This window comes from Pimephales promelas, chromosome 14 (genome assembly GCF_988280905.1).
Source record: "Pimephales promelas chromosome 14, fPimPro1.hap1.1, whole genome shotgun sequence".
Taxonomy (NCBI): domain Eukaryota; kingdom Metazoa; phylum Chordata; class Actinopteri; order Cypriniformes; family Leuciscidae; genus Pimephales; species Pimephales promelas.
Window position 1 is genome coordinate 9,842,970 of NC_142782.1, and position 72,089 is coordinate 9,915,058.

Below are 72,089 nucleotides of genomic sequence, written 5' to 3' on the forward strand. Positions count from 1 at the left end.
AGCCAGCTTTGCTGTTGAATCCTTACTCCTCCATGTGCTGCTTGATCCTGTGAGTAGAACCAGCTACACTGTTGAATTCTCACCTGTATTCTCTGTCTGCCTGAGCCCCGTGAAGAGAGCCAGCTTTGCTGTTGAACCCTTATTCCTCTCTGTTCATCTGGATTCTGTGAGTAGAGCCAGTTATACCGTGAAACCTCACCGCTATTCTCTGTCTGCCCGAGCCCTGTGAAGAGAGCCAGTCGTACTGTGGAATCGTCATCATTATTCTCTCTGTCTGCTCGAGCCCTGTGAAGAGAGCCAGCTTTGCTGTTGAACCCTTATTCCTCTCTGTTCATCTGGATTCTGTGAGTAGAGCCAGTTATACTGTTGAGCCCTCACCGTTATTCTCTGTCTGCCTGAGCCCTGTGAAGAGAGCCACGTTATACTGTGAAGTTGTGATCTTGACTTTCCGCCTGTCTGAGCCCTGAGAAGAAAGCCAGCCTGTTGTTGAATCTTTACTCTCCCCGTCTATCCGGATTCTGTGAGTAGAGCCAGCTATACTGTTGAATCCTCACCTGTCATCTGTCTGCCTGAGCCCTGGAAAGAGAGCCAGCTTTGTGGTGGATTCCGTGTTCCCCTCCGCCCATCCGAGCCCTGTGAGGAGAGAAACCGTTCTGCTGGGAATCTGAGAGAACTAGTTCTACTATTGAATCCCCACCTGTCTTCTGTCTGCCTGGGTCCCGAGAAGAGAGCCAGCTTTGCCGTGGATTCCGTACTCCTTTCCGTTCATCAGAATCCTGTGAAGAGAGAGATTGTTCTGCTGTGAATCTGAGAGAACCAGTTATACTGTTGCACCCTCACCTGTCTTCTGTCGGCCTGGGTCCGGAGAAGAGGGCCAGCTTTGCCGTGGATTCCGTACTCCTTTCCGTTCATCCGAATCCTGTGAAGAGAGAGATTGTTCTGCTGTGAATCTGAGAGAACCAGTTATACTGTTGCACCCTCACCTGTCTTCTGTCGGCCTGGGTCCCGGAGAAGAGGGCCAGCTTTGCTGTGGATTCCGTACTACTCTCCGTCCATCCGAATCCCGGGAGAAGAGAAATTGTTCTGCTGTGAATTCGAGAACTAGTCCAGCTGTGAATCCTCACCTGCTCTGCCCACCCGAGTTTTGCTTCAGCTTGCTGAAGGCTGTTTTAGTTTAATTTATTCAATAAAGATTCTGAATTTTCTCTAACTTACTTTGCCTCTGTGTCCTCTGTGGTGTTGGCTCCTCGCGGTGGTACGTGTGTCGGGGGTTGGGACGGCCGGTCATCTGGTGTCCGGTCCCCCCGTGACATATACTTCAAACCTCTCTCTTTATATTCTTCCCTCCCGGCATGAGATTCAATAAAGCGCTGCTCATTGGCTTCAGCTGGCGCTCATTATAGTCAGATATGTTTACCAAAAGCCGGCCCGGTGTTACACCGACACTTCTTCCCCCTGGAAACGAGTCAATATTTTTGGTTCCTAGTTGGTTCACCCGGTGACATAGAGCCTACCTCCTCCTCATCTGACTGACCCCCCAAACCCCCCAAACAGTTAGTTATGCTTCGTGGAGCGGGTTGCCGCAGTTTGTTTTTGTTGCCATTTGTGGAGCCTGGGTTGTCTGCATAGACCGCGTTTTTTACAGTGTGTTTAGGGGACAGGCAGCTAGCGGATAGTGAGGAGATGTTTGCTATATGTGACAAAAAAAATGTTTGGGCCTAAAAAACCTGACCTGGAAGGTCATGATGTGCCTCTGAGTGTCAGGTGCATAATCGATGGAGATATGCTTCCGTCTATCTGTAAATGTGTGGAAAATTACTGTGTTTATCTATTTCTTAGCCAATGAGAATCATTCAACATGTAAGCAATGACATAGCTTAGACCTTGGAAATGTTGAACCCTTTGGAAATGTTGAAAACTGCTGTGATCTTTGTAACTGTAAGAGGCGGCCTATGAACTCCTGTGTGAGTCAAGCTGAATTCAGCTGATGAAACTACAAACTATATTCAGTAAAACTTTTTTTTATTTTTTATATATAATTATTTTTTATAATTCTGACTCCGGGTCTTCATTCTTCATATATGGTTCTGGGTCTTTGACTGTAAACCCCTTACAATAGTTTCAAAGCAGCTTTACAGAAAATGCATGTATACATTACAATTTAGAGTGATTGTTATCAGAAATGTCCAAATCACAAAGTTAGCTAATAATGTATTAATTTACACAATGTATTAAAGGCAGAAACAATGAGCTCATTGAAGTAATGAATACATGTTAGGATATATAGAAAAATGTATCACTGGTACATGTTGATTCAGAGCTTGCTTAATCTGAAATTTTTTTAAACAACAATATATAATACACTATTTGTAATTAAAATGTACATTTAGTCTTTATTCTTAAAATGCATTATATCAGCATCTTATTACAATTGAGGACTGCGTATCACTTTTATGCTTCTTTGTTGTCTAGGGTTCCCTTCAAGTAGCATTGGCTGAAACCCCTCTTCCCTCTCCCGCTTGCCATAGACATCTATGCCGCTTGGCACGCAGGAAGCGGAAGTGTCAATAGAGTGCAGAAGTTACGACGTCACTCTGTAGGCCAAAACGCGGAAGTGAGTTAGTATTTTAGCATTACGGTTCCCTCGCTCTAAAGCCTATGGGATTTTTGAACAGGCTTTTGCTAAATCGCCTGAAATAAGGTCTCTGGTGAACAGAGCCTCTACATATTTTCACGTTTTGATCTATGACATAGAACACACATTTATAACCTGCTTGTGGTTTTTTAAACTTTATTGTGTCTGATTGTGTTTTTTAAAATCTTTATATAGGCTTCAAAATGTATACATTTTGGATTACCTTGTAAAGATTGTCTTGCTAGACAAAACGTGTAAGGGTCATAACCCTTTGTTAAACACAGATCTTATTTTTTGCGATTTTCCAAAAGTCTATGGGGAAAATGCATTGCTTTTCGACCGAGGGAACCCATGCGCCGCTAGCTTCCGGGTTGTCCTACAAAGTGACGTCATCACTTCGGCAGTCTATGTAATAACTGTCAGCAGTTTGGACATGTAGCAGTAATGTGCAATGAGACAAGAAGGTGTGCAAGATGTGGAGGAAATCCTAATTATGGTCAGTGTGGGGAAGGTGTAGCACCTAAATGTTGTAATTGTGGGGGAGCTCATAGTGTAGCTTATGGAGGGTGTTCTATGATGAAGGAAGCGGTACAAGTGCAGCAAGTGAGAGTAGGACAGAAAGTGTCATACACAGAGGCAGTTAAAAATGTCCAGAACCAGAAAGCAGGGGGTGGCAGTGAAAATAATGTGAGACATGAAGCAAGGCAAGGGAAAGAGGATGAGGGAAATATGATACGAATGGATGCTAGAAAGTTAGTGACATTTATTGCTGGTGTAGCAAGTGGCTCAATTTTAGTGACTACGCCACCCCAGGTTAACGGGGAAAATAACCTCGATATAGCACACAAATACGTTCCACCTAGAAAAGGCAAGAGGCATGGGCTTCCGTACAAAAATTGTTTTATTGACGTTAAAAGTTGATCAACAGTGCTTTAAAAACAGGAGTTCACAGGTCATGATTGGCTTAAATATCCCTGCAAACATGCCCCTGCGGGGCCGACGCTGGCTTTTTGTGGGCACAGTGGGCTAGGGCCAGCCCATGCCAAACCTAAACAGGCCCAGTGCGGGTTGCCCAGACGAGGCCCACAGCTTTGGGCTCACTGCGGGCTATCAGTGAGCAGCCCACACTAGCGGGCTGCCCACATTAAGCCCATGATGGCCCACTGTGGGCCATCCCATTCGGGCCCATGAGCAGGTTTTGCACCTTTGGGCCCATGCGGGTTTAGTTTAGGTAGCCCACATTTAGATTTGCCCACATGCCCACAATGTCGTCAGTACGTCCTCTAATCATAATAACTTGGTAATTTTAATTCTCTTAAAAATTAAAAAAATAAATAAAATATATATATATATATATATATATATATTAAGAGAATAAGAAAGCACTAATATATATATATATATATATATATATATATATATATATATAAAAAGAGAATAAGAAAGCACTAATAACTTGGTAATTTTAATTCTCTTTAAAAAAAATTTAAACAATTTAAATATATATATATATATATATATATATATATATTTAAATTGTTTCAAAATGTTTTATTTTTTTAAGATATATATATATATATATATATATATATATATATATATATATATATATATATATATATATATATATATATATAAGAGAATAAGAAAGCACTCTTTATATAAAGATGGTAATGAAATTACGGGCCTGTTGCAGTTTCATTCCACACTTTATGTTAGCCTACATATTTATATTACACGTTGCTCTTGACTTTATATTACATGTAGGCCTTTATATAATACAGATGTCATGAAATTGCTTTACAATAAAAGTAAAAGCAAAATGGTATTAAAAAGCATAATTGTCAACTGAATGGGTCATACAACTACACAATGAGTTTAAATTCATTATATAAAATTAATGATATTTTAAATTGTTAAATGTTATAATTCTAGATGTTTATTTAAATGCTGCGTGCCTTTTGACGTGTTCTATGGTTTTAATATGGGCGTACGTGCGCGAGTCGCATTCAAATCTGATTCAAAGACAGGAGCGCGCGCGAGCAGATGGAAACCATGGAAACGAGGAAACCCATCAACTGACAAACGTCTCGGTTACGTATGTAACCCTCGTTCCCTGAGTAGGGAACGGAGACGTTACGTCAGAAGTGACGGAGATTGGGGGTTTCGCATAGAAAGCCAATCCTCTTCGAGTATTAAAACACGAGCCAATGGCATGCAATGCCTTGGGGCTGCGGAAATTTGCATAGCGTACTCCGCCCTACTCCGTGAGTATAAAAGGAGGAAGTGAACGCAACCGCAGTATGTCTTCGCTGAGGAGCCAAGACTGAACTCGGCCTCTACCCAGCGATACAGCCGAAGTGGCAGGGAGACGTAACGTCTCCGTTCCCTACTCAGGGAACGAGGGTTACATACGTAACCGAGACGTTCCCTATCGTAGTCACTTCGAGTTACGTCAGAAGTGACGGAGATTGGGGGTCTGTGCCATCACGCCATCTTCAAGCTGTCTTCCAGTGCCCTGCGAAAGACTGAACCCCCGAGCCTTACCTCTTTTTTTTTTTTTTTTTTTTGGGGATCCGACTTTGACACAGGATTACCAAGGTACACTGGGAAACATATCCCGAAGGGGACATGCTACCAGCTGCCTACCGAAGGGAGGACTTAAGAATACACATATGGCCACATAGGGACACATATGGAACACTGGAGTACCAACCGCAGGTGGCTACCGATTTAAACTACAAGGGGTGGCAGATGGCTTGCCAAGGGAAGACACATGCTCAGAGAGGCTTACAGTGGATAATACACATGAGACGGTTACCATGGGGAACCGTGCGCATGGAGGCACCTAGCTAGCATCCAGAGCCACGCAGTGGTGCCCGCATCGTCGGTGCTGGAGGACTCAAGACTTCAATGGAAGAACTGAGGAAATATCGCACTTATCCAGTCCGGGGAGTGGAGTGGCGAGCAAGCGAAGACACCTGAGCGGATCCAGAACTGGCCGAAACGAGTACGTGAGAGGATACCGGCTCAATTCGCAGATTATAGAATCTGGCGAAGGTGTTGGGTGTCGCCCAGCCTGCAGCTCTGCAGATGTCTGTTAGCGAGGCGCCGTGCGCTAAAGCCCAAGAGGAGGCTACACTCCGAGTGGAATGGGCCGTCACACCAAGGGGGCACGGAAGGCCTTGCTGCTGGTAAGACAAAGCAATGGCATCCACTATCCAGTGGGACAGCCGTTGCTTTGAGAGAGCCCTTCCCTTCTGGCTCCCTCCATGACAGACAAAGAGCTGGTCTGAGGTCCTGAAACACTGCGTTCTGTCGACATAGGTGCGGAGAGCACGTACCGGACAGAGCAGTGCCAAGGCTGGGTCTGCCTCCTCCGGGGGCAGCGCTTGCAGGTTCACCACCTGGTCCCGGAAGGGAGTGGTGGGAACCTTGGGCACATATCCAGGCCGGGGTCTCAGGATCACGTGAGAGTAAGCCGGCCCGAACTCCAGGCACGCTTCGTCAACGGAGAATGCGTGCAGGTCCCCCACCCTCTTGATGGAGGCCAATGCAACCAGGAGTGCTGTCTTCATGGACAGAAACTTTAACTCTACTGATTGCAAAGGCTCAAAGGGATGCCTCTGCAGAGCACTTAAAACTACCGAGAGGTCCCAAGAGGGTACGAGGGGAGGACGAGGCGGATGCAGCCTCCTCGCTCCCCTCAGGAACCTGATGACCAGGTCGTGCTTCCCTAAGGACTTACCTTCCACTGCTTCATGAGAAGCGGCAATGGCCGCGACGTAAACCTTAAGGGTGGAGGGCGACAGCCTGCGCTCCAACCCTTCTTGCAGGAAGGAAAGCACGACACTGATCGAACATCTCCGGGGGTCTTCTCCGCGAGAAGAGCACCAATTGACGAAGAGGTTCCACTTCAACGCATAAAGGTGTCTCGTGGACAACGCTCTTGCGGAAGTGATGGTTGCCGCCACCGCAGGTGGCAGCGAACTCAAACCTGCCTCGTCCCGTCCAGGAGCCACACGTGCAGCCTCCAGAGATCGGGACGAGGGTGCCACAGAGTGCCCCGTCTCTGAGAGAGTAGGTCTTGTCTCAGAGGAATAGGCCAAGGAGGTGCTGTCGCGAGGAGCATGAGATCGGAGAACCACGTCTTGGTGGGCCAGTAGGGGGCTACCAGCAAGACCTGCTCCTCGTCCTCCTTGATCTTGCACAACACCCGTGCAAGGAGGCTCACTGGGGGAAACGCATACTTGCGCGGGCCCCGTGGCCAGCTGTGCGCCAGCGCATCCGAACCGAGAGTGCCCCAGGTCAGAGAATAAAACTGGGCGCAGTGGGCTGAGTCCCGGGAGGCGAACAGATCTATCTGTGCCTCCCCGAACTCTTTCCAGATCAGCTGGACCGACTGGGGATGGAGTCGCCACTCGCCGGAGATAGGGCGGACCCGAGACAGCTCGTCGGCTGCCCAGTTCCGGTCTCCAGGAATGTGAACTGCACGAAGGGACCTCAGGTGCTTCTGACTCCATATCAAGAGGTGGCGGGCGAGCTGCGACAACCGGCGCGAGCGTAGACCCCCCTGGTGGTTGATGTACGCTACAGCCGTAGTGTTGTCTGAGCGGACAAGCACATGCTGGCCCTTGAGCAACGCTCTGAAGCGGTGCAGGGCGAGCCGTACTGCCAGCAGCTCGAGGCAATTGATGTGCATGAGGCGCTGGGCCCCCGTCCAGGAGCCGGCGGCTGCATGCCCATTGCACATGGCACCCCAACCCGTGGTAGATGCATCCGTGGAGACGATGAGATGCCTGGAAACTCGCTGAATAGGGACGCCCGTCCGTAAAAAGCTGAGGTTCGACCACGGGAAGAAGGTTCGCCGGCATGTCGGAGTCACTGGGACTCGGAGCGAGCCGCGATGCCATGCCCACCTCGGGACTCGATCGCGAAGCCACAGCTGAAGCGGTCTCATATGAAGCAAACCGAGCGGCGTTGCCGCGGCCGCGGATGCCATATGCCCCAGGAGCCTCTGAAAAAGTTTCAGTGGAACCGCACTCTTGCCCTCGAACTGACGAAGACAAGTCAGCAGTGAGTGCGCGCGCTCGATCGTGAGCTGCGCGGACATGGCGACCGAGTCTATCTCCACGCCGAGAAAAGAGATCTTCTGCACGGAGGCCCAGACGGGCTAGGTGCCGGAGCACCAAGTCTCTGTGTTCGCAAAGCTGAGCTCGAGAGTGTGCTAGTATCAGCCAGTCGTCGAGATAATTCAGGATGCGAACCCCGTGTTCGCGAAGGGGAACAAGGGCTGCCTCGACGATCTTCGTGAAGACGCGAGGGGACAGAGCTAACCCGAATGGGAGAACGGCGTACTGATATGCCTGGCCCTCGAAGGCAAACCGAAGAAACGGTCTGTGTCGAGGTAAGATGGACACATGGAAGTACGCGTCCTTCAGGTCGATCGCTGCAAACCAATCCTGATACCGAACACATTCGAAAATGCGTTTGGCCGTGAGCATTTTGAACGGTAGTCGATGGAGAGAACGGTTCAAAATGCGCAGGTCCAGGATCGGTCGTAACCCACCGGTCTTCTTGGGGACAATGAAGTAGGGGCTGTAAAACCCGGACCTCACCTCGGCTGGAGGGACCGTCTCGATTGCACCCTTCGCCAGCAGGGTCGCAATCTCCGCTCTCAGGACTGGGGCATTGCCACCGACTATCGTGGAGCGAACTCCCCTGAAGCGGGGAGGAGACCGTGCGAACTGAATCGCGTAGCCGAATCTGATCGTTCTGATGACCCAGCGGGATACCCCGGGAAGCGCTAGCCAGGCTTCCAGGAAGTGAGCCAACGGGGTCATGTGAACCACAGACGTCCCCCCGGAGGGGCAGCGTGGCGGGTCGACTGGCACGCGTGCAGGGGTTACCCCGCTCGGATGCGTCGAAGCCCGCTCCCCGACAGAAGGGACCAGGGAAAGCGGAGCGTTCCACGGGGGTCCGTTCTGCCGGGGGTCTGGCGAGAGAGGGGGAAGGGATTGGTGTAGCCCGGGGACGACACACGCACCCTTCCGCGCCCTCCGAGACAGAGAGGAGTGAGTGGGCCGACACCCTGGGGCATCGGGGGCACTCACTCCAGTCTGTGAGCTCAGTGAGGATGTCAAGTCTTTCTTTAACCAGTTCAGGGTGCTGCCCACCCGTGGGTGAGCAGCGGGGAGCTGAGAACAAAAGATTCTCCCCCGGCCCTCCACCGGGGGAAGGAGGGGGCCTGCTACCGCCTCCTGTGAAAGACTCGAGATCGTCACTGAGCGGCCCGTGTCAGGATCTTCGCTTGGCCTGGCGTTTAGCGGGGCGAGCGGCCTGAGGGGGCTGTGACGCCGGCCTGCGGCCTCCTCGACGCCGGGGCCCGGGTGAAGGCTGCTGCTGGGGCCGGGCGGGAGGGAGGGGAGCCGCAGGGGGGCGTCCTCGGCGGCGAGCAGGGGGAGGCGCCTGTGCCGACGACTGGGTGGAGGCAGCAGCTGGTCGTCGGGGCAGGATGTGTTTGATGGCCTCCGTCTGCTTCTGGGCGGTGGAGAACTGATAGGCGAAGTCCTCGACCGCACCGCCGAAAAGGCCAACCTGGGACAGCGGAGCGTCGAGCAGACGAGTCCGCTCAGCGCTCCGCGTATCCGACAGGTTGAGCCACAGATGACGCTCCTGAACCACGCTAGTGGCCATCACCTGACCAACGGCGCGAGCAGCCACTTTCGTTGCCCGGAGAGCAAGGTCAGTGGCGGACCGCAGTTCTTTGAATGCCGTCGTGTCAGTCCCGCCCTCGTGCATGTCTCTGAGCAACTTCGCTTGGAAGACCTGCAAAGTGGTCATAGCATGCAGAGCGGAGGCCGCCTGTCCCGCCGCTCTGTAGGATCGCGCCGCCATAGCAGACGAGAACCCACAGGCTTTGGATGGGTGCTTAGGAGGACCACGGGTGGAGGCGCTCTGTGGACACAGCTGCATCGCAACAGAGCGCTCCACCGGGGGCATCCCAGTGTACCCACGGGCGGCCCCGCCGTCGAGGGGGGGAAAGGCGGGGGAGAGATCGCGCTCTCGAGTGGACAAAGGAGCCCCCCAAGAGCGCGATAACTCCGCATGCAGCTCGGGGAAAAAAGGTATTGGAGTCGGCCGTGGCTTTGCAGCGGCAGCCTTGTCCAAAAACCAATTATCCATCCGTGAGAGGTCGGGGCAGGATGGAGGTTTCCATTCTAGCCCGATACTCCCAGCGGCTCGAGACAGCATGGCCGTCATCTCGGGATCTGACGCGGACAACGCTGGGACTCCCGAAGGAGGCAACGCAGCCGGATCTTCCTCTCCCGAGGAATCAAGCCCGCCTAGTGATGCTGTGATAGACATCGCATCATCATCTGGGGCGCTGCTCGAAGCAGCCGGTGCCGCCGAAGAGACAACCGACCGAGTCGAACTAGCGCCCGCTGGCTCACGCACTGAGGCGGGAGGTGTGGCCCGAGGAATCGTCGGGGCTTTATCCCACACCGTCACCGTTAGATCGCCCGGTCCCCGGGTCGACGGGCCCCCTCTCGTGAAGGAAGCCGATCGAGTAGGGGGGACCGGGGCTCTCACTCTAGTGAGATCATTGAGCCGCGACCTCAGTGTGGAGATGGTCATGGTCCCACAGAAGGAACATGAGTCATCCACGAACGCTGCTGCTGCATGCTGAATGCCCAAGCAAACAAAGCAGCGTTCGTGACCATCAGATGACGACAGAAATCTACCACATCCAGAAGGGCACGGGCGAGCCATCTTTAAAAAGACGTGCCGCGTGCAGCTCTTTTACAGAGAGGAGAGAAATTCACTCTTTCAGCGCTGAGGCTACCAGGGAGAAGCGCAAAGTCTGGCAAACCACTGCACAGATCGCAGGCAATGCAGAATCTCGCTGGGTACCGCCGTCACACCAACACTGAAGAGGACGCTCGTCTCGAAGAGTCTTGAATCAGCTTTGAGGAGTGAAGAGGTTCTCTTGGCTCCGAAGCGAAAACATACTGCGGTTGCGTTCACTTCCTCCTTTTATACTCACGGAGTAGGGCGGAGTACGCTATGCAAATTTCCGCAGCCCCAAGGCATTGCATGCCATTGGCTCGTGTTTTAATACTCGAAGAGGATTGGCTTTCTATGCGAAACCCCCAATCTCCGTCACTTCTGACGTAACTCGAAGTGACTACGATAGGGAACAGCAAACTAGCGTCTCTCACTGTTGTTTTCTCTGCTTTCAGGTAAGTCTAGTTACCAAAATCACACAAATAATACATACAAACCTTCCTGATATATGTCTTACGTGTAATTGATACACTTCTGTTGAATATTTACTTTATAGAAATAGTTTTGTGTCTTCGATAAAGTCCGTTAGCATCTGACTGAACCGTTTTCAGAAGAGCTAACGTTAAGTTGTTTACGTTACAATTGAGCTCTTGTTTTACATAAGTGTGGGTTTTTAACCACATTTTTGTGTTGATAACAGTTTTTGATAGTTTTGTTTTGCTGGTAATTTGTCAATGGGTGATTGGAAGTTAGCTAAGTTAATTTATTTAACCTTGAAAGAATTCATTGTAACGTACTTAATGACGTCATTTACAAATATTGGTAATAAGTGATTTCAGAAGGAACAGGAAAAAAACACAACAAAGGGGAATTATTGTTTAATCATGATAATTATTTCATATGCATTATTGCACAATATATTACCTTAAGATTTTTTATGTATATTCTTTAGCTATGCTCTAGCTTGCTTCCTTGTATTAAACCCTTTGTTCTATTGTAAATTCAATGTAATATTGTTGGCTCTGTGACACATTGCATGTTATTTTCTTGAAGATCATCATAGATGTCCTGCTGCACCCCCTGGGGTCCAAGACAATCTCCACGGCTATGACCTCGACTATAGTAAGCAAAACTTCATACATACTGTTTAATTGTTGTGGGTCTGTAGGATTTATGATTTTGAATGAAGTCTCTCACTTTAAATTCATTAACTACAGTTTTTTTCAGTGACATTGTACTTGAGAAGCTAAATAATAGGTGGCAAATATAATGTTATAATAGTCATAGTTATAATAATTCAGGATAATAGTCATGGGTATATATATATATATATATATATATATATACAGTGTATATATATATATATATATATATATATATATATAATTTTTTTATTTTATTTTTTCTCTGGGTGTGTTTTTAATTATGTTGGCCAATGAGACACCATACTGTCCAACTCAAAGCTATTTTTTTATGTGTTTGACTGATAAATACTGAAATTCTTTTTACTTTCAAATGCTGAATTCAGGGGGTTATGGCTGTGCTCTTGTTACCAGATGAGATATCATTTGATCCTGTGATTCTTCAGGACAAGATCTTGATGCCATCCACACCCAGTACATGACGAAGGTGAGTTTCACAATAGCTATATCACCATCACAAACCAAGAGGCCAAACACAACAGGCCTTCATCCATATGAACTCACCCATATGTAGGAATAGGTTCCGAAACCCGGTATTAAACATTAAACGGGCCCTGGGGCCAAATTAAGGAAGACTGCAGTATCGATAAGCTCAGATGTTATCAGTTCTGCTGACGGTACTGAAGAAATTACACACACACTATTTATTATAGACATTATCTTGTGTCATTGTCATGTGTTTTTCAGGCTGGTTGTTTGTCATTTTGTAAGAGTAGAGAGAGGCTGTACCTCAGTGAAGACTTATTTTACATTCGATAATTCAATTTCCGTACCTGATAAGTTAGATTTTCCGAAAAAACTTCATGCACTGCTTATTTCAATTGTATTTTTCTTCTATTGAATTTATCAATAGTAATTTGTTATAATTTTCAATGCAGATTCACTCAATAATCTCTTGAAATTTGTTTTTATATCGCAATATATATAGCAGCAGATAAACAAAATATTTTATTTAAGGTTTTTAGTATTGTGCAGCTCTAATATTGAGCATTTAACCTGATTGAACCTGGAATTGTTATAATAACCTGGAATAATTTGTGATACCAGATGTATGATTATGTATGATAGATTTTGAACTGTATTTTTTATTTTATTTTTTTTGCAGGTTTTCTGGGATCCACAGTGGAAGGCATCAAGGCGTGAGATGTTGGCTGGACAGATGTACCTGTACACCACACCGACCTCTGCTTTTACATGGATGGCGGATTACTATCATGTTCTGTAAAGGTTTCATTATAGCAAAACAGAGCACCTGTGACAGTGGAATCTGTAGGTGTAACGTAGTCAGTTAAAAGTAGTCAGGTGTAAAGTAGTCACAGAGAGAACGTTTTTTTTTTTTTTAAGTTTCAAACTTTTTTCTCTTTCACAAAAAACACTGCAGTTACAGCCTTTCAAATTATTCATTGGAGGTGTACAAATAATTTTCTTTTTTTCAAATCACAAAAAGGGCTGTGCAAAAATTAATTGCAATTAATCGCATCCAAAATAAAAGTCTGTGTTTACATAATATATTTGTGTGTGCTGTATATAATTATTTTGTATATATAAATACCTATGCATGCATGTATATATTTAAGAATTATTTGCACTTAAATTCTGTGTATATATATATATATATATATATATATATATGAATACATAATCTATATTATATAAATATAAATATTTTATATATGAATAACACATTTTCTTAAATATACATGCATGTGTGTGTATTTATATATACAATATAGGGCTGTGTAACGATTAATTGCATCAACAATAAAAGTTTGTGTTTACATGATATATGTCTGTATAATTATTTTGTATATATAAATACACACATATGCATGTATATATTTAAGAAAAATGTGTTATTGATATATCAAAGATTTATATTTATGTATAATATTAATTTTGTATAAACATATATACAGTACAAACATGCAAATATTTCTTAAATATATAGATGCATGTGTGTGTATTTATATATACAAAATAATTATACACACTACACAAACGTATATAATTTATGTGAACACAAACTTTTATTTTGGATGCGATTAATCGTTTCACAGCCCTAATACAAAATAATTATATACAGCACACACAAATATATTATGTAAACACAGACTTTTATTTTGAATGCGATTAATCGCAATTAACTTTTGCACAGCCCTGTAAGAAATGTATGCTGACATTTAAGGCACGGCCACACGGGGTTTGAGCATATGTGACTGTGAATGAAAAGTGAAGTGTGACCACATGAGAATAGCCAAACAGTATAGATGATTCACAAAATTATACACCAAGAAATGTGCATAATTGGCCAAAATGTTACTGTTTATCAACAAAAATATGACCCTATGAGTTTGGTAATTTTTAGAATAGGATTTGTGCACCTGCAATGAAGAATTTAACTGATGTTTTGTGTAACTGATGTGTTGTGTTTGTGAGAGAGAGAAAGCAAAGAAAAAGAGGTTTGCAACTCATAAAACATTTTCTCGAAGACTAAAAATCTACAAATTGCACTGTTATAGGGACTCTGTTTAGCTTCAATATTACTAGATATAATACAGTGTCAATCTTATTAACTACTATGTATTTTGTATAAAATCATATACAGTATACAGGTAAAAAATTTGGAAACATTTTGGAAGAAGTCTATTCTGCTTATCAAGCTTGCATTTATTTGCATTTATTTAAAAAAAAAACAGTAATATTGTGAAATTTTATCATAATGTAAAACAGCTGTTTTCTATGTTTCTGTTTTTTATGTGAATATATAATAGTGTAATTATATTATATATAATAACCTGAATTTAATGTTTTATGTTTTGTAATTAATAAATACATTGATTTGAAATCCCTTTGACTTCTGTACATTTGTGAAAATACAGAAATTAGTTATGTGGTGACTGCATTCAGATGTATAGAATAATTGTTTTTCCCAAAGACTTTAGTTATATTAGCCAAAAAGTATTTATAGTGAAACAGATTAATTGTGAACTAGATCTATTGTTGTAGATGCCCTGTGTGTGCGGTGCGGGCCCTGTGTGGGCTTAGTGAGGGATTCCTTGGGGCTAAGTGAGGGCTGCCCATGCAGGGCCAACGTTTTGTGGGCCCAGTGTGCGGGCCCTGTGTGGGTTTAGTGAGGGCTAAGTGAGGGCTGCCCATGCAGGCCCAACGTTTTGCCAATGAGCAAATTCTCATGGGCCCTGCGCTAGCAGCCTGCAGGGGGCCCTTAGGCTAGCCCTAAGTGGGCCCGGACAGGGCCAGTGCAGGCTTGTTTGCAGGGTACGGTCAAAAAAATAATAAGCAAAAAAAACAAAATTCACAATAAACCTCACAAGGCTTATAATAAGCTCACCAAATTCTCAATACACCTTTACAAAATTAATAACACACTTGACTTAACGTCGGAGACTGAGGCTTCAGCACAGGAGCAGGCTAGTGTGCCAGCAGCAGGTCCACCATAAGAAACACAGCAACCACTCTTACACCCACCCAATTCACTGCAAATAGCCAACGATAGTGACACGGCAATAATGAAACTGCAATAACATTCTCAGTGAACAACACCTGCTGTAAAACAGACAACCAGCCCGCTCCAGGAGGGCCTCAGCTCCTAAAGGAAAAGAGAAAAAGAAAATACATAAGAAACTGAAAGTAATAAACAAAAAAAAACAATATTCAAAGTCAATTTATTGACTTTAAAGTAGCAAGAACAAAAGAAGAAAAAAACACTTACACACACCCCGAAAAGACAAACAATATATGGATACTATTAACGAAATAAAGACAGACAATTCAAATAAAATAAAAAATCAATTGAAACAATTTCAAATGACCGCTGCAGGAACACACCCAGCAGTTATTCCAGACAGACAGTCACTCAAACTTACATAACTTGAAAACTGATCAAAAAAAAGAAAACAATAATAAAGAAAATGCCAACTAATAGCAAAAAAAAAGCAAATAATCCTCAGGCCCGCATACACGCTTGACTTAAACGTATCGATGTGGAGAAAGCAGCAGCGTGGCTTCAAAGAGAGAGAGAGAGCGTGACGGAGAGGGAGAGCGCACCGTTTAATGCGACTGCTCACTTAATTAGCCCACTTTAGAGTCCACGAAAACCTTCAAAACAGTAAACAAGGAGGATTATAACTAATGAAGTGATCGACCAGTTACCCACCCGATAATGCCATAAAATACTAACCCAGTTTACCTACCAGAGAGTACGATCCAGTTACACGTCAACATATACCAGAGAATCATTTAACAGGCTCGTTGTATGAAACAGCTGGTGCTCCGATCAATTACATTGCGATGCCACAACGATGGAAGCGCTGAAGGCACATCATACTGGAACAAATTGCCACAATCCAAATCAGGGAGAGAAAAAAAAACTTCCCCCTACGCCCCGGGATGGTACCAAGCCTACCTGGGAGTAAGCAGCAACCCACACGCACAAACCCTCAGCAACGCAGCAGGACACTCAGTCGGTGTTTACAACGGAAGGGGCGGGCTTTCAACCATGACGCACACCAAGATGCCTGAATGAAAGGTTTATATACCCCAAATGGGCAATTACTAATTGGCCACCTACCAAATTGTACTGACGTCACACGACTTCACTACAATCTACCCCCTACTTTTGTGTCGTCGCCCGACGATAGATACAAAGAGAACATCAGTACCAAGGCCTAAACAACCCAGAACTAATACTAGACACCGTCCCTGAAACAGATACCTCATCCCTTACATTTTCCACTGCTCGCGGAAGATGATGGATGTTAGAATGTTGCCCCGCTGTGGCACGTCTCGTTCGTCGCACAGCCTCAGCACTATCCCTAGACTGGTCTGAGGAAAGAAAGATGGATGTGCCAGGAAGACCCAAATCCACATCATGCACCAAATTGTTTACAGGAGGCAAGGACTCTACAGAGGGCCCCATGCCTTCCACAGAAGGTGGCACTGGTGCTACTGGAATCATGCAAGGTGCCGGCAGGTCTGACACAGCCGGCAAAGCCTCTTCTACAGCCACCCACAGATCTAAACTGTCGGCGTCCCCTAGTGAGGACGACGGGCTAACTGGGGGGCTAGCAGGGCACTCAACAATTGGGGGGTCTTGCTGTATTCGAGGCTTCATCAGGGAACGATGAACACGCTTAACTTTTCCCAAATCACCAGCGGGTGCAACAGTATACACAGACCCTCCATCTTTTGGTGCCCGCAGTACTTGATGCAACACCGAGCTCCACAGGTCCTGGATTTTATGACGACCTCTCACGCTATGATCACGGAGATAAACCAGTGTACCCTCCCTCAGTGGTGCATCACGAACATGTTGATCGTGCCGTTTCTTACGGTACTCAGCAGCCGCCTTTAAGCGTTCCCTAGCACCCTCAAATGCCACTTGCATCCTTGCTCGATGCTCTACGATCCACTCATGGACCCCGCCCTCCCCAGGTTCCTGAACCCTACCCAAAAGAAAATCAACAGGCAGTCTAGGTTCCTGGCCAAACATCAGGAGATACGGAGACTCACCAGTGGACTGATGGGGGGTGGTATTATAGCAGAACAAGATCTGCGGAAGGCAAGACGCCCAATCCCTTTTCCTAGAAGCTGGCAGAGTGCGAAGGAGGTTATGAAGGGTTCGGTTGAACCGTTCGCACTGGCCATTGCCAGCTGGGTGATAAGGCGTAGTACGGGATTTTTCAATCCCATAAAACCCACAGAGTTGTCTCATAAGGGCCGATTCAAAATTCCGACCCTGGTCGGAATGGATGCGACCTGGGACCCCGAACCGGAAAAACCACTCTGTGACCAAAACTTGTACAACGGTCTCGGCCCGCTGATCTCTGGTCGGAACGGCAAGGGTGTATTTACTGAACACGTCTGTTAACACTAAAACATTCTCATGTCCAGAAGAAGAAGGCTCAAGCATGGTAAAATCAATAGCCAAGATCTCATTTGGCTTAGAGGCTAGGACATGGCCCATAAAACCCCGGCCAAGTGGTTGGGTGTCCTTGGCCAGCTGACATCGCTCGCATTCCCGACACCACTGCGCCACTTCCGCCGACATCCCTGGCCAATAACACCGCTGCCGTATTAATTCTGTAGTGCGTTCAACACCCTGGTGTCCATGGTGCTGGTGCAATTGGGTCAATACATCACGTTTTAACGCTACTGGTAAAACCAACTGTAGCACCTCCTCACCACCATCAGGGCGTGACACACGGCGGTACAATACCCCATTTTTCTTTACGAGACGATCCCCTTGCCGAAGCAAAGTTAACACAGACTTGGAAAGATTTTGGCGCTCTGCAGAGCTGGGAAAAGACCCCTGTTCCCAAAACGCCAAAACTCTCTGAATATCAGGATCCGCCTCCTGTAAGGAGCTCAGGTCTTCGATTGAGAAACTGGGCAACGCGGTGATCACTGCCTGATTGACCTGTACTACTGGTTCTGCCTCAGCTGCCTGCCTTACCATTGCTGGAATAACGGTCCCTGGTAAGAAATTCTCACGTGTCTCCTGCGAAAACTGGTGCTGTCTAGAAAGAGCATCCGCATTCCGGTTACTTCGCCCAGAGCGATACCGGACCTCAAAGTCGAAGGAAGCCAACTGGGCAGCCCAACGTTGTTCGGTGGCTCCCAATTTAGCAGATGTCAGGTGGCTAAGGGGGTTGTTATCCGTGTAAACAATGCACTTCTGTCCCAGTAAGTACTCCCTAAATTTCTCTGTCATGGCCCACTTGAGCGCCACGAACTCCAATTTCATGGAACTATAGTTGGTCATGTTGCGCTCAGTGGGCCTAAGACTGCGGCTGGCATATGCTATAGGGCGCACCTTATCTCCGTGTTCCTGCGAGAGGACCGCGCCAAGCCCGCTTTGGCTAGCATCCACCTCGAGAATAAAGGGCCGGGAGAAGTCTGCATAAGCTAGCACTGGGGCGGTAGTAAGCCTATTCTTCAATTCCTTGAAGCTCACCTGACACTGCTCCGTCCAATCCCCTTCTGTAAACCCACGAGGAGCCCGCTTCCTAGGTCCCGAACTAGAACACGCCGCCACCAGCTTATGCAGGGGGCCAGCCAATTTGGCAAACCCCTCTACAAAGCGGCGATAATAGCTAGCGAAACCAAGAAAAGAACGCAGCTCCCCCACATTAGATGGACGTCGCCAATCGGCTACAACCTCAATCTTTGCAGGATCGGTTGAAACCCCTTCGGCCGATATGACGTGACCCAAATACTTTACTTCTCTCTGGAAAAACGTGCACTTGCTTAACTTGACCTTGAGCCCTTCACGTTCTAACCGACCCAGGACAACCTCTAAACGCTCCAGATGTTGAGCTACCGAGGTAGAAAATACCACCACATCATCCAGATATAAAAGCAAAGACTGACACTGCTGGTCCCCGAATAGCCGTTCCATCAACCTCTGAAAGGTGCCTGGGGCATTGCACAGGCCAAAGGGCATACGGTTCCACTCAAAGAGTCCAAAAGGTGTACAGAAAGCCGTCTTAAACCGATCTTTCTCAGTGACTGGAACCTGATTATACCCACTGGCCAAGTCAAGTGTCGAAAACCAACAGGCACCACTCAGGGAATCCAAGGACTCATCAATTCGGGGCAGAGGAAACGCGTCTTTTCTAGTTCTGGAATTAAGCTGACGGTAGTCAACGCACATGCGTAGACTACCGTCTTTCTTCTTAACCAGCACGATCGGTGAAGCAAATGGACTACAGCCCTCTCTAATGATCTCAGCCTCAAGTAACTGGTTTATATGGGCTTTTACTACCTCATACTCTGATGGAGGTATCCGACGGAAGCGCTGACGAATAGGGGTCTCATCTACTAAAGGGATATCATGGCAGATTAAGTTTGTACAACCCAAATCTCCCTCCCCGGTGGAAAACACCGACTGGAACTTGTAGAGCAACGCCCTTACCTGACACCGCTCGACCTCTGATAAACTTGACAGATCCAATTCCTCAACCTGCTCGAGCACAGTAGATGCCACTTCTGCATTCTGAGCGCCCACAACGGCCACAATTGACTGAACTTCAGTAACACCTGCGGGCAAACTCACCACATAAACACTACTCAAGGTGCCAATCATGGAACGAGGGTAAAGCATCACATCAGTCACGCCAACATTTACTACAGGTATATAGGCAGTCCCCTGGCTTACCTGAACTACCGCCGGGGAGGCTAGCAACCCAGCAGGCAAACCGGACCCCGGAGGCTCAAAAAGGACAGCTCCATGAGAGTATTCCTCGGAGCAAGTTGCCGGAACAAACTTAACCGTGCCTCCTGGAATACGACAAGGCCTACGGCCTCGAACTCGAACCATACCAATGCGATTCAGGCTATTTGTGGTGTTAACATCACTACAATATTGTAGTGCCTGAAATACGAAATGCGGGGCTTTTGAAACATCTGGCAACTCGAAGAGGGCAGGGCCATGCTGTCCAAAAAGCCCCTGGTAGCATCGCTTCAGAACGTTCATTCCGAGAACGCCCGGAACCTGATCACACAAGCCACCAGGAGGATCTCGGACAACAAGCACCCCGCAATTTGAAACGACTTGGCCACAGAGCTCAATATCTAGCTCAATATAACCAAGATAAGGAATTGACAAACCATTAGCGGCACGAAGCTGTAACCATTGACATGACCGAAGTTGTTCCTGACCCAATGGCTCAAAATGCTGCCGGAAACAGCTCTCTGTAATGGTGGAAACCATGGAGCCGGTATCCACCAAACAGGGCAACAGCACTCCACCTATAGATACAACAAGATGAGGACAGGAGGACATTAAACGAGACGTATGAACTAAACCATTTGTCAAAGCGGAGCCATTAGACTCCCCAACCGAGCTGTGGCTCTGCAGCACGGTGGGCACTAGTTTTCCGATTGTGCAGAATTGGAAGGCTGCTTACCCCCAGCGAATGGTAACATGGAATGCGGGGCCCGTTGGGGAGCTCGCTCCCCGTCGCACTCTCGGGCAAAATGGCCTGGCTTTTGACACCTTCTACAAATTACAGGTCCATTACGAGGAACTCGATTACGCACGTCTGGACCTTGCAATCGGGCGAAACTTTGTGTTAGCTGATTTAATTGCTCTTGCTGTACTTTCAGCATTTCTCTTAACTCACCCAATTCGGACGTTTGAAACGAATTATGGGTCCCCACCGGTGTATCCCCACGCACACCATACTGAATCCCATGTGCCAACGGGACAGATAAACTTCGGGCCCTTGCACCGCCTGGCATCCCTTCCCGCTCCCATCGAAGGGCCTCGCTCCGCACATCTAACAAAGTGGAATTAGGTTGTCGGCGCACCAGCTGTTTAAGCTCTCGTCTCAAAGTACTATCATTAACGTGTTCAACAAATTGGTCACGTAGCACTGTTTCAGCGTTTACCAGAGCATGCGGAGACTGTCGCTTTACCTTCTCCAGGAGGCTCATCAAGGCGAGTGAAAACTCCAAAAGCGTTTCCCCCTCCTGCTGCCTCCTAGAGAAGAAAGCTTCTTGCAGGGAAATATACGACAACGAACATCCATACAACTCACGCAGTGCTTTAATAATTTTCTCCGGATCCCCACGTTCCTCGTCCGAACGATATCGTATCTCCTCTCGCGCCTCCCCCTCCAAGTGATCGAACAGAAAGAAGGCCTGATCTGCAGGGGATAAATAACGGGTTCTCATGCATGCCTTGGCTTCCTCAACCCATTCATTAATACTCACTCCAGACCTTCCACTAAATTTTGGGCACCTCCTATCTCGGGGCACAAATACAAACCTATCAGTTGCTGGAGTATTGGTACCAGTCACTGATGAAGGTATAGAGGAAGAGCCTGTGACAGAAGTGCTGGGTACAGGAATGCTAGCCCCCTGGAGATCAGACACTCCCTCCTGTCGCAATCTCTCGTTATCAGCTCGAAGTTGAGCCACAAGCTCTTTAAGTTCCTGTAATTCTCCCTCCATTATAAAAAAAAATATATATATATATATATAGATAGATAGATATATATACACTATACTCAACCTCAAGGAACGTCACTGAAGGTTTCCAGAGCACACGCTGCTGCTTTATTCCTACAAAAAGAAAGAGAGAGAAAAAGACCAAAAAAACAAAACAAAAACAAAACAAAACATACATACAATACAAACTACTATACGGTCCCACGCCTCTGCCAAAAATCCTGTGGACCCTGCCGACTGCGCCACATGTAGCAAGTGGCTCAATTTTAGTGACTACGCCACCCCAGGTTAACGGGGAAAATAACCTCGATATAGCACACAAATACGTTCCACCTAGAAAAGGCAAGAGGCATGGGCTTCCGTACAAAAATTGTTTTATTGACGTTAAAAGTTGATCAACAGTGCTTTAAAAACAGGAGTTCACAGGTCATGATTGGCTTAAATACGGTCAAAAAAATAATAAGCAAAAAAAACAAAATTCACAATAAACCTCACAAGGCTTATAATAAGCTCACCAAATTCTCAATACACCTTTACAAAATTAATAACACACTTGACTTAACGTCGGAGACTGAGGCTTCAGCACAGGAGCAGGCTAGTGTGCCAGCAGCAGGTCCACCATAAGAAACACAGCAACCACTCTTACACCCACCCAATTCACTGCAAATAGCCAACGATAGTGACACGGCAATAATGAAACTGCAATAACATTCTCAGTGAACAACACCTGCTGTAAAACAGACAACCAGCCCGCTCCAGGAGGGCCTCAGCTCCTAAAGGAAAAGAGAAAAAGAAAATACATAAGAAACTGAAAGTAATAAACAAAAAAAACAATATTCAAAGTCAATTTATTGACTTTAAAGTAGCAAGAACAAAAGAAGAAAAAAACACTTACACACACCCCGAAAAGACAAACAATATATGGATACTATTAACGAAATAAAGACAGACAATTCAAATAAAAAATCAATTGAAACAATTTCAAATGACCGCTGCAGGAACACACCCAGCAGTTATTCCAGACAGACAGTCACTCAAACTTACATAACTTGAAAACTGATCAAAAAAAAGAAAACAATAATAAAGAAAATGCCAACTAATAGCAAAAAAAAAGCAAATAATCCTCAGGCCCGCATACACGCTTGACTTAAACGTATCGATGTGGAGAAAGCAGCAGCGTGGCTTCAAAGAGAGAGAGAGAGCGTGACGGAGAGGGAGAGCGCACCGTTTAATGCGACTGCTCACTTAATTAGCCCACTTTAGAGTCCACGAAAACCTTCAAAACAGTAAACAAGGAGGATTATAACTAATGAAGTGATCGACCAGTTACCCACCCGATAATGCCACAAAATACTAACCCAGTTTACCTACCAGAGAGTACGATCCAGTTACACGTCAACATATACCAGAGAATCATTTAACAGGCTCGTTGACTGAAACAGCTGGTGCTCCGATCAATTACATTGCGATGCCACAACGATGGAAGCGCTGAAGGCACATCATACTGGAACAAATTGCCACAATCCAAATCAGGGAGAGAAAAAAAAACTTCCCCCTACGCCCCGGGATGGTACCAAGCCTACCTGGGAGTAAGCAGCAACCCACACGCACAAACCCTCAGCAACGCAGCAGGACACTCAGTCGGTGTTTACAACGGAAGGGGCGGGCTTTCAACCATGACGCACACCAAGATGCCTGAATGAAAGGTTTATATACCCCAAATGGGCAATTACTAATTGGCCACCTACCAAATTGTACTGACGTCACACGACTTCACTACACTGGTGTGATTAATGGTACTGTGCAGATGTAAAATCAAAGACAGAAAGAATACAGCTGATTGTGATGGTAGCAGTACGGCATTTGGATGTTACAGGGCTGACATGGGAAACAGTGAGAGATGATCTCAAACATCAGTCTAGTCAGGAAGTATGGGTTGGTTAATATTTATCATGGTGTTAATAATACATTGGAATGCCAGAAGCCTGGTAGCAAACGGACAAGAGTTTAAACAAGTTATTGAAGAAATGTTACAAAAGCCAGATGTTATTTGTATTCAAGAGACCTGGCTGAGGCCAAATCTGGATTTTTTGATACAAGGGTATGTGGGTGTCCATCGAGACAGAAGCACAGGAGGTGGAGGAGGTTGTGCTACATTTATTAAACTGGGGCTGCCATATAGGACTCTAGGATTAGGGAAGGTTGGAGTATGTAGTGGTGGAGGTGTGGGCAGGAATGGAAAATTTAGTGATAATCCATTTTTACAATCCATGTAAAAGATTAGAATTAGGTTTAATGGAAGAGGTAGAGGGACAGGAAGGACGAAAGGTAGTGTGGTGTGGAGACTTTAATGCTCACAATCCACTTTGGGGGGGAAAGAGAGTTGATGGATTTAAAAGGATTGGTGTCCATTAATGAAGGTAGAGGATTGATATGGGGTCAGGAAAAGAGTCAGCACTAGACCTTACCATCACATCTCACGCCCTAGCAAGGTTTTGTGATTGGGAGGTATGGGAGGAGTCGACAGTAGGGAGTGATCATTTTCCTATTTTATGCACAATCAGAATGAGGGTGGGAAACCTGTCTGGAGAGGGAAGAGGGAGATGGGTATTCAGGAAGGCTAATTGGGACAAATTTAAGGAGTTATGTGAGGAATGGTTAGCTGGGGAGGTTCAAGATATGGAGAGTGAAAGAGAGTATAGTACGTTCATAGATATTATTAAAAAAGTGGCAGATGAAACTATTCCTAAGAGTTCTGGGATAAGGAGAAGGAAAGCGGTTCCATGGTGGACACAGGAATGTACTGAAGTAATTAAAGTTAGAAACAGGGTGTTTAGAGTGTTGAGATGTACTCATAATTTTGAGCATTTAATTCAATATAAAAGGTCTCAAGCACTTGTAAGAAAAACTGTACGACATGCTAAGAGGAAATACTGGCGTGAGTTCTGCAGCTCAATAGGAAGACAGACCTGTGGGAGAAGTGTGGGGGATGATTAAGAAGATGAGCGGAATGAGGAGGGAATGGGACTATCCTGTACTGGTCAGTGAGGAGGAGAAGGCAGTAACTGATGTAGAGAAGGCAGAGATGATGGCTAAAGCTTTTGTGGCAATACATAGCTCTGACAACCTGGAGGGAGAGTGGAGGAAAGGAAGAGAAAATACATTAAAGGCATATCCTAGGGTCTTAGAAAAAAGGGAGGAAGTAGGAGATGAACTGAGTGCTCCATTTTCTAAGGCAGAAATGGAAAGAGCTATTGCTAGAGCAGGTTTGACGTCACCAGGAGAGGATGAAATGTGCTATATTATGTTTTCAGGTATGGGTGAGGTAGTGTCACGGGTGACAAAATCGCTCAGTAAACGGAACCTTCTTGAGAGTCCTGAGTTTCCTAGGGGAACGTATTGGGTGCAACACTCCACTACGGTTCCGGGTGTGATGGAAACATGCCCGTACTGATTAGCGCTAATGCATTGCAGGTGTGAGAGAGAGAGGAGCGGCACTCACACGGACTCCCTGTTTCATAAGCCACGATATAAAAGGGGCATTTAGAGAGTGTTTGCAGCGCGGTTGGTGGGTGTACAGTGTGTCAAGATTCCAAACGGTTGACAAGAGCAGACATTAAAGTGGGTTGACTCTGGGCAGTGCTATCCAGAGGCTTCCTTGTAAAAATCGTTGGAGTGTGGAGATCGCCCATTCGAGTTTGCTGGGTCAGATTGATCGTTTGTGGGAAGACTGCTGGACCGAGCTAGGGCTGGATCTGTGCTGTGGAAGGAGAGAGGAAAGATAAGTGAATTGTTTTCATCTTATGAACATTTGAACCACTTGAAGAGGATACAGTGAATGTGGATCTGACTGTTGGAGGAGCTATGTGTTTCAGAGTGTGATGAGGAGGAATTAAAAGTGAAAACCCTGTAAACGAGCGCAACGGACGGAGTGGGGCCTCTGTCCAACCCTATCGTGTGAGTGAATTGCAGTGCTTTTGCCTTATTGATACACATTGATTTATTGCTGTGGAATTGAAGTGAACACAAGTGTGCTGTGTCTTTGTTGAGAAGTGGCCCCCATCCATGCTTACACGTTCGTGGAAGGTTTTTATATCTGCCCCCGTCAGAAGCCCAGAGTGATACAGTGAACTGAAGAGAGAGTACTGTGTCTTGTGAATATCCTCACCTGTTCTACTTACTGTTTGAGCCCAGAAGTATACAGCAACGCTGATAAAGTAATCGTTTAACCCACTGTCACCCTACTGTGAACTGAGGAGAGAGTACTTTGTACTGTGAAGATCCACACCTGTTCTACTTGCTGTTTGAGCCCAGAAGCATACAGCACCACTGGTAAAGTAACCTTATGACTCACTGTCCCCCTATTGTGAACTGAAGAGAGAGTACTGTGTACTGTGAATATCCTCACCTGTTCTACTTACTGTTTGAGCACAGAAGTATACAGCAACGCTGATAAAGTAATCGTTTAATCCACGGTTGCCCTACTGTGAACTGAGGAGAGAATACTTTGTACTGTGAAGATCCACACCTGTTCTACTTGCTGTTTGAGCCCAGAAGCATACAGCACCACTGGTAAAGTAACCTTATGACTCACTGTCCCCCTATTGTGAACTGAAGAGAGAGTACTGTGTACTGTGACTATCCTCACCTGTTCTACTTACTGTTTGAGCCCAGAAGTATACAGCAACGCTGATAAAGTAATCGTTTAATTCACTGCTTCATTACCGTGCACCAACGAGAGTACCCTGTACTGTGAAGAATCCTTACCTGCCATGCTTACTGTCTGAGTCTGGAAGTCTGCAGCACCGCTGGGGGAAAAGTAAGCTTTTAATCCACTGCTTTATTATCGTGCACCAACGAGAGTACTCTGTACTGTGAAGAATCCTTACCCGCCATACTTACTGTCTGAGTCTGGAAGTCTGCAGCACCGCTGGGGGAAAAGTAAGCTTTTAACCCACTGCTTTATTATCGTGCACCAACGAGAGTACTCTGTACTGTGAAGAATCCTTACCTGCCATACTTACTGTCTGAGCCTGGAAGTCTGCAGCACCGCTGGGGAAAAAGTAAGCTTTTAATCCACTGCTTTATTATCGTGCACCAACGAGAGTACTCTGTACTGTGAAGAATCCTTACCTGCCACACTTACTGTCTGAGCCTGGAAGTCTGCAGCACCGCTGGGGGAAAAGTAAGCTTTTAATCCACTGCTTTATTATCGTGCACCAACGAGAGTACTCTGTACTGTGAAGAATCCTTACCCGCCATACTTACTGTCTGAGTCTGAAAGTCTGCAGCACCGCTGGGGAAAAGTAAGCTTTTAATCCACTGCTTTATTATCGTGCACCAACGAGAGTACTCTGTACTGTGAAGAATCCTTACCCGCCATACTTACTGTCTGAGTCTGGAAGTCTGCAGCACCGCTGGGGGAAAAGTAAGCTTTTAATCCACTGCTTTATTATCGTGCACCAACGAGAGTACTCTGTACTGTGAAGAATCCTTACCTGCCATACTTACTGTCTGAGTCTGGAAGTCTGCAGCACCGCTGGGGGAAAAGTAAGCTTTTAATCCACTGCTTTATTATTGTGCACCAACGAGAGTACTCTGTACTGTGAAGAATCCTTACCTGCCATACTTACTGTCTGAGTCTGGAGGTCTGCAGCACCGCTGGGGGAAGAGTAAGCTTCTAATCCACTGCTTCATTACTGTGCACCAACGAGAGAACTTTGTACCGTGAAGAATCCTTACCTGACATACTTACTCTTGGGTCTGGAAGTCTGCAGCACCGCTGGGGAGAAGTAAGCTTCAATCCCCCTGCTCCATCATCGTACATCGACGAGAGTCTCTTGAACTGTGAGAAACCTTTGGTTTAATAAAGATTGTTACTCCTTTGAAACTTATCTCTGTCTCCGGGTCCTCTGTTGTGTGCCTGTGGTGTCGGCTCCTCACGGTGGTGACTCAGTTAGAGGGGGGGTGGTTGGTCACCCGAGCGTCCTCCCCTCGACCTGTGACATCAAAAGTGGCGTAGTCGGCAGGATACACACCGTGAGTTGTAGCGGCCACAGGTACGCGATGGCGGACAAAGAGGCACCTGCGGCTCGCCCTCAAGTCATGCCGATCTTCATGGGAGCTCCCTGGGCGCAGCGCTATGGAGGACCGGGAATCGGAGTTAAGCTTACAGGATTGGAAGGCGCAGACGGAGTATCTGGCTGGACTACAGGGACTGAGTGCAGCACAGAGAGTACAGTCTGTGTTGGGGTCGCTGGAAGGAGAAGCCAAAAGGGAAGGTCTGGCTGCATCGGAAGCCACACGTGCTACCGCAAAAACTATCTTCGATTTCTTGTTCGGATTATATGGAGACTCCACCCCAGTGGCCACTCTTCGTGCCCAGTTCTTTAACTATAAACAGGGGCCTACGCAGACACTGCGGGCATACTCCTTGAAGTTGCGGGAGCAGTTTGGCTGGCTGAAGGGGCGACCGGATCATGGACTGGGTGAAGGGGATGACTTGTTACGAGATCAATTCGTCTTGGGGCTGCGTGAAGGGCCAGTACGTCAGGGCATACGACTCCAGCTTCGACGAGACCCCACTATGACCTTTGAGGCTCTGCGACAAGAGGCCTTGGCGTTAGAACTGGACCAGGGAGAGGTAACTCGCACACCAGTCTGTGTGGCAGCAAGTAGTGCCAGTGGACCTGCGCCTGTCGAACCGAGCGATTGGAAGCAGAAACTGAGGGCCGAACTGTTGGAGGATGTCAAGGGACAGATGGCGGAATTATCCCGGAACCTGCTGGGTGAGCTTCGTCGAGGACGAGTTGAAGGCGGAGCAGTGGGGCGAGAGAGGTCGTATTCAGAGGAAGGGCGAGGTCCTCTGCGCCGCCCCCTACGTCCTGTGGGCCCCCGGTTCCAGTGGGACGACCAAGGAAGGCCCATTTGTATAAATTGTGGAGATCCTGGACATATCAGTCGCCAGTGTGGGCTTCGTCGGGGTTCTCAAAGGGGTTTTTAGTCCCACCGGCCACTGTGGGTCAAGTGGCCGGGACCCCTTTGTGTGACCCTCTTTCTGTTCCTGTTGCACGAGATGACTGGGTGGGACATTGCCCTACCGTGGAGGTTCAAGCTAATGGAGTCACGATAGACTGTTTGGTTGACACAGGGTCTCAAGTTACGCTATTCTCGGAGAGCCTGGCCCAGGAGTTGTTCGCAGATCATCGGCTCCAAGCAACTGAAGCTTCCAGGCTGACCCTACGGGGGGCCAATGGTTTGGACATCCCCTACACAGGGTACATCGTGGTAGACTTTCTTGGCCAAGGGGTCCCCGTCCAACAAAAAGGGGTAGTTATTGTCCGAGATCATTGCTTGGGAAATCATCGAGCACTTTTAGGGATGAACGTTATACTGGATTGCTGGGAAGAATTGTTTCGGGGGCCGCCGGCTCGGATGTCTTCGTCACCGGCAAAACAGGACTGGGACCGAATTCTGGCCGATTGTAAAAGAGTGCATGCAGCTAATCTCATAGAAGAGAGGAGAGGGAAGACATCGGTCGAGTTGCCTGTAGGTATGCTCTGTCCATCCCAGCTCGGAGTGAGACCGTTCTTTGGGTCCGAGTACCCGCAAGGCCCCTGTGGGTCAGGCACCTGTGTCCTGGTAGAGCCTCACGAAGATTGTCAGCCAGTTGAAGTGGCTCACGGACTGGCGGTTGTCCATCGGGGGCGAGTCTCAGTAAAAGTACGGAACACAAATCCTTACCCAGTGCTCCTTCGTCGACATCAACGTCTGGCCCGAGTTTCCTCGGTACGTCCTGCCCAGGTGCACGAGCACCAAGCTGTCTGCTTCAGACAGGTGAGCCCTGCGGTGGTGGAAGTTGCCGTCCGCCCTGTCGAGATAGAACTGGGTTCAGTTGGAGGAGGGATGCCGGCCCATCTGATGGGAGAGTCCTTGAAGGGTGAGAATCTGGAAGAGGAGCAAGTGGTACAGCTTCAGGAGCTTTTGAGGAAGTGGCAACATGTGTTTTCAAAACATGAAGAGGACTATGGCTGCACAGGGGTGGTGAAGCATCAAATACCCACTGGTGAGGCGACGCCTAGTCGGGAGCGGTACCGTCCGGTGCCCCCCACTCTTTATACCGAGGTCCGCACCCTGTTGAAAGGTATGCTGGAGGGAGGAATCATCCGAGAAAGCAGTAGTCCTTGGGCTGCGCCCATCGTTCTGGTGCAGAAGAAGACGGGAGCCTGGAGGTTTTGCGTCGACTATCGCAAACTTAACAGTGTAACGAAGAAAGATGCATTCCCGTTGCCACGGATTGAAGACTCACTCACCAGTCTTACCCAAGCGGCATGGTACTCGACATTGGACCTGGCAAGTGGATACTGGCAGGTGCAGGTGGATGACCGAGATAGGGAGAAGACAGCTTTCACCACCCCGTTTGGGTTATTTGAATGGGACCGTATGCCGTTCGGTCTGTGCAACGCTCCTGCGACTTTCCAACGCCTGATGCAGCGCTGCCTAGGAGGACAGTTAGTCGACTCAACGCTGGTCTACCTAGACGATGTGATCGTCTTCTCCCCTGATTTCCACACTCACCTGCATCATCTGGAAGGAGTTTTCAGGGCCATGGAGAAATATGGGCTGAAGCTTAGGCCGGAAAAATGCCAGTTACTGCGGAAAGAGGTGCAGTTCTTGGGACATCGTGTCAGTGCTGTAGGGATCTCCCCGGACCCAGAGAAGGTGGCGGCGGTCCAAGGATGGGAGCCACCCCGGACAGTAAGACAGGTGCGGTCGTTCCTGGGCTTTGTGGGATATTATCGTCGCTTTATAAAGGGATTCTCTGGGCTTGCTAAGCCACTGAACCAACTCTTGGCTGGCACTGGATGTGCCCGTGGTAAAGGCTCCCCCTCAGTACACTGGGATTCCACCTGTGAGACCGCTTTCCAGAACCTTAAACAGGAACTCCTGAAGGCCCCAATCTTAGCCTATGCAGATTTCACCCAGCCGTTTCTCCTGTACACTGATGCCAGCAATGCAGGATTGGGGGCCGTGCTGGCCCAAGAGAATCAAGGAGTGGAGAGAGTGATAGCTTACGCAAGTCGAAGTTTACATCCCGCTGAACGAAACGCTGCAAACTATAGCTCCTTTAAAATCGAACTACTGGCGATGAAGTGGGCCATGACGGAGAAGCTTAAAGACTACTTGTGGGGAGCCAAGGTAACGGTGATTACAGACAACAATCCCTTAGTACACTTGCAATCCGCTAAATTGGGGGCAGTGGAGCAGCGCTGGGTGGCACAGCTAGCAAATCATGATTACCAGCTAAAATATCGTCCCGGCAGAGAGCACGTAAATGCAGATGCCCTGTCCAGACTCCCAGCCACCCAGAGAGACGATCAAGCACCCCTCGGTGCCCTTGGTACCGAAGATGAGCTGCTGGTGGCCGTGGTGGAAGCTCCCGGGGCCCCGGAGTCTGTTCCATCTAGTTGGGGGTGGGACCCCGGACGGTGGAGAGAGCTGCAGCAGAGAGATGCAGATTTGGGTCAGCTCCTGTTGTACCTCCGACAGGGAAACATGCCGAGGGCAGAGGAAAGACGGTCTCAGACGGTGGGGGTACGACAGCTTCTGAGACAGTGGAAGAGGCTACAACTCCGAGAAGGAGTAATCTGTCGTTCAAGGCAGGATCCCCGCACACAGGAGACTGTACACCAAGTTGTTGTACCAGAGGGCCAAGTTTCGGAGCTGTTGAATGCCTATCACACCCATACTGGCCATCAGGGCCAAGAGAGGACACTGTCCCTGCTGAGGAGGTATTTCCACTGGCCTAGGATGGAAAAGAAAGTTGAGGAATTTGTTCAGAGCTGCCCACGGTGTACCTTGTTCAAACGCAGGAAGGAGGTCCGAGCCCCATTGGTCCCCCTGCGACCGAAAGCACCTCTGCATATCGTAGGGATAGATTTCCTGACTCTGGGTCGACCAACAGACCGATTCCAGAATATTCTGGTCATGACCGACCTATTTACTAAATATGCCTGGGCCGTCCCCACCGTCGATCAAACGGCAGTTACCACAGCCAACGCCCTTTGGAGAGCAGTGATACAACCTTTTGGCTGCCCAGAAACCCTACACTCGGACCAAGGTTCAAATTTCGAGTCCCGGGTCATCCAAGAGCTGAGCCGCCTCTATGGGTGCCGAAAGACCCATACGACCTCATACCACCCTCAGGGTAACGGAGGGTGCGAAAGATTCAACCAGACCTTGCTGGGGTTGCTGGGGACCCTAGAGAGTGAACAACAGGGCCAATGGGCCGAGAGTCTTCCCTCGCTGTTACAAGCATACAACAACAGTGTGCACAGTGTCACCGGGTATGCTCCTTCCTACCTTATGTTTGGGCGCCACCTCCGCTTGCCTGTGGACTTGCTCATGGGGACCGAGGCTGCAGAAAGAGGGTATAGTACCACTGACTGGGTAAATCGGCACCACCACCAACTGCTCAATGCCTACCGACGAGTCTCAGACCATCTGAGTGCAGCAGCCACCAAGAATAAGAGACTATACGACCGGACTGCCCGAGAGGCCCCTTTGTTACCTGGGGAGCGAGTGCTGGTATGGGACAACCGGCGCCCAGGGAAAGGGAAGCTCAGTGCCCGCTGGGAGTCGAGGCCATATGTGGTGGAACAACGACAAGGGCCTGATGCCCCCGTCTACTCTGTACGGCCCGAAGGGAAGCCCGGACCAATACGGGTGCTCCATCGAAACCTGCTCCGTCCCTGTCCGAACTACCCGCAACTAGCGGCTGAGGCTCCAAGTGCACCACCCGCCTTAGAGGCACCTATGATAGGGTGGGCTGTGGTCCCGAGGGACCCTGAGGTTGAAGCCAGAGCGGCTCTGCCCTCGCCACCCCGACGATCTCAACGGAACACCCGAGGACAACCACCTGAGAGGTACGGCGAATGGAATTGAGGGACGCCAGTTCCAGGGACTGGAACCGATTGGCAAGGGGGGATGTCACGGGTGACAAAATCGCTCAGTAAACGGAACCTTCTTGAGAGTCCTGAGTTTCCTAGGGGAACGTATTGGGTGCAACACTCCACTACGGTTCCGGGTGTGATGGAAACATGCCCGTACTGATTAGCGCTAATGCATTGCAGGTGTGAGAGAGAGAGGAGCGGCACTCACACGGACTCCCTGTTTCATAAGCCACGATATAAAAGGGGCATTTAGAGAGTGTTTGCAGCGCGGTTGGTGGGTGTACAGTGTGTCAAGATTCCAAAGGGTTGACAAGAGCAGACATTAAAGTGGGTTGACTCTGGGCAGTGCTATCCAGAGGCTTCCTTGTAAAAATCGTTGGAGTGTGGAGATCGCCCATTCGAGTTTGCTGGGTCAGATTGATCGTTTGTGGGAAGACTGCTGGACCGAGCTAGGGCTGGATCTGTGCTGTGGAAGGAGAGAGGAAAGATAAGTGAATTGTTTTCATCTTATGAACATTTGAACCACTTGAAGAGGATACAGTGAATGTGGATCTGACTGTTGGAGGAGCTATGTGTTTCAGAGTGTGATGAGGAGGAATTAAAAGTGAAAACCCTGTAAACGAGCGCAACGGACGGAGTGGGGCCTCTGTCCAACCCTATCGTGTGAGTGAATTGCAGTGCTTTTGCCTTATTGATACACATTTATTTATTGCTGTGGAATTGAAGTGAACACAAGTGTGCTGTGTCTTTGTTGAGAAATGGCCCCCATCCATGCTTACACGTTCGTGGAAGGTTATTATATCTGCCCCCGTCAGAAGCCCAGAGTGATACAGTGAACTGAAGAGAGAGTACTGTGTCTTGTGAATATCCTCACCTGTTCTACTTACTGTTTGAGCCCAGAAGTATACAGCAACGCTGATAAAGTAATCGTTTAACCCACTGTCACCCTACTGTGAACTGAGGAGAGAGTACTTTGTACTGTGAAGATCCACACCTGTTCTACTTGCTGTTTGAGCCCAGAAGCATACAGCACCACTGGTAAAGTAACCTTATGACTCACTGTCCCCCTATTGTGAACTGAAGAGAGAGTACTGTGTACTGTGAATATCCTCACCTGTTCTACTTACTGTTTGAGCACAGAAGTATACAGCAACGCTGATAAAGTAATCGTTTAATCCACGGTTGCCCTACTGTGAACTGAGGAGAGAATACTTTGTACTGTGAAGATCCACACCTGTTCTACTTGCTGTTTGAGCCCAGAAGCATACAGCACCACTGGTAAAGTAACCTTATGACTCACTGTCCCCCTATTGTGAACTGAAGAGAGAGTACTGTGTACTGTGACTATCCTCACCTGTTCTACTTACTGTTTGAGCCCAGAAGTATACAGCAACGCTGATAAAGTAATCGTTTAATTCACTGCTTCATTACCGTGCACTAACGAGAGTACCCTGTACTGTGAAGAATCCTTACCTGCCATGCTTACTGTCTGAGTCTGGAAGTCTGCAGCACCGCTGGGGGAAAAGTAAGCTTTTAATCCACTGCTTTATTATCGTGCACCAACGAGAGTACTCTGTACTGTGAAGAATCCTTACCCGCCATACTTACTGTCTGAGTCTGGAAGTCTGCAGCACCGCTGGGGGAAAAGTAAGCTTTTAACCCACTGCTTTATTATCGTGCACCAACGAGAGTACTCTGTACTGTGAAGAATCCTTACCTGCCATACTTACTGTCTGAGCCTGGAAGTCTGCAGCACCGCTGGGGAAAAAGTAAGCTTTTAATCCACTGCTTTATTATCGTGCACCAACGAGAGTACTCTGTACTGTGAAGAATCCTTACCTGCCACACTTACTGTCTGAGCCTGGAAGTCTGCAGCACCGCTGGGGGAAAAGTAAGCTTTTAATCCACTGCTTTATTATCGTGCACCAACGAGAGTACTCTGTACTGTGAAGAATCCTTACCTGCCATACTTACTGTCTGAGTCTGGAGGTCTGCAGCACCGCTGGGGGAAGAGTAAGCTTCTAATCCACTGCTTCATTACTGTGCACCAACGAGAGTACTTTGTACCGTGAAGAATCCTTACCTGACATACTTACTCTTGGGTCTGGAAGTCTGCAGCACCGCTGGGGAGAAGTAAGCTTCAACCCCCCTGCTCCATCATCGTACATCGACGAGAGTCTCTTGAACTGTGAGAAACCTTTGGTTTAATAAAGATTGTTACTCCTTTGAAACTTATCTCTGTCTCCGGGTCCTCTGTTGTGTGCCTGTGGTGTCGGCTCCTCACGGTGGTGACTCAGTTAGAGGGGGGGTGGTTGGTCACCCGAGCGTCCTCCCCTCGACCTGTGACAGTAGCATTAGGTAGACTGCTTAGGCTATATAACAGAGTTTGGGAGGATGGCCAGCTTCCAAAGAGCTGGAAGGAAGCAGTTGTAATTCCAATTAGGAAGCCAGGGAAGGACCCGACAAAACCTACCAGCTATAGGCCAATTGCGTTAACGCATGTATGTAAAGTTATGGAACGAATGATAACGGATAGACTTGTTTATTTTTTGGAGAAGAGGGAATTAATTACATGGGGAACAATGGATCCAGTGTTATGCCTAGAAGACGAAATAAGGAAAGCCCAAGTCAATAAAGAAACAGTTGTAGCAGTGTTTTTTGATGTGGAGAAAGCCTATGACATGATGTGGAAAGAGGGATTGATGATTAAAATGGAAAAAATGGGTATAGGAGGTAGAGCTTTTAACTGGGTGAAGGATTTCCTGTATGGACGATCCATACGAGTGAGAGTTGGAAAATAAATATCTGGCTGTTACCTAATAGAAAATGGGACCCCAAGTGTGATTAGTCCTTTGCTCTTCTCCATCATGATAAATGATGTATTTTCAGATGTAGGGCCTGGAGTTGGAAGATCCTTGTTTGCTGATGATGGGGCGATGTGGAAAAGGGGAAGGAACATAAAGTATACAGTAAGAAAGGTCCAGGAAGCAATAGAGCTAGTAGAGCGTTGGTCACTGAGATGGGGTTTTAGATTTTCAAGGGAAAAACGCAGGTGGTTTTCTTTACAAGGAAAAAGGTGGAAGAAGAGATTAATCTTAAATTATATGGACATGTTCTGGAGAGGGTCGAGTCCTTTAAGTTTTTGGGAATGGTGTTTGATGCTAGGTTGACATGGGCCGGCCACATTGAGAAAGTTTTAGTTAAATGTAAAAAGGTGTTACATGTGATGAGGTGTTTGGTAGGAGTGGACTGGGGCGCAGATAGAAAAGCAATGAAGAGGATATATGGGGCGCTGATTAAATCAATAATAGATTATGGAAGTATAGCATACAGAGATGCAGCGAGAACAACATTGGCCAAGTTGGATGTGGTGCAAACACAAGCATTAAGGTTATGTACTGGGGCGTTTTGCACATCATCCGCAGTTGCAATGCAAGTAGAAATGGGTGAGATGCCACTACAATTAAGAAGGGAACAACTGGCAGCCAATTATTGGGCAAACCTGCAAGGACAGGATAGGTCTCACCCCACAAGAGCAGTTTTGCAGTTTTGTTGGGAACATGAAAAGGTTAAAATTCAGAGTTTTGGATGGGTGGGTGATACTATTGGGAAAGAGATGGGATTAGAGGGAAAGGAATTTAGCCCAACAGTTCCGCTGCCAGTCAGACCACCTTGGCTTCTTTGGCAGACTAGTGTGGACCTTGAGATTTTAAATACCCACTCAAGAAATAGAGTGGAGGTGGATATATGTAAAATATTTTGTGATAGGATTAGTGACGGGTATGGGGAATATTTGGTCATATTTACTGACGGATCTAAAGACACTGAGTCGGGAAAAGCTGGAGCTGCTTTCAGTGTACCAAAGATGGGGGTGGAAATGAAGAAGAGAATCTCTGGTAATTTATCAGTATTCACTGTGGAATTGGTAGCTGTTTGGTTGGCATTGAATTGGGTTGAAGAAGTAAAACCAGAAAAGGCGGTCATATGTTCAGACTCAAGTGCAGTTCTGAATAGTTTGCATTCTTTTAAATCACAAGCAAGACAGGACATAATATATGAAACACTAGAACTTCATACATGGATTTGTCAGATGGGGATAACGATAAAGTTTACATGGGTACTGTACAGATATGCGACTGACACATTAGCTGGTAAGTATTCAACTGCCTTTATTACGCATTTCGTGACGTTACAGTTTCCTGCTACGGTGGCCTCTTGGGATCCTAAAGTGTCTCACAAGATATCATTACATCTCCCTTTTTTCAGTAAACAAAAACAGATTCACTGTGCATTCTTTAAGCAGAAACATAACCTAAGCATGGAACATGACTCAACTATAAGGCAATACATTACCTGATGAACTCATGACCATATAACTAAGGCTCAACACAAACTCATGACCAGATAACTGAGGCTCAACACATTTAACCGTTTTTTGTTTTTTTTTACAATAAACTTGTTATACCTCAACTGTGTAATAATGAGTTTAAAGCCGTCTGCTATAAATCAAGTCTGTCAGGGGCTTTTCTAATGCGCTCTGACCGTCTCGCTGGAGCTGCCTCTGGCTCCGTCATGACAGGTGCATTGTCATCTAAAACCCCTGGCTGATTGTTTGTTGCTGTTTCATGCTGTGCACATTTGTCCCTGTACTCCTCTACTGAAGGAACTGCATTGCTGGCCTGTGTTTTAAGTAGCTGCACCCTGTTTCGTCTGACCAGAGCCCCGGTGTCCGTCTAGACTGCATATGACCTCGGAGCCACTTCATTCAGCACTGTTCCAGCGCGTTGCCAGTCCTGTCTTTCTGTGTTGAAAACTCTGACTCTGTCACCCGCCTGCAGAGGTTGCATTGCTTTTGCTGTGCGATCAAAGTATCTCTTTTGTTTTTCCTTTAATTTTTTCATGGCCTCCAGCACAGGTGTGTGGACTTGTTTCTTCACTGTTGGGATCTGTGTCTGTAGTCGTCTGCCCATGAGCAGTTCAGCCGGAGACTTCCCACTCTCCAGAGGTGCTGCTCTATAAGCCAGCAGAGCCAAATAAGGATCCTCACCATTCTCTGTCGCCTTTGTCAGAAGACTTTTCACTGTTTGAACACCCTTTTCAGCCTTGCCATTTGCCTGTGGAAAGTGTGGGCTTACTGTGATGTGTTCAAATCCATACTCTCTGGCAAACTGCTTGAACTCCTGACTGGCATACTGAGGCCCATTGTCCGAGACGACAGTTCCTGGAATGCCATGTCGTGCGAAGCTACACTTCATATGCTTAACTATTCCTGTTGCTGTTGTGCTCGTGAGCAACGCCATCTCAGGATAGTTGGAGTAGTAGTCGATCATCAGTAAATACTCTCTGCCTCTGAAGTGGAACAGGTCCGTCCCAATTTTTTCCCAGGGGTGCTCCGCCCTCATGTCTGTGAGCAGCGGTTCTCTTTGCTGTCTGTTATGGTAAGTAAGGCAAGTGGCACAGTCATTGATCATCTCTGCTATGTCACGATTCATGCCTGGCCAGTAAACAGTCTGCCTGGCTAGTCTCCTTGTTTTTTCTATGCCCAAGTGCCCTCTATGCAGTATTCGGAGGACCTCCTTCCGAAGCTTAGTTGGGATGACTATTTGATCGCCTTTCAGCAACAGGCCATCAGCTACTGCCAACACATCCTGGAATGAGTAGTACTGCGGGCACGCTTGCTTTGGCCACTCATTTCGCATGTGCCATATCACTTTCCGTCTCCATTACTATTTTCTCTTTCAGTGTAGAGCTCACAGGTAGAGCCTCCACCACAGCATCCACGTGGCCTCTTATGTCTTCATCTTCCTCTGTGCCGTCTTTGTTCAGTCCTTGTGCTCGTCTGGCCCTTGACAGAGCATCAGCCACTACCAGGTATTTCCCCGGCTTGTATGACAGTTCATAGGTATACTTCTGTAGACGCATCATCATACGCTGAATGCGTGGTGTCATCTCATTCAAGTGCTTTTTGCTGATAGTTATGAGTGGCTTGTGATCAGTCTCAAGTTCAATGTGTGGCAAGCCAAAGACATAAGAGTGGAACTTGTCACAGCCAAAGACAAGCCCCAGACACTCTTTTTCTATCTGCGCGTATCTTTGTTCTGTTTCTGTCATGGATCGTGCAGCATAAGCCACTGGTTTCCAAGCCCCATCATGACACTGCAGCAAGACGGCCCCCAGTCCCTCTTTTGAGGCGTCTGTGGAGATTCGTGTCTTCTTACTCGGATCAAAAAACAACAACACTGGCTCTGTGCTTAAAATGTCCTTGATTTCTTTCCACTCTTTGTCATGTGTCTGGTGCCAGGACCACTCTGTGTTTGACTGCAGGAGCTGGCGTAGAGCAACAGTCTTTGCGGCAAGATTAGGCACAAACCTTCCCATGTAGTTCACCATCCCTAATGCTCTTTGTACCGCCTTCTTTGTCTGTTGGCTCGGGCATGTCAGTCACTGCTTTGATTTTGTTCATGTCCGGCTGTACTCCTGCCGGTGTCAGTCGATCCCCAAGAAACGTGACTTCTTGGGTGCTGAACTGGCATTTCTCCTTGTTCAATCTGAGCCCGTACTTGTGGACAGTAGAACAGGAATTCGACGTGGAGCATGCACCACAGGTCTAGCATTATCCTTCAGTTTAATGCTGTATGTGAACGGCAGCAAAAATATTGGGATACTGCACTTCCCAGTTGTCTGCTTGTGATGTGGTGACTTCTGCATTTTTCAGCTCTGTCTTGGCAATGTTTAGAACACGTTTAACAAGTCACATTTCCTCACAAGCTTGATCTCCCAGTAGGGAGTCCTTCCCTTTCGGCACTATCACAAATAGTAGATGTCTCTTAATATGCTTGTTCTGGACTTGTAATCTGCAGACGCCCTATGTTTCAATCATTTGTCCATTGTAAGCTCTCAATCCCACTTTTTTGTTTTCTATAACTGGCTTGTGGCGCAGGGCTTTGAAGTCTTTTAATGTGATAAGATTTGCCATGGCTCCTGTGTCAAGTTTCATGTGAATCTCTGTGCCATTTACTTTAAGTGGCACAATCCACCTGTCTACATTTATTGTGTTCACACTAACTTGCAGCTTTGAAGTGCCCTTATTTTCCACAGTGACAGTGTCTGTATAGAATATGTCATCATCATCATAGCCTTGTTCGCTGTCTTCCATCAATTTGTTGCTTTTCTCTGGCAGAAAGGCACACTTTTGCAAAATGATTTTTTTTCCTGCACTTCGAGCAAACCTTCCCATATGCGGGGCATTGCCTGAAGCGATGTTTCCCACCGCAGCTTCTACAGTTCATGACGTAGTCTGATCCTGTTTCACGTGCGTTAGAACGTTCCCCCTCTGAGCGAGGTGCGCTAGCTCTGACCACCCTGTCAACGCCCCCTGACGTTTCAGTAGTAACGGATGGCTTCTCAAAAATCTTTATCTGTTTCTCAGTCTGTTCGCTAGCTCTGCACATTCTGATTGCATCTTCTAATTTCAGACTGTCCTCCCTTAGCAGGCGTTCCCGCACCTTTTTATTGTGTATTCCAAATACTATCTGATCACGTAGTACGGAGGACTGCATGTCGCCATAGTTACAGGATTGCACTTTCAGCCTCAGATCAGTCATATATGAGTCAAACGATTCATCTTGCTGCTGAACACGGCAACGAAAAACATGTCTCTCGTATACTTCATTCTTTTTCGGACTACAGTATGCATCGAACTGCTCCAGAACTTTGTTCAGTTTGTTTTTATCTCCCACCTCCGTGAACTCAAACGTATTGTATATTTTTATTGCTTGTGTTCCTGCTATCGTCAGTAACAATGCCACTTTCCTCTCACCGCTCTTGTCGTTGGCGCCAGTTGCAGTCAAATAAAGTTGAAACGCCTGTTTAAACTGTTTCCAGGCATAATCAATATTTCCTTTGAGCTTCAATGGTTCTGGTGGTTTTATGACGTCCATCCCGTCTTTCTCACACTGACATTAACTATTTAATACTTTTACTTCTGGTACCATGTATGCGACTGACACATTAGCTGGCCTGGTAAGTATTCAACTGCCTTTATTACGCATTTCGTGACGTTACAGTTTCCTGCTACGGTGGCCTCTTAGGATCCTAAAGTGTCTCACAAGATATCATTACAGGTACCAGCACATGTAGGAGTGAAGGGTAATGAAGTGGTAGATAGATTGGCAAAGCAAGTGAATAAACAAGAAGAGGTTGAAATAGTAATTACAATAAGTAAAGCAGAAGCTGAAGCACAAATCAGGTCAAAAATCAATAAAAAGTGACAGGCACACTGGGATGCGGAGGAGAAAGGAAGACATTTATATAACATTCAACAAAAGGTTGGGACAGAGAGGGTCACTGGAAGGAAGCCAAGGGAAGAAATTATCTTCACAAGATTAAGAATAGGACATTGTGGGTTAAATAAGTATTTACATATTGTAGGTAAGCACGTATCGGGTAGGTGTGAATTTTGTGAAAATATTGAAACTGTGGAACATGTGATTTTTGAATGTCAAAAATATGAGAGGGAAAGAGGAAAGATGAAAGAGGGTATAAGAAGGTTATGGGGGCAAGGGAATTCACTAAGGGAATTGCTGGGGAAATCAGTAAATGGTATGAGTGCATTGGTATTACAATTCTTAAAAGAAACAAGACTGGCAGAAAGGATTTAGATGAATAATTTTTTTTTTTTTTTTTGAGAAGGAAAAGAGGAAAAATAATAAAAAGTTAATTTTAGTTAGATGGGTTATTTGGGTATTTATTTGATCTCCGGTCCACACTCCAGTATAGTAGGTGGCGGTAATGCACCTTAAATGTTGGATGCCAACCGCCGTAAAACGACAAATAAGAAGAAGAAGGCACTCTATGTAAGCGGAAGAGGTACTGCCCAGAACAACCGAAGAGCAGGCGGAGCACGGGAACCGAATTGTGTCTTTTTAGCGATTAAAATAAGAGTAAACGCCGTTCAGAACGTGAGTGTACTTTACTCTTTCGTTATATACCTCCCCGTGTGTCTTACATGACGTGTTTTCATTCCCCTGATTTCGTAACTGGCATATATTGCCCTTTTTTTGCTAGCAGCGAAGGGATTTAGCAGGTTGCTAGCAGTGTTTCAGGCCTCACTATCTGCCAGACGCTGTGAATCATTAAGTTACAATGAAATATACGAGCGTTCTGCTTGCTTTTTTCGTTTGATAATAGTATAACGTTAATGTTAGCAGTATTGTTTTGAAGATTGAGAATCATTACACATTCTAAAAAAAATCGTTATTTTTAAAGAGGATGTGTGATTAGCCTAATAGTTCACGTCAGCAGAGTATGACAGAGTTCAATTGAATCGAGTGGCTGAACTTCACCACCAAGAAAATGACAATATGAAAGCTGCGGCACAGTCCTATGAAAATACGCATTGATCTACTTTTGTCTCTGTTGTTATGTAATTTTGCCCTTAAGCAGACTTTTTATATGTAAATACGACAAGTGAGTAACTTCATTTGTCGTACAGATGAACTTTGCAGACATTTTACTTTCATAAACCGTTATATTACACTGCATGAAAAAATAATATTCGAAAAAGCATATAGGGGCACTTTAAACATGTGCCTTATTGTTTTCTGCTGCAATTGCATTACATTTTTGTCAGTTTATAATCACTTTCTTGTCTGTGAGATCACAAACCTGTGTAGGGTGTTGACACAAATTTCACGATTCGTGTCCGATTCACAAGCTCATTCATTTTTGTTATCAGTTTGTTGGCGATCATCCCTACACTCGTGCTGGTAGCAGTCTTTAGGTTTTGCACGCTTTATGTGCTGCACGCTTTTCTTGCAATAACAAATTAAACTAGGGATGTAGCAATATGACAATTTTGGCAGAGCCAGATACTGATAATTCTTTATTATTAAAAAAATAATATATTGGCTGAAAAATATTTTTTTAGAACCTGATTACAAAAATAAGGCTCACAATTTAAAGCCATGCCCCAAGCACTTCAACATAAATAGTACAGGAGCCTATAGTGAACCCGTGTAAGATTCCTTATCTTTTAAAATGATTTTTTACACTCCTATGGTCAACTTTCATTATAAAAAACAAAACAAAAGAGTTAGGACATTTTTAGGAATTTTAAGGGCTTTTAGGAAATTTAATTCTGTTTTCTTTTCATCATGAAATTTCATTTCATTCTCCAGGAAAGTTAGTAAAAACATTGTTAAAATAGTCTAAGTGACTACAAACTACAACCAAGTGGCTCAACCTTAAAGGATTAGTTTACTTTTGAAATTTTTTTTGCTGATAATTTACTCACCCCCATGTCATCCAAGATGTCCATGTCTTTCTTTCCTCAGTCGAAAAAGAAATAAAGGTTTTTGATAAACATTCCAGGATTTTTCTCCATATAATGGACTTACATGGGAACCAGGTGGTCCAAGGTCCAAAAGACATTTAATATCCGTTTCAGATGCAGCTTCAAATGTCTTTAAACGACACCAGACGATGAATAAGTGTCTTATCATGCGAAACGATAGGTTATTTCAAAACTTATTCCAAAAATGTAACTTTTCTAAGGACAAATGCTAGCCTTGCTCTATTCTGTGAGGCGCGTTTGTAACCTCACATAATACTTAATTACGCTCAAAAGGTCACGGGCGACGTAGCGTAAGCCATTCATTTTGCAACATTGCAAGGCACTTTTACATTTTTTCGTTTGTTTCTCACGCTCGAACCTCCCGGATATGTACACTTTAGAACCATTTTAAACTCTACATCAAGATCCATCTGCGTCATCATCTCAGTTCTCGCGTATGCGTCGTGGCACTCTCGTGAACTCACGTGAGAGGTCCACACAGAAGAAAATGAAGTTGAATAAAATTGTTATTTTTGTTTTGATTTTTGGGCACAAAAAGTATTCTCGAAGCTTAATAAACTTAAGGTTGAGCCACTGTAGTCACTTGAAGTATTTTAACGTTTTTACTAACTTTTCTGGACTGACGGGATAAAATTGCCTAGAAGACTATGAAGGAGTGAGACAGCTCTCAGATTTCATCAAAAATATCTTAATTTGTGTTCCGATAAACGAAAGTCTTATGGGGTTTGAGCAACATGAGGGTGAGTAATAGCTGGGTTTCAGTCACGTGATTATGATGAGGCGCGAAATTCAGATGGAGGGCAGGGAGTGAATAGCGCAATGGACGAGATGGAGGAAAGTCAGTACTGTACTACTTTACACACTATTACAAGAGAAAGATATAAACAAAAAATCAATTTCCTGCCATCGAGGCAGCAGATATCAGCAACTACCTCGTCTTACAGACATACTTTGACTTTACAAAGTTCGGAAACTGGTATGTTACACAAACATAGCCACTTAAGTTGTATTAACCTTTGTCACCTTGACCACTACACACACGGTCATTTTCCCATTCGGCTCCCCCCTGACCGCAGACGTAGGTTTGCAAGCTGTTTTTCAGACAATTTCTTGCATTTTTTTCCCCCCTTATGAACAACTTTTGGTACACGATTAAAAACTCCTCGTAGTTCCTCATCGATTTAAGTAACCATAAACAATTTAAAACATAGGCATTTTGAGTTTGTTATAGTGCTTTCTAAATACAGCAAATCACTTCCTGCCCTCCATTTGCATTTCGCGCCATGGCAACGTAGTGGTGTGACGTCATATGAAACCCAGCTATTACTGACAGAATTTTCATTTTTGGGTGAGCTAACCCTTTAATCGGCTATTTATACAACATAATATTTCATATTATATTATTGTATCTGCACAAAATGACAAGCTGTTGCAAACTCCAAACAAACTTCTAGTCCATTCATTTTATGAAAAAAAGGTTTTGCAACAAATTGCAACAGAAGCAAACTCAACCAATTTTGTATCCTCATATGTCCTGAGTAAGGAAAAAAAGCCCAGAAGAATCCCATTAGGGGAACGTTTTGAAAAAGACCCAAATATATCCCATTCATTCGCCTATTCATTATTTTTCTCACGTGAAAAGGGTAAAAATTAACCTTTAGATATCATCATGAAAGTCACATCAAGACAAACAAAAAATGTATTACAAGTTTTTTTAGAAATAAAAGCAAGACCTAAACATAAAGCAAATTTGCCTGTGAACGCTTTATATAATATAGGTAGGTCTAAATCCGGGTGATCACTTATATCAGTGTTATAACCTATATATATCATCATATCGTCCGGCCCTAAAACTTTATACGTTTTTTTGGTCTGTGTTTATTAAAAAAAAACATCCAATAATGCAGAATATGCAATGATAAATATTTAATTGATGAGCTGTTGATGTATATAACAATACAAAATATATGGGTATGGTTTTATAGCTAAATTCAGCATATTGACACAAAATGATAACTGCAAATCCACCTTTCGCTGACTGGAGTCTAGTTGTTTCTGTGAATTGCTACGATCCATTTGCTCCTCTTTCCATAGCAGTCTGTAAAAATATACCTCGGATGTTTTGTCAAATCTAGTTGTAGGCCTACAGTCAATCGCAAAGCTCTTTCCCACTTTATTTGTGTGTGTTGTGTTTGTTTTTCGCAGCATTCACGCTGAACACATATACAGCCGCTCAGTCTTTTTGCCACTCACTGTGAGGAACTGCAGGCATGCCGGCCGACGGTGACGTCACGCGCATTCCCTCTATAGTTTACCGTCATATGTCAACAAAATTCTATAAGACATTTTCACCTGCTATATACCAAGTGTTTAGATTTGTTTGGGTATTAATGCAAATTAGCTAATACGTAATAAGATTATGCACCATTTGTCCATGTTAACAAACAATTGCAAAAAACTTGTAATGCATTTTTGTTTGTCTTGATGTAAGTAATTAATTTGTTCAAAGTTGACCCCCATTTTGGCTTAAAATGACTGGACTATTCCTTTTGGCTTGATTTTATTAAATTATGTCAAGCCAAAAATAGATTTTCGCTTGAAATTTATTGGGGCTTTGATTGTGTTACATGTTTCTGTCTTGTGCTTTCAAAACCTTAAATGCCATTTAATTTAGTGGTTTATGTGAAATACTGTCCTCTTACCAATTCGTATCTGATTCTCAGTGTAAAATGGACAAGAGTGACTTGGTGCAGAAAGCCAAGCTCGCCGAGCAGGCCGAGCGCTATGATGACATGGCAGCAGCTATGAAGGCTGTTACTGAGGGTGGCGTGGAGCTTTCGAATGAAGAGCGCAACCTGCTCTCCGTGGCATACAAGAACGTGGTAGGCGCCCGCCGCTCCTCCTGGCGTGTCATCTCGAGCATTGAGCAGAAAACTGAGGGCAATGAGAAGAAGCAGCAAATGGCACGCGAGTACCGTGAAAAGATTGAGACTGAACTGCAGGACATCTGCAATGATGTGCTGGTATCTTCATTTCTTTCTCTTGACTTTCTAAACCTTTTATGATGACATCAGATGTAGGGCTGCAACAACAAATTGATTATTACCGATAATGAAAATAATCAACAATGAATTTGATCATCAATTAGTCACGACTGGCAATGTGCTCGGAAACCATCAACCAGTCACGTCGCTTTATAGTAGTGAAAACTGAATGATCCATTTCTTTGGACAAAACACATATGGAAAATAGTTAGCGGCTGTGGGAAAGGTACATGATCCAAGTTTTCCAAAACATGAGAGTGCTTTATTTATAAGCTCTTCAAACAAAAACAAGTGTTTACCGCCTTGTGCTGTCGTGCTTTAACGGTTGCGCCTGCTGTTTAATGCCTGTGACAAGTTTTCCAGCGCATAACTTTTTTATGGTTACATCCTTAATAAGGGTCTTGTTAAAGGGGTCATGAACTGGCTTTTTAAATTTTATTATATTGTTGTCTGAGGTCAATTTATGACATTCGCTTGGTTTTTGCATTCAAAAACATCAAAATGAATAAGTAATAGGCTATTTTGAACCCAAGTTGTGAGCCTACCTGAAAAACGGTCAGTTTTATGGGCGTGTTGCACTGAAGACTTGGAAATAAACGGGTGGGGCTAAACCGGCCCTGTTGAAGTACAGTAGGTGTTGATCTTCTTCTGCGGGGGTGGTGTGTTAACCCCTTCGACGTCATAGTTCTCCACTTTTAAAAACGAGTCGTTTGCAGAGGCTGGTGTCAATAAATGCTTTCATTGGACTAACAAGGACGTTTTCAGTTCTGAGACTTACGGGATATTATTATAATATGATGACCTCTTAGATGTCAAAGGCTCAAGGAAAATTTGATTTCTTAGTTCATCACCCCTTTAAACTTCAGTGTTCAATGACCGAGTGCTGGTGGGTGCATGCGCGTCAAACAGACGGAGCACAGTAGAATAGAGTGCAATAATTCGGACTGAAATTGTCAGAAATAAGAAGGTTTGAAATTCGTCATGTCTATCATTTATGAGAGCAGTAACAGTAAATGCACTATTGTTGGAATAGCACATTAATGTTAAATTGTGTTTAGATGAATGTGTGTGTTCTTCATTCCTTAAGTTATGTTTTTGTGCTTTTGGTTTTGTTATCATTTTTAATTTAGTCGATTTAATTTTTGCTTTAAAATAGTAAGCAGTCAGTTGTTTTTTAGTTTTGAATGTATATAATGTTTGTATTTCTAACACGTTTTTTTTTTTCTTGTAATGAATATTAGGCCTATAGCCTTCATAGATGCATTCACTATATTTGTTTTCATAGGCTTTACACTGTAATTTGGAAGATGGCATTGGCATGATTTGGAATAAAGTTAAAATAATGGATTAAAATGACTTTAATTTAATACTTTTTAATGTATAATGATTTTTTCATCCGATTAACTCCCCCAAAAATGGACAGATTAATCGATCATCAAAATAATTATTAGTTGCAGCCCTTATCAAATGATTCTGAATATGTTCATTCTTAAACACATTTTCTTAAATAAAAAATATGTATTGTTCAGTTGTCAAAGAACAGTTAATTTCATTTTAATGTGTGAACAATAAAGTTCAAATTGCATTCATTATGTTTAACCTTCCTTCAGGATGAAAGGAACATTTTCCACATTATAAGCCATCCTGATGCTTCTAACTTGTCTTGACAGGGTCTTTTGGAGAAGTTCTTAATTCCCAATGCTTCTCAAGCAGAGAGCAAGGTGTTTTATCTGAAAATGAAAGGTGATTATTACAGATACTTATCTGAGGTTGCATCTGGAGAAACTAAGACCGGTAAGTCCATTGTAAAATTGGTTTCAATTTTTCTTAAATAAAAATGGTCATTGGTTGATTTGACTGTTCTATCCACCTATCTATCCATCTGTCTGTCTCTCTCTATATATGTCTGTCTCTCTCTCTATAATGATCAATCTGTGATGCGATCTACGGATGTATAAGGCCACATGTCTAATAGATAATTGACATGTGGCCTCATATGGTAATACGATTTATCACGATAATAAACATTCATGTTATTTTTATTGTGGGCACTAGTGCTGTCACAATACTGGTATTTCTAACTTTGATACGATTCCTTGAAAAATATCAATATACGATACCTTGGAAAAAAATATCAATATTCCATACCATATATGAGACGACGGGGAAAACCACCATATATACCGACATACAGATATTTATTTTTTATAATTTGGGTAATTGTGTTGCAATGGCTTACACAGAGCACAGGGCTATAAAGAAGCTTTTAACTAAAATAAAAATAAAAAAGTCAATCATAAAATTAGAACAAATAAACAGTATACAAATGGACACATAAATACAATAGAATAATGTAATAAACACGGCTTTACTTTTTTCAGGTGGGGGGAATCCCCCTTTAGTTGACTTGTGGGGGACAGATTGTCTTTTTTTTTTTAAATTTCAAAAACATTATAATGATCTCACCTAAATGTTTGATCATACAATGTATTTTTGTGTTTACATTGTGGCAATTTTTTACACAATAGCTGACACAGCATGACCCTCATTTCAAATGTTGAATTGAAACTTTATTTTCGGTTTTGGTTTTTCAGCTAAATGTGAACTTAACTTTGGTTTTCTGCGCACAAAAAAAACCCACTATGGTGTTACTATTATCTATCTATTAGTCATGTGACATTTTCATGTTATGATGCAAAAGCTGAAATGTAAAAATAAATGATTTGATATTAAATCTTTAAGAATTTGGTGCTGTGATGAACACCATTGCAAATACAACAATCTAAATGGGTGTTAAATCATTTAAATACCGTTCAGAAACAGAATGTAGCACAGCTGCTTTGTTTATGGTGGTTACTGGGGTAAAAAGTGCATTTCTGGTGTTCCATAAGTGCCATTACTGTCAGAGTGAATGTGCATTTTATCGGAATAATTCTTAATGTCCACGATAGTGATCCGTTATTGTGCCCACGATAACAATACAGTGCATGTTCATTTGTGCGCTATATTGTATTACTTTATATCTGGAAATGTCTAATATCTGTCTGACAGTATGCCAATTATATTAAATGAATTATAAAGTATATTTGGTTATCAACACAAAAGTATCTTTTTGTTCCAGCCACTGTTGAGAGCTCTCAGAAGGCTTACCAGGATGCTTTTGAGATAAGCAAGAAGGACATGCAGCCCACACACCCAATACGGTTGGGTCTTGCCCTCAACTTTTCAGTTTTTTACTACGAGATCCTCAACTCTCCTGAGAATGCCTGTCACCTCGCCAAGACAGTTAGTATCTAAATGACTAGCAGCATAAGGGGCTGTTCACACAGGACAAGTTCTTGTTTAAAGCTAGGGTATACGATTTCAAAGATTGTTCATTATGAATATCCTCATTTAGATGCTGGTTATGGTTATATAGTACAATCCTAACAATATGAATAGAAAAAAGAACGAAAAAAATCCATTCACTCTATTGGCTGTACAGCCGCAGAAAAGTTGACCAATGTAAGCTGTGCGGCCGCACAGCTTATATTGGTCAACTGCTCTCATCCAATCACCAGCTCCACTTGAAACTCCGCCTGGCGCTCGCGTCTCCAACCCAACCGCACCCGCCCCCCTCCGTGCGTGAGCAAACAGCTGACAGACTGTCTATGGTAGCTAGCTAGTAGCGTCAGATCAGCAATGGATAAAGCAATGGATAAAAATATAAACGACAACAGCAAGCGGCCCCTGCTTGCCTCTACTGTAAAGTTTGGACGCAAGAGAAAGTCTGTGGAGGAAAGATCAGAGATTAAAAAGAAATGTGAAAAACGCCGGACTCTAAGTAGGATAAATATAGCGTCCTTCATTGACCATTGGAGAAAGCTACAGGGAGATCTGGGGCTGAAAACGACCCTGACACGGATGACTTTTTGTTGAGCAGGTAAACATTTATTTATTCTTTTATGGTGTGACGTGTTACGTGGCTTTTTATCAGTTTGACAGCTTGCTCATGCTGCCGGTCGGCATTGGAATGTTAGCCGTTTAGCATCGCCGATCGCGGTTCAAAGTAATTATATTTCTTGTTCGAGGTTTCTGTTCGAGCCGATCGGAATTTGAACAAGATGCGCTGCGTGCTGCAATAACAATTACTGAAAACCTTAGCAATACTAGTAGTATTATAATGGTGGTGGGGAGTTTAGAACATTTCATGTGTTGCTAATCTTGCGTTGACGTGAACTCAAACGTGACATACGTCAGGGATCAGGTAGCGCAGAGGGGAGGGGGGTGTGTGTGGAGGGGCGGGATGAGTTTTTTTAAAACTTCCCTACCGTCTCGACCGATTTTTAACATCGTATACCATAGCTTTAACAAAAGCTGAATTGTTTTCAACTTGCCAAATATTGAGACAAGGGACAGTCGCCAAAAACAGCCATGCATGTTTACATTTTTTTTTTTCATTTTTAATCTCAGATGTCACCACATCCTTTATGAACAGCCTCTAGTCTATACACTTCATCACATAAATGTGCATTGTATTTCTTTTACTACATGAGAAATGAGACATTTGAGCTTCTATTACAGGCTTTTGATGAAGCTATTGCTGAGCTTGACACTTTAAATGAGGACTCCTACAAAGACAGTACATTGATCATGCAGCTTCTAAGGGACAACCTCACTGTGAGTCCTCATTCACATTCTGCACCAGTTATGTCTTTCATTGCTTTTTTAACTCATATATTATATTGATTCTTGTACCTGCAGCTTTGGACGTCAGAAAACCAGGCTGACGAAGCCGGGGATAATGAGAACTAGGGAAGCCGCACTGATCTCCAAACACCCACACATCCATTTTAAATGGCTTCCACCAACCCTTCACCTCATTCCACCCAAAACCACCCACCCCTCTCCATTCAGTTCCCAGCCTCCTCCCCTATACATTCTTATCAGCACCCGCAGGAAGACGCTCAGTGAAGCCCCTTACAGACACAAGTGGCTGGGAGGGGGGTGGGTCACAGGGTGACATGCTGACATTAAAGCAGGTCCAGTCATTTTGTTTGTGAATTTAATGTTTACTGATTATCTAATCCTGTCCATTATGTGTGTCTGTAAGTGACTGCCGCTAACAGAGAGTAACTGAGTGGCTGTGTGAGTGTGTGCATTTGTATGTATGTGTTGGAAAATAAGAGTGAGTGTATTGGGGATCAGGGGTTGTGAAATCTAATCCTTCCTGATAATTCCCTTTGTTCCACATTATCTGGTTGTGCATTTATCATCCTCTTTTCTTTCTTTTTTCTTTTTTTTTTTTTGTTACGATCATATTTTTTTAGTATAATTCATTAGTATTTACAGGTTTTATTGTATGGTTAATAAACTGGCAGTTTATTTACACCAAATACTAATTCTGACTTCTCTGAATCTGTTATGATTAAGCTGTATTATAAATGTCATATTCATAAGTACTGGCAATGTCATTTATAACATTGATAAGAGGACATAACGAATTTCAAACTACTTAAATGGTAGTAACTTGAATGAATAATGTTAGCTCCCGATCCCAAAAAAGCCCTCGCCTGATCCTTCAATCTATTCAAACTTTAGACCAATTTCCAACTTGCCGTTCATATCAAAAAGTCTAGAAAAAACTGTATTTATGCAGCTTCAAGATTATTTGAATGGAAATGGTACATCAGATATTTTTCAGTCTGGTTTTAAAACTTTACATAGTACAGAGACTGCCCTTCTGAAAGTTTATAATGATATTTTAATGTCCACTGACGCTGGTAACATCTTAGCTTTAATAATGCTAGATCTTAGTTCTGCGTTTGACTTTGTTGATCATGGTGTCCTCCTGTCTCGTCTGGAGCAATGCATTGGTTTAAGAGGCACTGTACTTGACTGGTTCCGGTCATTCTTGTCCAACAGAAAATTCTCCGTAAATATAGGGAATCACTCTTCCACCATAGCACAGGTTCTGTTTCATTCTTACTGACCGCCAGAGGCAGTGTAAACACTGGATTATCGCAGCGCCAGCTAAGATAGATCGAGAGAATATACCAACAAAGTCACGTGGCGTGACGCATGCTATGCCCCGGAGGTAACGCTACAGTAAGCTCAGCACTACCTCTTTCGCTTTCTCGCCTGTTTGAGATAGGTCGTATTGATTGAGTGATTCGCGCTGTCAAGTGCAGCTTACTAGAGCAGCGAGATTCGTCCTCACAAGCTGTGACAGCGCGTGTCTTCGTCATTCTAGGATTGAATACTGGTGAGTTTTATATTACTTCGTCGGTGACACACTCTGTGCCTCTCGGTGCTATCCGGTGGCTTGTGTTTTCCCGCGCCTATGAGTTAACGATCTCCCGTGACTCTATTAGAGTGTTTTTTTCTCTCACTTTGTCCCTCGGTTCAATCCGCCGGCCATTTAGACTTTTTATCTCTTGATATTGTTGGTATTACCTGTTGGTTCTCCAGGGGTAATCGTTTTATTTTATTTTTATCATTTTTCATCCCGCTTAACTTAACCTTACGGTGCTATCCGAGGGTGTTATTAGCGAGTAGCTAACTATGGCTCACGGCTCGATCGCCACTGGTTTTCCACTGACTTGTAAGCTGTGACCTAATAATCTTCTTCCTGACGACGGTCATGACATCTGCCCGTTGTGTTTGGGGATTCAACATCTGCGAGAGGCTCTCACGGACCCATGCGTGCACTGCAGTCTTTTGCCTATGTCGGAACGACGGCTCCGTCTTGCCGAATTAGACCCTAATTCAACGGTGAAACTTGGACAGTTGGATGTAGCCTCCACGCGCACTCGAAAGCGCAGGGCGTCGGCGGCGGCTGGTGCTCCTCTTCCAGCTAAAAAGAAGGCCAAATCGCGAAGTGATGAACATGCTGAGAAAGGTTCTCTTTCTGTGACGGTGTCGATGCTTTCTTCAGAAATGGCAGAGTTGAAACGCCTGCTACACTCGCTTCAGCCTGCCACATCTACTACACCTGTGAGCATGACACAGGAGGATGAGAATGTTCAGAATTTAGGAGCTGGTGGAGAGTCTCTTGATTCCCCTTGTTTTTCTCACCGTTCAGAGTTTGATGTGCTTTCTACGAGTGCTTCAGATTCCTTTTTTCATGATCTTGGGGATACTATGGATGTTGCTGCGCAACCATCACCTCAGGCTGTTTTCACTGGTTACACAGCTACGGAGGGTTCTAGTGGGGGATCAGTTCAATCGTCTGGAAAAGCCCAGTCCTCCTCCGTTGATACTTTGGCTGTGCTTCGAATGGCAGCTGCTCGTCTAGGACTTGACGAGTCACCTGTCCAATCTACCCAAACAAATGTGTTTTTCAGACAGACCTCAGCTGCAACTTCTTTTGCCATGCCGCCATGTAAAGATTTTGTGGCTGAATTCTCGAATGCTCTCACTGGCTCTGGCCCGCCGAAGCGGCGCTCTAAGATTGCTCGAACTTTAGCATCTATGGCTGAAGCTGATTCTATCGGGGTGGGTCTTGCTCCGGAAATAGAGCAGCCTGTGGCAGCGTTGGTGGTGTCTCCTGATGAGGCTCTAAGAGGGAATGTGCGATGTCCCAGTGCACAATGTGGCCGTACGGATTCCTTGCTCAAAAAGGCATATGAATCTGTTGCCTACATTACTCGAGCAGAAAACACTATCTGCCAGTTACTTCTTGCTGCCACCAGTACGCTGGAACCTGCTAATGTGGATCCATCTATTTCACAATTCCTGCAAACTGCTCTGTTGGCAACAGGCCATGTGACCCGCGAGCTGGGTAGTCTTACAGCAACGCTTCTGGCAGCCCGCCGCCAAGTGTGGCTTGCCCAAGCACGACTGCCGGAGGACTGTAAGAAAACCTTGAGAGATCTTCTATTTGTTCCCGGTCATCTCTTTGGTCCGAATGTTCCGGAACTATTGGAAAAGAGGGTAAAGCTGTCTGAAGCCACTCGTCAACTGACACAGGTGCAGCGCAACCCTACCTTTAGGATGCCAGCAGCTCAGACCCGACATCACTATGCCACATCAGAGCAACGTTTCCGTCGGCACGCTATACCTCAGACACAGCCCCCACAAAGACCTCGTGTTCCTGAAGCTGCGAGAGTTTTCCGCCCACCTCATCGTCAGTTCCCGGGAGGACCCCGTCAGCGCCCCCCCGCGACCACAAAAAATCGTACTCATAAAGCCTGAGACAGTCAGGCCGGCGGTCGATCGTTTTTCTGTAGATCAACTGGAGTACTGGAGATCCAACACAACAGACCCCTGGGTGTTGGCAACTCTGAGCAGAGGATATACTCTACAATTTCGAGGCCGGCCTCCCAGATTTTCAAGAATTGTTCCTACGATTGTCAGAGACGTGGTTCGCGCAGAGGCTCTCTCTCTAGAAATTTGTTCTCTGCTAGAGAAGGGAGCCATAGAGAAAGTTCATCCCCTCGTTCAGGGAGACGGGTTCTATTCAACTTATTTTCTTGTTCCAAAGAAGGACGGTGGCTTCCGCCCGATTCTCGATTTGAGGCTTCTGAATTTGTACCTGAAGGTCCTTCCCTTTCGAATGCTGCGCACAGCCGATTTTCTCCGGTCTGTGACGGCAGACGATTGGTTTGTAAGTGTCGACCTGAAGGATGCATACTTTCACATCCCAATTGCTGTGCATCACAGAAAATTTCTGCGTTTCAGTTTCAAAAATCAAGCTTATCAGTTCAAGGTGCTACCCTTCGGCCTTTCCCTTGCTCCTCGCGTCTTCACAAGGTGTGTGAGTGCAGCTCTGTCCCCTCTTTGGATGAGAGGACTACATATCCTTCCTTACTTGGACGACTGGCTTCTCTGTGCCCCCACAGAGCAGCAGGCTGTGCAAGATTCCAGAGTTCTTCTGAGACATGTGCAGAAGCTGGGTTTTTCTGTGAACGAGAAAAAGAGCCGTCTGATTCCATCACAAACCACTACATTCATAGGAATGACCCTGAATTCCTGTCTAATGTCTGCCTCCCTGTCTCAGGAACGTGTGATGAACATTCTGCAACTTTTGGCTCGCTTTCGCCCGGGTGTGTCCCTGCAGTACGAGGTGATCCTACGACTGTTAGGGATGTTAACAGCGGCTACAGTGGTGATCCCACTGGGTTTACTCCACCTCAGACCACTCCAGTTATGGAACAACAGTTTACGGCTAGATCCCACCAGACATCGACATCGACTGGTGATGATTTCTCACCGTTGCATATGTGCGTTGAGGCGTTGGAGACAGTTAGAGTTCCTAAGGGCAGGAGTGCCCCTGGGGGTTGTTCCCTCTCGTCGGGAGTTGGTCACAACAGACGCTTCCCTCACAGGATGGGGGGAACCTGGAATCGGAGGGGTATTTGCGGGCGCTGGACTCCAATCCAGGCCACGAAACATATCAACCTGTTGGAACTAAGGGCGGTGTTCCTGGCTCTGAGGTACTTCATGCCGGTTCTGACAGGCCGCCATGTTCTTGTTCGATCGGACAATACCTCTACAGTGTTCCACCTGAACCACCAGGGCGGCACGAGATCCCTTAAGTCTCTACTACTGACTCACGAGATTCTGACATGGTGTCAGCCTCGGCTCGCTTCACTGAGGGCAGCTCATATTCCAGGAGCATGCAATCAGATAGCAGATGCTCTTTCCAGGGATCAAATACATCCAGGAGAATGGAGACTTCATCCAGAGGTAGTGCAGGAGGTCTGGCTACGATTTGGAAGAGCAGAAGTGGATCTTTTTGCTTCAGAGATGACCACCCACTGTCGCTTATGGTTCGTAAGGACAGAAGTGTCCAGCCCCCTGGGCCAGGATGCGCTGTCTCACAAATGGCCAAACTGCATGCTCTATGCGTTTCCACCTATCCCTCTGTAATGGGAGACGTTGCACAGGATCTCCCTGTACAAGCACAGAGTGTTACTCGTGGCACCACGATGCCCAGCCAGACCATGGTTTCCTTTATTGCTGAGACTTCTGAAAGGCAATCCATGGAAGCTCCCACCCAGGAAGGACCTCCTCTCTCAGCTGGAGGGCAGTGTCTGGCACCCGGACCCAACTCATCTGCATCTTTGGGTCTGGCCATTGGGTTAGCTTCTTCCCTGTAGCATTGTGACCCTGCTGTTATTCACAACATCTCTAATGCTAGGGCTTCTTCCACCCGACAGATTTATGCTTCACATTGGAAGCTTTTTGGGTTCGTTCCTGCAACATGCGATATTCCAAGTATCTTAAGTTTTCTTCAATATTTACTGGAGCAAGGAAAAGCAGCTTCCACGTTGAAAGTGTACGTTGCTGCAATTTCTGCATATCTTCAATATTTACTGGAGCAAGGAAAAGCAGCTTCCACATTGAAAGTGTACGTTGCTGCAATTTCTGCATATCATGTTCCAGTTGGTGGCTCTTCTCTTGGCTCTTACAGTCTTGTCTGCAGTTTTCTGAAGGGTGCGCGCCGTCTGAACCCTGCTCGGAATCCTCATTTTCCGGTGTGGGATTTGTCACTCGTGCTTGCGTTCCTGTGTTCACCCCAATTTGAGCCCTTGCAAAGCATTGACATTAATGGTTGTCCTTGAAGACTTCTTTTTTGTTAGCTATTGCTACTGCGAAACGAGTCAGTGAGTTGCACGCATTGTCTGTTAGTGAACCGTGCTTGCGTTGGTTACCTGATGACTCTTCTTCCGAAGGTCCTTCTTCCTCAGTTCATAAATCAGCACATTGAACTGGCCTCCTTTCAGACTTCTTCTGGGTCTCACTCAAGTGCCCAACTTTTGTGTCCTGTTCGGGCATTGAAGTGTCATGTGAACTCTGCTGTTCAACTTAGACAGTCAGACCAGTTATTTGTCTGCTATGGTGGTGTGAAGAAAGGTGCTCCAGTGTTGAAGCAGAGATTGTCAAACTGGATAGTAGAGACCATTACGCTGGCTTACAAGGCAGCAGGGAGACCACTGCCCTGGAAACTAACTTGGCATTCCACTAGGGCCATTTCATCTTCATGGGCTGTTTTTAGAGGAGTTTCCCTGGTGGATATCTGCACTGCCGCTACCTGGGCTTCTCCATGCACGTTTGCCCGGTTCTATAAGGTCAACATCGCTGCTCATCATGCCGTTAGTTCTGCGGTTCTTCTTCTTCTTGATTTCATCAGGTGGGTGGCATTCCTCATGACTATGTTGGTATGTGTCATCCATAGTGTTTACACTGCCTCTGGCGGTCAGTAAGAATGAAACAGAATGCTATACGCATGTAACTGTGGTTCTGTGAATTCTGGTTTACCGCCAGAGTTCTCAGTCACTCGGAATGCGCGAGAAAGGCGTACCGAGGTGCAGTGCTGAGCTTGCTGTGGCTTTGCCTCCGGGGATCAGCATGCGTCACGCCACGTGACTTTGTTGGTATATTCTCTTGATCTATCTTAGCTGCCGCTGCGATAATCCATAGTGTTTACACTGCCTCTGGCGGTAATCCAGAATTCACAGAACCACAGTTACATGCGTAACTAGCGTTACATGTGGTGTCCCTCAGGGTTCAACGTTAGCACCGCTGCTGTTCTCTCTATACATACTACCTATAGGTTCCATATTTAGAAGATTCGGAGTATCTTATCATTGCTATGCCGATGACACGCAGATGATGCTATATGCTATGCTATATATGCTATATGTTACCATTTAATGCTATATATACCAATTAAACGTGATAAGTCTGCGTTAAATCAACTGACGGATTGCCTTAAAGAATTGAAAACATGGCTCAATAAGATTTTCTCCACTTAAACGAGGATAAAACTCAAATAGTCCTGTTTGGGCCATCTGAGAAAAGTGACCTGAGCAATGTTGACTTGGGTTCGCTCACTTCATATCGCTCACCTTCGACAAAGAACTTGGGTTTTATATTGGATAGTGGCCTAAATTTAAACTAACAAAAGTTAAACCTTTCCTAAGCAGGAACAGTTTTGAGATTATAATTCATGCTTTTATCTCATCTCGACTTGACTACTGTAACTCGCTATATCTAGGCCTACCTGCATCATCTATCCACCGACTACAACTGGTCCAAAACGCAGCTGCCCGCTTGCTCACAGGCACTCGCAAATGGGACCACATCACGCCCACACTACGTTTACTGCACTGGTTACCAGTTCAGTATCGTATTGATTTTAAAGTTTTGCTGTTTGTGTATAAAGCACTAAATCTTGCTTCTCAATACTTCACGGAGCTGGTGACTGAACACAGACCAATTAGACTGCTCAGATCACAGTCTAATCAAATGTTACGAGTACCCAGGTCCAAGCTGAAATGTAGGGGTGACAGAGCCTTTTGAAAAGTCCACCAGGTGAAAATACATACTACAGTTTAAAAGTTTGGGATGTGTATGATTTTTTTTTTATTTTATTTTGAGAGAAATTAATACTTCTATTTAAAACTTTTTCAACACACATTAAATTGGTCAAAAGTGACAGTTAAAGAGATTTGTTACCAAAGATTTCTATTTAAAAAAAATTGTTCTAAATATTGTTTTAAATGTTTGGGGGGTTTTATGTTAACCCAATAAAACTTATGTTAAATAGTTAAATTTCACAATGTTACTGTATTTTACCATATCAAATAAATCCAGCCTTGGTGAGCAAATTGGACTTCTTTCAAAAACATTAAAAAATAAATTACTGCCTCCCAATGGAGTAGGTAAACAAAAAGGGAATTACAGTTTAACCAATTTTGTAAAAAACAATTCACAAGGTTGTACCTTACAGCTAACATTTAGTTTTTCTTAGACAATCAAAGAAATGTTTGTGAGGTGAATGATTTCCACTACACATGTTGAAGAATATGTTTTATATTGTTCCAATTTTGGTAGTATCAAGTCACCTTGTTTTATATAGTGCTTTATACAATACAGACTGTTTGAGTAGCTTTAAAGTGATAGAAGAAAAATGAAGTCCGAGCACACTCAGGCCCTTAAGAGAACAGACAAAAAATGTAGCGTATCTGGAAGAAAACTAAACTAGAGGTATTTTGGATTTCATGGAAGGAGAGCTCGATCGCACAGAGATACCTTAAAAACTGCTAGGTCTTTTAATGTTTCAACCCTATTAGAAGTAAATAAACACAATCCTAGGGATCTATTTGAAACAGTGGCTAAACTAACGAAAAAGAAATCTTTAAGCCCAGAAGTGTCCAAGCAACACAGCAATAATGACTTTATGAATTTCTTCACTTATAAGATTGGTAATATCAGTGTAGCAAATGCAACATATAATAATATACATAAAATGTATTAAAGGGGGCCGAAGGCCAATTTAGCTCAAAGGGAAATGATTCATTGATTTGCAATAAATCTATCGAACCGAATCACTGAACCGAGCAAATGACTCGCTTTAGAATTCATTTGAACGGGCCGTAATTATAACCTTTGCAAGGATATAAATACCAAATCTATAGTGAAACACTATGTCTTAGCAAGGTAACTTTAGATCGAACAGTACAAGACATTAAATGTGCAAACACGACACAAGAAAATGTATCTTTTCAAATATATGGAAGACTTTATTAGCTATTCTAAACACAAAACTAAGGTCTAAACAAAATCACGCACACATACATTTATACAGTCGCGAAGAGGGAAGAGTGAGTTGGAAAGAGTGAGAGAGAAAGTTTCAACTTTCTATATGCACGTAAGACATGACCTGAAAGGACCACCAAGCGTTAATTTAAACCTTCGTTTCTTAGAGAGGTTATTCAATTTACATTAAAGCACCAGTTCAGCTAAGAGTCTGGAGTACTTGCTTGTGTCTTTGCGTGGCTTAGGGGATTCCTTTGTTGCGTTGCATGGAAGGGCGGTTCCCCGGGTCCTCGTGGCGGGTCGTCTTTGAAGTGCCTCAAGGGATGTTTGGAGCTGCCGATCACGTGTGGTTGGCAGGCAAATGAGAGTTTTTATGCTTCGAAGCGCGTTGCGGAGAGCCGTTTGAAACGAAGCTTTGCAGCAAACTTAACTTTGAAACGAGACTCTTACGAAAAAGACAATAAAGGAAAGAAATGAAAGTAAGGCGAGTTGGATCGCTTGAATGAGCTGAATTGTAACCCTGATCTTGATGGGTTATTCGTCTGCTGGTCGAAATTGGTCTAGTCGATGTAGAAACATGCGCACACGCTCTTTGTTTCAGAGATAAGCACGAACAGAACACTCTCTTGCTGGTTTTAGAGAGAGGCACGAACTTAACAGTTACAAACTGGAAACACGAACAGAAAAATCAAACAGGAACGGAACACACACACGAACACGCTCTTGCTCCTTTGTTTGGATCTTTAACTTAGACTCTAGTCCAACCTCCTAGAAACTTTTGGCCAATGAGGTAATGGCATGACTTTAGGAGGTGGATCTACTTCTTGCTTATCATAATTTATGCATGGTCTGTGAGCTGGTCTCCAGCACTTAGCAGAGAGACAAAAGACCATAGTTTAAACCTTATGATTATTATAATCATAAAACAAAACCTTTTACGCAGATTTCAATCAAGCCATCTTTTGAATTAGGAGAATACGGTTCGTTTAAGAGTAAACGGGGCTTTCACACTTCTAATGGTTGTATAACAATTACAAGAGTTAATAGTTAACAACAATTACATGATTATTATGTGATCTAGGCATAATGACACATGAAGTGTAGGAACAACAAGAATTATGATTGGTTATAAGTCCAAGAATTGTTCTGTGGTGAGTTTATATGATTTTATGCATGAGATCTCCGATCTGAACCGTAAGGTTACTGAGAGTTCAACTCGTAGGGGGACGAGGAAAGGTGTTCTGTGGAACATCTCTGTCAGGGGATCAAAGGGGTCTTTGTTGTGAGCCTCTCGTTCCACCATTTTGGAGCCGATTTGTCTTAGTAAAACATTAACATATTGACACGTTCGTCCTGTTTAGTGCCCATCTCTTGGGCCTGTGGGGCAATAAAAGTCCTTCTCTGCAGACAGCATGGAGCCGTTCCGTGACTCTGGAATGTGGGCTCCAGAACTTGGAGTGTTGAAGCCATGTGAATTAATCCCATGAGAGATTAATTTGATTAAGTTGTGTTTGATTCGCCTCGATTCTCTACATCAGGGACAATTTTAACTATGCAACTGTCTACTACAGTATCGCATCAGGGGGTGCATTTTTGTCTACATTAGGACAAATTGGGTTCATTTGCTGCTATAGGAGAGGAAGAATTTTGGAAGATCTCGAATCTGCCTTTTCTGTCAAAGATACTGGAAAAAGCAGTATCCTCACAACTGTGTTCTTTTCTTGAAAGAAATGATATCTGCAAGGATTTTCAGTCGGATTTGCAGTACCATAGTACTGAGACAGCTCTTTATTAGTGTTACTTGATCTCAGTGCTGCTGTTGACACAATTGACCACAACATTCTTCTAAATAGACTAGAAAACTATGTTGCCATTAGTGGAATTGCATTAGCATGGTTGAAATCATACTTATCTGACCGTTATCAGATTGCAGCAGTAAATTTGGGCTGCATTTACACTGCAGGTCTTGATGCCCAAATCCGATTTTCTGACTATATCCGATTTTTTTTTTGACAACCTGCTTACATCATCTTTTAAAGTGACGCATATCCGATTTTTGCATTTACACTATACACTGCTGAAACTACCAAATGTAGACATTCTGACCCGGGAAATTAAGTAAAACAGCACAAAATGCAATGGATACAGATGTGAATAAAATTATCCAGTATTTTTCTTTCCACAATATTTTGAAAAGTCATTAAACATTGGTCACGTACGGCAGAGAAAAAAAGGGGAGGAGAGGCACTATACCCACGAGCGCTTAAAATGATGCCTCATATCTCGTGAAATGTCTTCAAATACAGATTTATTTCTTTAACAACCCTGCATTTTAACCTGCACTCTTCGCCCCAAACACTCAAAAGACATGAAACTTCCGAATTGCTCCACTGTGTGTATCCTTTCTTCCATCGCGCCTGTAATCGCGCACTTTTTAATGACTGACGACTCGCATTTACTGGAGAATATCCGATTTGTCTGCTTACATGGCACACGCAAATGCACGTATCCGATTCATATCCGATTTATTACCACATTTGAATGAGGCCTGAAGCCGATCTGAGAAAATCGGAATCCATGCGTTTTTTTCCTGCTTACACGTTCACCGGTCATTTCTGATCTGTGCCACATAAGAGGAAAAAATCGGATTTGGGTCACTTGAACCATGCAGTGTAAACGAGGCCTAGAGATGTCTTATCGATCACAAGCTCAGTGTGGTGTACCACAAGGCTCAGTACTAGGACCACTGCAGTTCACTCTGTACATGTTACCCTTGGGAGATATCATTAAGAAACATGGAATTAGCTTTCACTGTTTAATGATGATACTAAGCTGTATATTTCTTCAAACCTAATGAAACTTACCAATTCACAAAATTAACTGAAAGCATAGCTGATATAAAAAATTGGATAACTGGTATTTCCTACTACTAAATTATGAAAAAACAGACATTCTAATTTTTGGACAAAAAACTTTTGGCAAAAAAGACAGCCTAGAATACTGTCCAACACTTGATGGCTGCTCTGTTAAGTCTTCGTCATCGATTAGAAATTCTCTTCGATATTATATGGTTATTATTTATTATGGCAACTAGAAGTTCTGCTAGCGGTGGACCGAAAGCAGAAACTTCACATCCGTGTGCGTGCAGTTCAATGATATCAGGCAAGGATCCTCATCCTTTGTTCATCGCATGCCTGGGGGTTAGACACGCTCAGCCAGCCCTTGCCAACCCCGAGGGCTGTCCTCACTGTTCTCTCTTTCCGTTGAGGGTGCTAGAGAGAAAAGTGTGAGTCACGGCCACTAACAAGGGAGATCCCTGCTTTTCTCCACCGCCTGTGGAGGAGACTAATCAGCCCCCTGTGTCATGCAGCTGCGGCGAATTTATGGACAAAGTCTCCCCTCAACTACCTCCCCTATTTGGATCCTTTATGGATGTAAGAAAGGAGGACGATGATGACGGTGAGGCCATCGCTCTTCTGTTGGAGGATGATGGTGAGAAGGATGATGACGATGCAATCCTCCCACCGAATCCCTCCTGGCCAGGCAGCGCGTTAAGTGAAGGTTCACCCTCAGGCAGAGCTCAACCTACTGGAAATGTGCCGGAGGGCGGCAACAAAACTCTTCAAAGACTGGCCGTCACAGAGACGGGCCAGGGGATGGAGACAGATGTCTATGATGGCAGGAGACTGCCGTCACCTGCCGCACCAGCTAAACAGCTCATTCCAGTGGTCCCCACGTGCATTTCAGAAATGAAACATTGCTGGGATAAGCACACACTCTTTTCACACAGGGTTCCTGTAAAGGGATTTTCTAAGCTGGGTGTTGATAAAATGGAGGAGTTAAGGATGTCATATTCCCCTCCTGTCGAGCCATCACTGGCACATCATCTCCACCCTAACCACAGGACAGCATTAATTTTCCTCGGCTTCAGCTTCAAGCAGAGCTTACGTAAGCGATGGGGACTCAAATGGATGCAGGGACACCAAACCAAGCCCTCTAGGAAGAGATTTGTAAAACTGCAGATCTCAACCTGAGAACTTCCAGAGGTGCTGTCTAGAGCTGTGGTCGCAGCATGGGCCGAGCAGTGGTCGGGGAGCGAGCTCTCTGGCTGGGACTGTCAGGGCTCTCAGACAGAGATAAAGCAGACTTTTGGATGCTCCGGTTGACCCCAAAGCTCTTTTCGGTCACTGCTATGTGACAAAGATGTGATCTAAAGAAACAGGAGGGTGAGCCTTTCCAAATTTTCTTCCCTCATACAGCCAGACACCAGCCAACAATCAAGGAGGGATGAAACCGCGAGCAACCTAATATTTCATCATGTTCAGAGAAAAGGGATGAGTATCTGTTGTTATCCTCCCTCAAAGAGAACAGCCATTTTCTCCCCCTCCCACCAAGAGAATGCGTCGGACACGGGAATTATTCACCGAAAAAAGTTACCCAATGACCAGTTCAGTTGTGAAGTTTGTACCAGTTCCCCCAGTGCCTCACAGAGAAGTTTCCCTCCCTCCACCGACAGGGTTAAAACAGAGGGCAGATGGCTGTTTTCTGAAAGATACAGTGCAGAAGTCTTAGGCACACTACCTCAAAGAAATGGTTTTAATGGTTTTATATCTACATATATTTTGTTGTAGTGTCTCAATAGGAAATATCAGTTTACATTTCCAGACATTAATTGTGCCATTAATTTTAATAATCCAGTGAAATTTTTTGAATGCACAAGGATTCTGACAACAGCTAATGCTCCACACGGAGGTTAGATCTCACCATCATCGAGTGCATCTGAAATCATATGAAGAAACAGAAAAAAACAGAGACTAAGACCAGAAGAACTGCGGCAACGTTTCCAAAGAGGCTTGAAAAAACCTGCAAAACTAAAAACTATGTGCAATACCTGGACAAAAGCTGTTTTAAACGTAAAGGGTTATAAACACCTCTTGATTTGATTTAGTTAACTGTTAAAAGTTAATAACAGTTAATAATAGTTAACTAATAAAAGTGAATTGATAAATAAAATCTATTTATGACATTATTTTTGAAAGCATTCTCATTTACAGCATTTTTACACCTTAAGTGCCTTAAACTTTTTCACAGTACTGTAGCTTTGCAGGCAGGCAGGCACTACCTTCTAGACGTTGCCACAGTTCTTCTGGTCTTAGTCTCTGTTTTTTCTGTTTCTTCATATAATTTCAGATGCACTCGATGATGGTGAGATCCGACCTCCGTGTGGAGCATTGGCTGTTGTCAGAATCCTTGTGCATTCAAATATGTCACTGGATAATTACAATTAATGGCACAATTACTGTCTGGAAATGTAAACTGGTATTTCCTACTGAGACACTACAACAAAATATATAAATAACTGGCTTAAAACCATTTCTTTGAGGCAAAAATACTAGTGTGTCTAAGACTTCTGCACAGTACTGTATGTGTGCTGTGAAAATAATAAACAAGTTCCCTGTGCATCCAGCCAGTGGGCTGAGGGCACAGGAATGTTTGAAAATAAAAATACACGAACAACAGTTTCCAGATCAGAGCTGCTAGCTCCACTGCTAGATGTATTACTACTGCCGCCGTATTACTGGAAGAGAGCCGCTGCGGCCCGCTCTCTGCTCATGCAGAGAGCAGGGGCGGATGCGCAAGTACATCCCTGGGTTTTATCCACAATAAGCCGGTGTTATCGTCTGCAATTTGCTGTAAAACCTCTTATTGAGCAAAAGAGCTATTCGAGTTGTGCCAGCCATCAAGGTTTTTACGCCCAGTACTTTGTCATTCTGAAGAGCGACGGGGTTCTCCATCCTATTCTGGATTTACGGAACCTCAACGAACACCTTAGAAAATACAGGTTCAAAATGTTGACCTTAAAGACGTTATCTCAAATTATGCGTCCCAAGGACTGGCTTACATCAGTCGATCTGAAATAAGAACATTTTCACCTAGGCATCTACCCGGTACACCGAAAATTTCTCAGGTTTGCCTATCGAGACACAGCCTACAAGTTTTTGACAGTCCCGTTCAGTTTGTCTTTAGCTCCCAGGGTTTTCAGCAAATGAGTGGAAGCTGCACTCTCACCGCTGAGAATAATGGGTCCAAGAGTGTCGGCATATTTGGTCGATCTGCTGCTTTGCGCGACATAATGGCAACAGGCAGAGAGAGACAAAAATGCTTGTGTCTCATTTGGAGAGCTTAGGTTTCAAGATAATCAAAACAAAAAGCTGCTTGGTGCCTACACAAGAGATAATTTACCTGGGTCTCAGACTGAACTTGGACCTCTATCAAGCGTTAGTGGAGAGATCGCTCGTTTCTTGAGTCAGGGACTCCACTGGGAGCAGTTACTCTGAGAAAGGTGGTTACAAAGGATGCGTCGCTCAAAGGTTGGGGTGCAGTGTGCGAGGGCAGGATAGCAAAGGGTAAATGGCCCATCTCGCTACAAAGTACACACATAAACTTCCTGGAACTGTTAACAGTGTTTCTGGCACTGCAGTTCTTAAGGAACCACCACATTTTGATCAGGTCAGACAACAAAACGGCGGTGGCATACATAAATCACAAGGGAGGTACACGTTCCCATCTGCTTCACAGTCTGGCACAGAAAATAATCGTGTGGGGCGTGAAGCATTTTCATTTACTACAGGTTTCATGCAAACCCAGGTTCCTAACTGACGATGAAGACTTGACAGAGCAGCCATCAAGTGTAAGACAGTATTCTAGGTTATTAAGTGAGGAAGTTTTTTGGCCAAAAATTAAAATCTGTTTTTTCAGAGTTAAGTAGTAGGAAATTTCTAGGAAATTTTCTTTTTATATCAGCTATGCATTCCATTAATTTTGTGAATTGGTTTGTTTCATCGGCGAGCAAAGAAATATAGAGCTGAGGATCATCAGCATAACAGTGAAAACAAACGCCTATCTAATGATGTCTCCTAAGGGTAGCATGTACAGAGAGAACAGCAATGGTCCTAGTACTGAGCCTTATGGTACGCCACACTGATCTTTTGATCGAAATGACATCTCCGTCTACTGCTACAGATAAGATAAGTATGATTTAAAGGGCCTATGTGTAACTTGTTATGTAATTTATTATTTAAAATCAATATTTTCATTCGTAAATATGTCCTTAATGGTGTACAAATACCTCTGCCAATTATCTGACTTATCCTCGTAAACAAAGAATTTAGTATCTTTATATACATGGGACGGGTAAGTCGGCTTCCATGTCATTCCGCCATCTTGAAAAACTATAATACCACAGAGGGACATAAAGTACAAGGCCGATGCGTTTCCACAACGCATTTTCATTCAGAGCCAACGTGACGTGACTGTCTGAAAGCAGCAGAAGCGGAGGAGCACAGTGGTGAGAGACGCTTCACGGCCTGGCAAGTTTAAAAGGCTGCATTGCAAATCCTCGTCACCAGAAAAGTCCAAAAATAGACTGTAAAAGGAAACGTGACCGGAGATTACAAAAAACACAAGTTAATATCGGGATAGCTTTTTCCAGGAGAATGCAGGAGAAAGTGTTCAATAGAGACGCTGAAGTCCTGCTTTCTTCTCGACAGGTAAATCAATGTTACAGTCTGAATTACAAGCTTTTTTTTCATTGTTTGGTTGTGTACTTTATTATATAGACAGATGAACATTTATTGTTAAAAGTTTAAAAAGGCTTAACTACTTATTACAATAGTTCATGTAGTTCATGCTTCGGCTCGCTTTAAATGGTACCTGGTCTGTTGAGGTTCCAAGCGTACCGTACTGGTACTAAAATGTGACGTGAAACACTGCAGATCACTGATTGGTCAGACAGAATCGTCAGTACCAGCGTCATTGTATTTGCGACCAATAGACATCAACATGAGAAACCAAACCCGGTAGATTTAAATAGCCAGTAACAGCCACCGCTGTTATCGATCAGTCTATAATCCCACCCACTTTAAAGCGGTACTTAACTGAAGTGGAAAAGCAACCGAGCTAAAGCGAACCAAGCCGTGCCGTGTCGAGCCGAGTTGTATCACGCAGTGGAAAAGCGAAGCGAGCCGAACCATGCCGCGTCGTGCCGAACCGTACTGAGCCATACCGAGCCGTACCAGCAGTGGAAAAGCGCCATTAGTTCATTTTGTTGTGTCAGGTTGCTGTTTGTTTGAAATAACAAACCTGTTCACCCAAAGGAACACTCGACGAAGTGCTAATCCTGTCGTAGCTTTTTATAATAGTTACCGTAGATGCAAGGCGCATTTCAAAAAGCAAGGCGCTGGAGAGCAGAGCACAATTCGTCTGAATGCATAATACATTTTCATGGCTAGATGGCAGCAATTCCTACACAAAGTCCCACATAGTCCCTCTCACCGCTGTGCTCCTCCAGCTGGAACAAATCAGCTCATCTGCTGCTTTCAGACAGTCACGTCACATTGTCTCTGAACGAATGAGGATAAGTCAGATAATTGGCAGAGGTATTTGTACACCATTGAGGACATATTTGTGAATAAAAATATTGATTTTAAATAATAAATTACATAAAAAGTTACACATACACATTAAACCATGCTAATGCAATTCCAATAATGCCTGCATAATTTTCAAGTCTATTTAAAAGAATGTTGTGGTCATTGATTTCAATACAGCACTAAGATCGAGTAACACTCGAGAAACAAGCGAGATACAACCACGATCGGATGATAAGAGCAAATCATTTGTAACTCTAATCATGAGAGCAGTCTAAGTACTATGGTAAGGTCTAAATCCTGACTGTTAAAGGAGCATTTCACCCATTTCAACATTAATCTTTATTGAAAGTGGATCATATATGTAGTCGAAATGTAAAAGAATTTTTGAATTTGGTGCCCTCTTGACAGAGAAAAGAGAGAAAATAACCGAGGGGCGCATTTGTATGTAAGACAACAACTCCCACAATGCACCGCATTGCACAGCTCCGAAAGCCACACCCACTAATCCGGAATAGCGCAAACAGAGAAATCACTCTTCCGTCTACAAGGCTAACGTTAGCTGTCACCAGAGTTTGAAATTAATTTCACACAAAATGTCTAGTTGGTTGTGGCGAGCAGGACAACCGAGGGCGAGGGACGTAAGAGGACGGCGCGAGGCCGGTGGCGTGAGTGATAATGAAAGAAACCTGTGAGGCGCACGCCGGTCTCGCGTCTCTCACAGAGGACTGAAAGCATAAAATGAGGAGCGACGACGGCAGATTGAGAGAGAAACAGGCCTGATTTTATGTTGTTTTGTTTCTGTTGTGTGTAATGTTACAGCAGTCGTCAATGAGGGGCTTATACTTTTGTTTTGTATTTGTTCATTTTACTACTAAAATGTTTAAATGTTCGCCAGTTCATGCCTCCTTCTTCCCACAACAAACCCTGTTAACATTACATTGGCAAACTCATTAGTGAATTACTCCTCGTTTGTATTTTTTTCTATATGGTGAATTACTGCATGATGGATGTTCAGTCAGGCGAAACTAACACAACACAAATGTCCGTATGCTCGTCTGATTCAGAGATTTCCTTTAGGAGAAATTGCCATTGTCATCGCAGATGAACTCTATCTGTGTTCGTAGTTCACAGCGAGAGCACAAGACAAGCACCAGCAGTCCGCCCAGCTCGAGCCACCCTTGAATAATGAGGAGCTGAGTTTGTAGTTTCTACACTTTCTAATGAAATGTGACTTACTGCTTATTATGACGCAAAATGACGATTTTTACCTCATAATAAGCAGGAAGTAAAACACTTTAATCCTTATGTTACCCATTAATTGATCATCAATTATTAACCCTCATATGCTCTTAGTTTCCTGTTAACACTCACTCTTAGAAGAAAAGTTTCTATATAGAACCTTAAAAGGTTCTAAAGCGCTACGTATTTGGAACCCCTAAAATGAAATAATAATAATAATTCATAACATTTATATAGTGCTTTTTTCAGCACTCAAAGCGCTTTACATAGAGGGGGGAATCTTCTCAACCACCACCAGTGTGCAGCATCCACCTGAATGATGCGACGGCTGCCATAGTGCGCCAGAACGCTCACCACACACCAGCTTACTGGTGGAAAGGAGACAGTGATGAAGCCAATTGTTATAGATGGGGATGATTAGGAGGCCATGATGGACAGGTGCCACTGGGCAAATTTGGCCAGGATGCCGGGGTTACACCCCTACTCTTTCGAAAGACATCCTGGGATTTTTAATGACCACAGAGAGTCAGGACCTCGGTTTAACGTCTAATCCGAAGGACGGTGCTCTATAGTATCCCAATTACTATACTGGGGCATTAGGACCCACACAGACCACAGGATGAGCACCCCCTGCTGGCCTCACTAACACCTCTTCCAGCAGCAACCTGGCTTTCTCAGAAGGTCTCCCATCCAGGTACTAACCAGGCTCAGCCCTGCTTAGCTTTAGTGGGCAACCAGTCTTGGGCTACAGGGTGATATGGCTGCTGCCTAATGATCATGAATGCATGAATGATCACAGAATTCAAGAAATGGGGGTTTAAAAATGTAATTAATCAATATCACAGGAAGAGTGCCATTTCAGTTTTTATCCTTCAAAAATCAGCATGATTTAAATGGGATATTAAGTTAAGTTAAGTTTAATAAACAATAATTTAATTACAACTGCAAAATGTTGCAGAATAATGTAATATATGAATGAATAATAGCCTATAAAGAACATTTGTGCCAAAAAGGTTCTTTCTTGTCATTATCATCATTTTTTTGCATAAAAGGTCCTTTGCAGTTGAGTAAAGAACCCTATGCTACATATATAGAATCCTTTTTTCTAAGAGTGAGGGGTTCTATACAACCTCAAACAAGTATAGAGCTATTGTACAAAAAATATAATTTTTAATAATACAAATTATATTTATATTTTTTACTTCTCATCTACATTTGTATGCTGTGTTTTGGTGGGTATGAAGTACTTTTTTACTGGAGAATTCCTCAACTACACCATCTGCATACATAAGAAATATTACATTTTTATGAAAACAAAACACATTAATGATGATCAAATTCAAATATGAGTTGTTTCTGGATATTGATATATATGCATAATTCTGTAATTACCATATACTTCCAGAAGAGGCCCCGAGAGCCATTCATTTTTTCTGGATGTGACTTACTGCTCTATAACAGCTTTTGTTATGAATATATATATTAAACATTTTAAAATACATTAAATTAGTATTTTGTCAAAGTTTAGAATTATTTTTGTTGTTGTTTGAGGTCTTTTGAAGTATCTTGTTAAAGCAATAATGCTATATAAATTTGCAGTAATGCCACATAAATTTGCAATAATGCCACATAATTTGCCACTAAAAGAAAATACTTGATTTCAATTACATATGTCTATAATCGAAATGTATAAAATGATTAACTTTAGAATAAAAAAGTAAATTAAAGAAAACTGTCAAAAGAACGCTATAGGTGGATTGGAGCAGGAATTAATGCCTTTATCATTATTGCATTTAAGTACAATAAAATTATAAAGCCGTTCTTGTAAGGTGCATCATTATAACACAGATACAATTATAAAACATCACACAACATATTAATTTAAAATATACACAAACACACATCTGTCACGGATCCATCTGCGTCAGCACCAGATACCTTCACTCCGCCTACTCGTTCCGGTTCCCCTGACTACTAATCATCACCACCTGTCGTCACCACCTGCCATCACTTATCCGGACTATCATCCACTCCATATATACTCACCTCATTCAGTCACTCACTGTCTGGTCTCGTCTCTACCACGATTACAGACTCACTATCGCTATCTCACGTTCCTGATTCTACTTACCTGCATCGTATATCCAGCCCGTCAGCCTCCCGTCTGTTCCTGTCCTTGGTCCCCGTCTGCTGCCAGTCCTCTCCAGTCTCCAGCTCCGCTGTTCCGGTCAGCTCTCCATTCTCCCGCTCCTGTTCAGATAAGGAAAACATCATCAGACTATTCATAACCCTCTCCAACTTCAACTTCCACGCTACTTACCATTCTGTGACTGTTATTCAATAAACCTTGTTCATACTCACCCGTCTGTGCCATTCTGTTCTGTGACAGAAGACCAGACCAACCTAAACATGCTTCAACCTACGCCCACAACCACCACGGCCACGAGTTCCCCACCGACAGCAACCCTTCCCCGGACTAGTGCATCTGTGCTCGCTACTTCCACCGTAGCCTTTTCCTCTACCTCTGCCTCTGTATGTCCCATGGCCCAACCAGCGCCCTTCTCTGGCGAGGAGGAGGAGTGCAGCGGCTTCCTTCTGCAGTGCGAGCTCTACATGCGAATGATTCCATCCTCGTTCCCCACTGAAGAATCGAAGGTAGCTTTCTTCATTTCCCTTCTCCGTGGTCGGGCTCTTCAATGGGCTCATGCCCTATGGAAAGATCGTGGGCCCGTCACTGAACCTTCGTCTCATTCTCCAATCACTTCCTGGAAGTGTTCTCTCAATCTGTGCACTCGATCTCCGTGCAAGATCAGCTGTTTCGTTTAAAGCAAGGGAGATCCTCAGTGGCTGCATATGCTCTGCAGTTCCGGACCCTCGCCGCTACCCTGGGATGGAATGAGTCTGCCCTCATCACCGCATATCGTCATGGTCTGAATCCCGACAT

The 72,089-nt window shown here is 44.6% G+C and overlaps 1 protein-coding gene and 1 long non-coding RNA gene across 4 annotated transcripts; both read left to right on the top strand.

The window, feature by feature from the left end:
- Positions 1 to 10,833: 10,833 nt before the first annotated feature.
- LOC148973670 (uncharacterized) lies at positions 10,834 to 14,470 on the top strand. The gene is made up of 4 exons (XR_016146469.1): positions 10,834 to 10,878; positions 11,477 to 11,545; positions 11,952 to 12,052; positions 12,731 to 14,470. It is a non-coding gene; the product is annotated as an uncharacterized LOC148973670 (long non-coding RNA).
- Positions 14,471 to 41,350: 26,880 nt separating this feature from the next.
- On the top strand, positions 41,351 to 51,328 carry ywhabb (tyrosine 3-monooxygenase/tryptophan 5-monooxygenase activation protein, beta polypeptide b). 3 transcript variants are annotated; one of them, XM_039665463.2, is made up of 6 exons: positions 41,351 to 41,509; positions 45,627 to 45,926; positions 47,618 to 47,741; positions 49,069 to 49,232; positions 50,511 to 50,606; positions 50,691 to 51,328. In XM_039665463.2, exons 1-6 carry the CDS (start codon positions 41,351 to 41,353, stop codon positions 50,739 to 50,741), a joined length of 894 nt encoding a protein of 297 aa, XP_039521397.2. In that variant the 3' UTR covers positions 50,742 to 51,328. The 3 variants fall into 3 exon arrangements, with proteins under 3 accessions (XP_039521397.2, XP_088975505.1, XP_088975506.1); XM_089119380.1 differs by having other exon boundaries at positions 41,388 to 41,509; positions 45,109 to 45,926; XM_089119379.1 differs by lacking the exons at positions 50,511 to 50,606; positions 50,691 to 51,328 and adding an exon at positions 50,292 to 50,391 and having other exon boundaries at positions 49,069 to 49,287.
- Positions 51,329 to 72,089: the final 20,761 nt, after the last annotated feature.

What these genes read in the sequence shown, in the direction of transcription:
- ywhabb (XM_039665463.2), top strand. Translation starts at nt 41,351, where the DNA reads ATGTTGGATGCCAACCGCCGTAAAACGACAAATAAGAAGAAGAAGGCA. An exon ending in GAGTAAACGCCGTTCAGAAC is followed by an intron (nt 41,510 to 45,626) that starts GTGAGTGTACTT and finishes TCTGATTCTCAG; the next exon opens with TGTAAAATGGACAAGAGTGA. An exon ending in ACATCTGCAATGATGTGCTG is followed by an intron (nt 45,927 to 47,617) that starts GTATCTTCATTT and finishes TTGTCTTGACAG; the next exon opens with GGTCTTTTGGAGAAGTTCTT.